Source organism: Bufo bufo, chromosome 2 (genome assembly GCF_905171765.1).
Source record: "Bufo bufo chromosome 2, aBufBuf1.1, whole genome shotgun sequence".
In the NCBI taxonomy this organism is placed as follows: domain Eukaryota; kingdom Metazoa; phylum Chordata; class Amphibia; order Anura; family Bufonidae; genus Bufo; species Bufo bufo.
This window is the reverse complement of record NC_053390.1, coordinates 214,682,324-214,754,412: the sequence shown is the minus strand read 5'-3', so window position 1 is coordinate 214,754,412 and position 72,089 is coordinate 214,682,324. Positions and strand designations below refer to the sequence as shown.

Below are 72,089 nucleotides of genomic sequence, written 5' to 3'. Positions count from 1 at the left end.
GATATAATTTCTACGGTAGGTCTTTTGCCTCATATAATGTGTCCTGCTTTCCTATGGTAAAGGCCACTGTTATGTCACATGTACTGTAGACAAGTACATTTTTATAGGATGCCCCAAAAAAGGGGGAAACCTAGAATGCTAAAAGCTCCTGGCGCACAGTAATTTACATTTGGGGACCTTTTATATGCCACAGCTATAACACTTAGAAATATTTTATCTATACTAATAAAAGCCCTGTGTGCGTGCTGGTGTCCGTGCATATGTGCCGATTGTTGAAATGTGCATGCGCGGCGCGCCGGCCAATCAACACACGGCGCACCACACACCGCCCACACCAGCGTGCCTCCCAACCACCGCCGCCCCACACACAACCGCCTGGGCACATGACAGGCGGCACGAGCACCCGGAGCCGCAACCAGAAGCGAAAGTGACTCCGGTTGCGAAAAGTTTTGTTATCAGTTTTGCGAGGAGTAGAGGGAGCGGGCGGTGAGATGGAGGACAGGGAGGAGCAGGAAGTGGCGGCTGTCATCACAGGGGACAGGCGCACAGCGGCGGCCCTTTCTAGCGCCCGTTATTGTAACGGGCTAAATATCTAGTATTGTATAAATGTGGTAGACTCTTAATACATAAACTCTAGCGCAACAATTTTACAATAATGCAACTGCAGTCTTGTGAGCTTGATAGTCAGTGACTGAGGCTGTAGTCAGTGCAGCTGACAAGCCCATGACACAATAGCTTTTTCATCCTCGAATCAATAGGAGACCATAATCCTCAGCAGTAGATGGCACCATATACAGCAATGATAGCAGTAGGACTATTCAAATGCTGCACAGAGAGGAAGCACACTTCAAGTTATAGTCTTTATATTTTAGTTCATACTATGAGTGCAAAGGTTTGTATCCTGAGAAATGTGAATGAATGTGCTGCCTTATAATATGATAGGCTAGCTAGAAGATAAGATCACTTTATCTTTTGGTTTTATTGAAAGGTGGCATAACTTACAGAAAGGGAGAGTTTAAGAAAATGTCCTTTATTGACTTCAGACATGGAACATGCACAATATCTGTGTGTATTATGTCATATTCAACATTTTTATCCTTAAAAGATATGTAAGGACAATTCAATATTTTTGTACTTTAGATTACATTGCTTCGGGGAGAGAATGAATCTGCAAAAACCTTACAGTCAGCAGTAAAGTCACTGGAGTCTGAAAAACTCAAGTTGGAGAAAAAAGTGCAAAGCCTCGAGAAGCAACTGGATGAGAACAAAACACAACTCAGCAATCTGTCAAACTCATCAGGTAAGAGTTTATCACTACCACCATACCCAAATCTTCTGTCCTAGTAACATGACAGAGTGCAGCATTTAGGAGTGCAAGACCAGTGAAAGCAAAGTTTTGCATCTTGGCTATGCCAATTTTAATCATAAATTTAGTTTGCTTACACAATTTACTAAAATGTTGTTTCAGAATCTTTTACTAAGCTGGCAACATAGAAAAGTTCATTTCAGCATACCTATTGTTAAAGAAAACCTGTCACGAAATGCAATCTGCAGGCAGAATGTTACAGGGCAAGAGGAGCTGAGAAGATAGCTATATACCGTATTTGTCACCCCATAAGACGCACCTTTTCCCCCCCTAAAGTGGGGGGGAAACGCTTGTGCGTCTTATGGGATGAATACAGGGCAAAAAAATATAAAATGTCCGGCGCGTTGCCGTGGGTCAGGTGGTGTGGCTGGTGCAGGGTGATGGAGAACGGCCGGCCCCGTCTGGTGGCGGTTGATAGGGGCCGGCCGGCAGATTTGCAGGGAGACGGCAGATGATGGGAGCAGGCAGATGAGCGGCGGAGCAGGCTTTCCTGCCACACATGCCTGCTCCGCCTCTAAGGCTGGTTTCACACGGGCGTTGCGGGAAAAGGTGTGGGTGCATTGCGGGAACATGTGCAATTTTTCAGCGCGAGTGCAAAACATTGTAATGCGTTTTGCACGCGTGTGAAAAAAATCTGCATGTTTGGTACCCAAACCCGAAGTTCGGGTTTGGGTTAGGTGTTCTGTAGATTGTATTATTTTCCCTTATAACATGGTTATAAGGGAAAATAATACCATTCTGAATACAGAATGCATAGTACAATAGAGCTGGAGGGGTTAAAAATAAAATAATAAATAATTTAACTCTCCTTAATCCACTTGATCGCGCAGCCGACATCTCTTCTGTCTTGTTCTTTGCTGTGCACAGGAATAGAACCTTTGATGATGTCACTGTGCTCATCACATGGTCCAATCACATGGTTCATCACCATGGTGAGGGACCATGTGATTGGATCATGTGATGTGACATCACCATAGGTCCTTAGCCGGCAGCTCAACATTACAGAAGAAGACAGAGATCCGCAACTACGCGATCAAGTGGACTCGGTGAGTTAATTAATTTTTTATTTTTAACCCCTCCATCTCTATTTTACTTTGCATTCTGTATTCAGAATGCTATTATTTTCCCTTATAACCATGTTATAAGGGAAAATAATACAGATCAGGTCCCCAGCCCGATCGTCACCTAGCAACCATGCGTGAAAATCGCACCGCATCCGCACTTGCTTGCGGATGCTTGCGTTTTTCACGCGGCCCCATTCACTTCTATGGGGCCTGCGTTGCATGAAAAACGCAGAATATAGAGCATGCTGCGATTTTCACGCAACGCACAAGTGATGCGTGAAAATCACAGCTCATGTGCACAGCCCCATAGAAATGAATGGGTCAGGATTCAGTGCGGGTGCAATGCGTTCAACTCACGCATTGCGCCCGCGTGGAATACTCGCCTGTGTGAAAGGGGCCTTAGTCTTCACACATGCCTGCTCCTGTGTACGTGCCCTAGAAGCTGATAGGAGGCATGGGGGCTGATGATAAGGAAGCATGGGGGCTGATGATAAGGAAGCATGGGGGCTTATCTGAGGTCTGAATGGGGGTCTTATTTAGATTGGGGCTCTTATCTGAGGTCTGATTGGGGGTCATTCACATTGGGGTCTAAGCTGAGATCTTATTGGGGTTTTATTACATTGGGGGTCTGATTGGTGGTCTGACCTGAGGTCTAATGAAAAAAAAAATTTTTTCTTATTGTCCACCTCTAAAACCTAGGTGCGTCTTATGGGCCGGTGCGTCTTGTAGGGCAAAAAATATGGTAGTTTTGTGGGAAAAGATTCAGTAAAACTTTTTAATTTATACATATATATCCCTGCTTTTTCTGAGCTTGTCTGCCCTTGTGTACAGCGATCAATGGCCGACAGCTATCTCTGTGTATACACACACACACACACACACAGAATGCGATCAATCACTGATAACACCTCCATGGTATACAGCTGAGCGAAAAAATAGCTGAGTTTTAAATGTATAAAATACAAATTGTTCCTGAATCTTTTCCCACAAAACTATATATCAATCTGCTCTGCTCCTCCTCTTCTATAAGATACTGCATGCAGCTCAGACATCCTGTTCGATGTGACCAGTTCCCTTTAATATATTGATTTGTACACTTGTGAACTGTGACTATTGTAGGGTGCAGTGGTTGGTAATATTACTGTACCGATCTGTACATGTTCAGAAATCTCCCCAATCTCGAAAATGAAGACCGGGAGGAGGAGGTGCAACTTCTTGGGGTACTTTCACACTTGCGGCAGAGGATTCCTGAACTGCCTGCCGGATCCGGCAATCCGGACGCAAACGGATGCATTTGTGAGATGGATCCGAATGCGGATCCGTCACGCAAATGCATTGCAATACCGGATCCATCTTTCCGGTTGTCCTCCGGAAAAATGGATCCGGTATTTATTTAATTTCCCTTATTTTTAAAGGTCTGCGCAGATTAATGCCGGATCCGGCATTCCGGCAATTGTTCAGAATTTTTGGCCGGAGAGAACTGCAGCATGCTGCGGTATTTTCTCCGGCCAAAAAAACTTAATTGGGACTGAACTGATGCATCCTGAACGGAATGCTCTCCATTCAGAATGCATTAGGATAAAACTGATCAGTTTTTTTCCAGTATTGAGTTCCGTCCTAAAGCTCAATACCGGAAAAAAACTGAAAAACGCTAGTGTGAAAGTACCCTTAGGCTGAGTTCATATCACCGTTTACCTTTCCATTGTTTGGATCCAACAGAAAAACAAAAAAAAGGATCCTTTATTTTGAGCATCAGTTGTGCTCAAATAGCATCAGTTTGCATTGTAAAACTGATCCGTCAGTTTGTGTCAGTTCTATCAGAGATAAGGTATTTTTAAATGGAGAAAAAGTCCTGCATGCAGTACTGCCACCACCCGGAAAAGCCTGCCGGATCGGTTTATTGCAAATGTAAAACAGGCCTTAGCTAGCACCAAGTGCAACACTTCACATCACACTAAGAAGAGCTTGGTCACTCTTCTGCATTTACAGAAACCATATGTACACTTTAAAAGGGTTGTCTAAGGGTACTTTCACACTAGTGTTAGAGCAATCCGGCAGGCAGTTCTGTTGCTGGAACTGCCTGCTGGATCCGGAAATCCGTGTGCAAACGGATATCATTTGTTTCTGGGTGCGGATCCGTTTGACAAATGTATTGAAAAACCGGATCCGTCTCTCCGGTGTCATCCGAAAAAACGGATCCGGTATTTTTTTTTTTTCACATTTTTAAGGGTCTGCGCAGACCAGAAAACCGGATCCGTTTTTCCAGAACACTTGTTACCTGATCTGGCATTAATACATTTCAATGGAAAATAATGCCGGCATTCCGGCAAGTGTTGCGGAATTTCGGCCAGAGAAAATACCGCAGCATGCTGCGGTATTTCCTCCGGCCAAATACTGTAAAAGTGACTGAACTGAAGACATCCTGATGCATACTGAACGTAATGCTTTCCATTCAGAATGGACAAAACGGAAGCGTTTTTTTCCGGTATTGAGCCCCTAGGGCGGAACTCAATACCGGAAAACTTTAACGCTAGTGTGAAAGTAACCTTATGAAGACATAAAGACATCTCCAGTTAATCTGCTCTATTATATCATAAGGACATCATAGATGGGGTCCCCATTCAGTACCATCCTCTATGAGCCAGCATGGAAAGCTACTCTGGAAGACTTCAGCATCCAGCTATTCATTTGAATGTCTGCATTTTCTGAACAGCACCCACTGCACATAAAAGGCCTAAATATAAAGATTTTATCTGAAATTCAATTTTATTCATTTTATTATTTATTTTATTATTTAATTTTCACTTTCTATTTAAATTAGGTGATGCCTCATTCAACAGTCAGTACCTGGAGGAAAAGTCATCCATGGAAGGCCAGGTATAGAATATTAGTTAATCAATGTCTATATAACCCCTGTGAATGTAGGATTGATAAATGTACCAGGAATCAACTGCAGGACAGAAACATAAAGTACCTTAAAATTGTGCTGGCAATGCGGAGGGTATGATGTTTGTGAGCCTTACACTGAAAGGGTTACAAAGCAGCACTTTTGTACCCATAGTGACTGGTACAAGCAGCCGTTACATGTGGTCAGGAAGGCAATCTAGAATGACATGAGAAATGTTGTCTGTGTAATACTAAAAATAACCTAAAAAAAAATTATGGTTGTCAATAAACCAATCAACTAACTAACTATTATGGGTGCATCCAACTTTTGTAGATATTCCTTTAATTGCATTTGCAAACACTGTCAGCAATGCTAGCTCATCTTTACATGCAGGGTATGTCTTTGCCTGTATTATTCCTATGTATGTAAGTAACACAGTGACAGTTGTGACAGCATGATTGACTCTCTTAATTCAGGCCTAGATTGTTACCCTGTAAGCATGTATTTTATGTTAGTACAATGGTATATATTGATGAGGCTTTGTGCACATCTGCATTGGATGCACCATTCAGAGCCTCTATCTCCGATCACAAGGGAATAGTAACTATTTTATTGCTAGTGCCAGCTTTGGAAAGCACAGCATCACAGTAAAGATGTCTATACAAGTATTGTGTGAATTTCTGAGGGCTCAACCATTTGATTAAAATATTAGCTTAAATTGTGATCCTGATGTATTTGAATTGTTCTCAATGAGTGAAGCAATCTTTTGTGTTTTAATACTAGATTGAATTTCTCAATTCTGTCATCATTGACCTTCAAAGAAAAAATGATGATTTAAAACAAAAGATTGACAAGATGGTCGAAGCATCGCTGAATGGAAACAATGTGGAAGATATGGATAACTATGACAGGTATTTGTAGTTTTGTATTAACGTTAGAGTATTGCATCGGATGTATACTTTGGGAAGGTTTCCTGACGTATACCTCTAGCTGAAAGCTTCAATATGTGCCACTGTTTATGCAATACAGTGGCAAGCATTGCCACTGTTCTACACAAAAAGTATAGTAAACCACAAAAATGTGTAGTTCACTATACTTTTCTATATTCTCCCAAGCTTTTCCTAGTGTCTGTGCCAAATGTAGGGGTTTAACGTGATGTGTACAGAGTATAACACTTTGGTTTGCATTTTCAATATTACATAGAAAGCAAATATTAATTGCATAATTAAAGCAGTACACCAAAAGGACATAAGATTTTTAATAGAAAATGACTCACCCTGCAGAAGGGCCAATAGGTTTAAGGCTACTTTCACACTAGCGTCGGGGTTCCGCTTGTGAGCTCCGTTTGAAGGCTCTCACAAGCGGCCCCGAACGCATCCGTACTGCCCCAATGCATTCTGAGTGGTTGCGGATCTGCTCAGAATGCATCAGTCTGGCAGCGTTCAGCCTCCACTCCGCTCAGCAAGCGGACACCCGAACGCTGCTTGCCGTGTTCGGGTGTCCGCCTGGCCGTGCGGAGGCAAACTGATCCGTCCAGACTTACAATGTAAGTCAATGGGGACGGATCCGTTTGAAGTTGACACAATATGGCTCAATTTTCAAACGGATCCGTCCCCCATTGACTTTCAATGTAAAGTCTGGACGGATCCGTCTGAACTACTTTCACACTTAGAATTTATTTTAAACTATAATGCAGACGGATCCGTTCTGAACGGATCCAAACGTCTGCATTATAGGAAAGGATCCGTCTGTGCAGACAGCAGACGGGCCCGCTCTGAACGCTAGTGTAAAAGTAGCCTTAGGTGGTTAGACCAATTAGAGGGGTTATATATTTATTTTTTTTCACAAAAAAAAAAAATTCCAAGCAGCTGCTTGATAACCAGCAGTTTTACTAGCCGTTTTGCCCTTGGTGGATTTGCACTGCAGATTTTAAAAATCTCATTCCCATGCTAGGCAAATTTTTGACCTGAAAAATGAGTTTGCTGCAAATTTCTGATTCTGTTGCATAAATTATGTGGATTTTAACTGCAAATGTCACCATTTTCAGCATAGCCTAAATGAAATCCTCTAAGAATCCTCCACAAAATATGCATGCAAATTTGAGACGAAATCCTCAGTGGATACTTCATTGAAATTGCAACACCAAAAAGAAAGTTATGGAATTATTTAGATCACAGGATCAATAGATATCTTAATGATATGCAAGTTGTAAAAAAATGATTTATTCAGTATTAAGTAGGAGCACCAACCACAGAAATACAAGCACTTACACACCTTGGCATGCTATCAGTGAGGTTATTAATGGTTGAGGAATGTTTGGTCATGCTGAATGACACACAAATCATCAAGATCCGCCGCTGGCTGCTCCCTTTGCAATTGCTGACCAATGACATCCCATATGTGCTTGATGGGAGACAAGTCCAGAGATACTGCAGGTCACGGTAGCATGTTTAGGCCATGCAGACTGCTCACAGTAGTACGATCTACATGCAGTCTGACGACGTCCTGTTGAAAAATGGCTCCTTGGACACTTTGAAGAAATGATCACACCACTGGTTCCACGACCAAATCAATGTAACGCTTTTTTGTGATGATGTCCGTGTAGTCTCCAGACCAATCTTTGGCTATTGTTGCATCTGAGACAAAAGTGGAAGAGGATAGACCTCCATTCCAGCCTCCATTGTTATCTTTTTGTGCACTATGATAGCCTTTGAGAGCAGTGGCGTGAGGTTAATGGAACACATGTAGCTGAATGTCTGGCCTGTAGCCCAATGTCATGCTAATGCCTTCTGATGGTTTGTGTAGACACTGTTTTCTGCCCTAGGCTTAGGATGTGATGTCCATTTTTACTTACAGTAAAGAATAGATCACTACCCGCCATTCTTCTAATCCAAGGGTGGGGAACTTTTTTGCTGGCGAGGGCCTTTTGGATATTTGTAACATTGTTCGCGGGCCATACAAAATTCTCAACTTAAAAATTACTGCTATATTTGGTCAAACATATAACTGACTTAGGGGTATGTTACAGAAATTGTGCTTCAATAAAAAAAAAAATCTAGAGTGCTGTATTTTTGCAGCATAAAATGGAGCCTGCTCTATATATATTACATATAGTACAGTCGCCATTTTGACTAAACATAGAAGTCTAATTTTTAAGTTCAGCATGTTATGGGGGTCCAGAGAGGGGTTCACCCAGCTTTTACTCTCCCTACTACTGCCCCTGTCTCTTCCTTCGCAACTGTCCCTGCCTTTGTCCCTTTCTCAGCCTCAGATCTGCCCCCCGCCTCCATCAGACCGCCATCAGATCCACCAGCCTCAGATCAGACCCCCATCAGATCCCACATTCTCAGATCAGGCCCTAGCAGACCTTCCTTACCCTCAAATCAGCCGCTATCAGACCCCCCAGCATCCAATCAGACCTCAGATCAGACAATTAAAATAAACTTGCCTCTCCAACTCTCAACGGCTCTGCCACTTGGCAGATTCACTTACTCTCCCTGGTCTTCTTCCCACCGCGCTGTACTGTGACCTGACAGTGCACAGCGTCAGGTCATAGTGCGCGTCTACGTGCACTACGTCCTGACACTGTACGGGCCGGAAGAAGACCAGGGAAGGTGAGTACAGCTAGCGCAGTGCTGTTCTCACCTCCCTTGCCTCCTGCATGCTAATGACCGCTTCCACAATGGAAGCTGTCATTAGCATTTTTACTATATGCTCTGGCAGGGGGCCGGGGGCCACATGAATTAATCACGGCCCGTGGGTCGGCGGTTCCCCTCCCCTGTTCTAATCGGACAATTCGTCCATGTAGAGGTTCTCTTCTGTCCACTTCTTGCTGTCAGTCCAGTTCCTCGTTGTTCTCCCCACCACCTGGATATGCAATGTTGAACAGTGCCAATATCTTGGCCTAGGCACGTAGCAATCTGCCAGAGCGATAAACCAAGGTCTCTCAGTTCAAGTATTCTATTCCTCTGTTTGCGACAAGTAGTGCTAACTGACACATCAATGAATAGGAGGCATCCCACAATCATCCCATAACACTTTGATAACATCTGATTTTTGAAGTTTCACGTGGCTAAAAAAAAACTTTGGTTTCAATCAACTTTTATGCCCCTCCCACATGTCACAGATTGTATGTAGGTGCTTGAAAATTGAAAGGGGTTCTACACCTTTTTATCACTGATGACCTATCTTTTGGATAGATCATCAGCATCTAATCAGCGGGCATAGCTCATCCCCATTGAAGTGAACGGGGCTGAGCCACTCCCAGGCCAGGAATAATAGTCGTGACGTCATTGGCCTGTGGGAAACCGTGAGAAGACCGCATCGCTACGAGTGTCGATGCATTCTCAAATAGCTGATCGCGAGGGTCCCGGGTGTCCACAGGATAGATTATCAGTAATAAAAAGGTGTAGAACTCCTAGTTTTGGCTAAAAACTGTATCAAAATCTAAAGTTTGAACTGATTCTCAAGTTTTTACTGAATGTTGTAATCATTTTGCTTTTCTGCATTTTAGTTTGAATGGTACTCAAGCCAAAAAGAAAGTGCCCCCTCGCTTGTTCTGCGACATCTGTGACTGTTTTGATCTCCACGACACAGAAGACTGTCCAACGCAGACCCAGTTGCCTGACTCTCCACCTCATTCCAATTTCCATGGTAACAGAAAAGAAGAGCGTCCATATTGTGATATCTGTGAGGTATTTGGTCATTGGACAAGTAGCTGCAATGATGATGAAACTTTCTAACCTAGCGTCATTGTACCCTTGGAAATACATCACTTTATCCTTGGAAGTGTATCTACCGCACCAGCATTCATATGCACAGGCTTCTGGAAACATTTACTACTTTTTCAGTTACACATATGCCTATCGCTTCCCTGCACTGGCTGAAAAGGGGCTGCTATTCTCAACCAATGAAATCATTGCTTCTTTATACCATTTAAGGGCTTCTAAGATCTCATGCAATCTATGCGTGTGCTAACATTCACCCAATGTTATTACATTAATAGGAAGCTTTTGTTTGATATTTGCACTTTTGAACATATAAATGCCTTCATTGTGACACTGGATGTAAACTACATATCAGACTTTTCTTTCACCAGTCTAAAGAATGGTGAACAGATGAAAGAAAAACTGGTTTTCTATGATTACCGGTCCTGAAAATGCCTACAGTTGCACATTTAACCTGAACAAATGTATACTGTATGAAAAGGTGAACTTGACGATAGCACTTGTCTTTGGTAGCACAATTTTTAGTGTGGGAGCATCTTTTGCAGTGAACAGACTCAATGGCATGGTCATTAATATATTCTTCACAGGGAATTATAAAGGCATCACGCTGGTAATGACAGGTGCTAGATACAAGTCACTTTGCCCTGTGTGAGATTTCCAGTATATCTGTATGAATTATGACTGCTGCCCGTTCAGGGTCTGAAAAGAGCGGTCTCTCGTTTTACTGCATTCTTCACTATGTCAGGCTTCATACAATACACTTTTAGGTTACGTTTTTGCGTTCTATATCATGTGCTGCTGACTCTTCTCAGCCAGGTAATTGTGGAGCTAAGCATTGGTGAATTTATCTGCCAAAATACTTTCTTCATAGATTATGGACCTAGAGGTGAAGGTGGATTGGTCATTTTTTTAATGTTGCATTTCCTTCATAAATTAGAATATTTAAAAATTTCCCAGGACTCCAAACCGTGAAATGTTGTACTGTTTGGTGGAGGTTTACATGCAGGTTCACACATCAGAGAAATCTATGCATGCAGCCCTCCATATGCAAGTCCGTAGATTCCTATTATTCACATATATGTAAAGAAACCAACACAGGTCCATTCACTGCAGTCCTCAATAACATTTTTATATACAGTGTTCAAAGTGACAGTATTCTTAGCTGAAACAAATACAGTCTGCTTTGGAGTCTTGAACATCTTTAAAGGGGTTGTTCACTCCTTTTATAAATCACTATCTGATTGGCAGGGGTCAGAAATTAACGTCCACGCCAATTAGCTGTTGGGAAATAGCTTCAGCACAGGAACTATAAAGATCCATCCATGGTGAAGTGGAAGCAGCCGGCTACTGCAGCACTGCCCCCAGTGACGTGAACGTGATATGTAAGGCAGTAACCGGCTCTGTCCAATGCACAGTTTTGGCAACAGAGCTACTCTTGAACAGCTGATTGATGGTGGTGCCAGGAGTCAGATCTCTGCTGATCTGATTGTGTATCCTAGGGATAGGTCATCAGCAGGTTAGTCCTGGAAACGCCCTTTAAAGGGCATCCCGCATCAGATTTGTACCTATGACACTGGCTGACCTGTTACATGTGCACTTAGCAGATGAAGGCATCTGTGTTGGTCCCATGTTCATATGTGCCTGCATTCATGAGAAAAATGAGGCTTTAATATATGCAAATTGTCCTCTAAGGGCAATGGAGTCAGAGCAGAGCCTCTAGGGGTAACAGCAATCTCTCCAACTGCCGCCCCCTCTGCAGTTTATTGACAGGGCCAGGCGAGAGGACATTTTCACCGTCTGGCCCTGTCAATCAAAGTGCAGAGGGTGCAGCAGTTGCAGAGAACGCTGAGCCTCTAGGTGTAATGGCAACGCCCCCATTACCTCAAGAGGCTCATTTGCATATACGAAAACATCATTTTTCTCAGCAATGCGGGTACATATGAACATGGGACCAACACAGATGCCTTCAGCTGCCAAGCGCACATGTAACAGGTCAGCCAGTTTCATAGGTACAAATCTGCTGACAGATGCCCTTTTAAAGAGGAATTGACACTGCGCCAACAGTAAAAAAGGGGAACGACCGTACCACTCTGGATTTTTCTGGGGAAAAAATGAGGTGGATGACCTCTTTACATATAATTTCCAAATATATTTAAGCCATAACGTTTAACGTTGCAACAAAGACCGGACGCCCTGTAAGGAATTACAGGGTAAATCGACTAACTCATTACCAGTCTAAAAGGTAATACATAAAGTTATCCTGGTTCAGTTTGTGCCTCAGACAGTCTTACAAAACTCCCAGAATACAATTTTTACATTGCATTTTATATCGGAATACTAGAGAAGAATTCAGTATTTCCTTTTCCTGTGCCTGCTCTCTTCTTCTTGAATTCCTTTACCCGCTTCCCCTTCTTGTAAGAAGATTGGAATCTCGATCTTCAGTCTACCTATGTTGTACTTGACACCTTGTTATATTACTGTATAAAGTCTGTTTATAGAGTATGTTGTTAAGACATTAGACAGGGAAATTTCTCAGAATATGTATATGAACGTGCTTGTTAAATGTATAGTAGATGTAAGAATGGATGAATGTAAATATACATATTCTCTCCAAATAAGAAGAGGTGATCAAAATCTTTCTATCCATATAATGTATTAATAATCCAGTACATATTTATTGTTCATGTAATATGTATGTTCTTAAGTGAGTTTTCTTACATTGAGAATTCTGTACCTGGCTTTCCATGGATACATTTGTAATTGGCGAGTAAAAGCTGTATTAACTTAATAAATACATTTTGAAGATATTTTGTGTTTACTACTGATTCATTTCATCAGAAAATGCCAAACCTTTTAGATATTATATTTATGAAATGGTTAAAATAACTTCATTGACATTACAAATATTTAAATGCAGTCTGTCACCGAATTTTCACCCATTTAAACGATCGGCAATGGCCAGCAGAACGTTGCCCAAGCACGCTAGACTCCTGCGTAGAGCAATTCTCTGAGGAAGTTACCCTCTAGAGCCAGGGATGCTCAACTTGTGGCCCTCCAGCTGTTGCAAAACATCATGCCCTGCTGTAGGCTGAAGGCTGTAGGCTGTCTGGGCATGCTGGGAGTGGTAGTTTTGCAGGGAGGTAATGTTCTATGCAGGACATCAGGGGAGAGGGGGGAGGATGCCAGGCACAGGGGCAAGCTGAATACATACGGTTGTGTGAATTCACCCTAATTAAGTTTATTTATAAGAATCAGCACATTGTCATGCATATAGAATTTCATTATTATGTACAGTTGTGTTCAAAATAATAGCAGTGTGTTTAAAAAAAGTGAATAAAGCTCAAAATCCTTCTAATAGCTTTTATTTCCATACACACAAATGCATTGGGAACACTACACATTCTATTCCAAATCAAAACATAAAGAAAAATATATCAAATTTGTGGTGTTCCGCTAAAAGAAATTTAAAGGGGTTATCCCACTTAGCAGTTTCATACTTACCTGCTGCCACCGCGCGTTCACTTCCTGGATTCTGGCTGGGGGCGGGCTTCATCTTGATTGAAGTCTTCTCCCGGCCGGGCCGCGCGCTGGACTGAACGCGCACGCTGCCGCGCATGCGCAATGTGACTTATTTCTGGCCAGTATAGTACAGAGCCGGCGTGCGCGTTCGCAGCTCTGTACTATTCTGGCCGGGAAGAAGTCACCGTCGCGCATGCGCGGCAGCGTGCGCGTTCAGGACAGCGAGTGGCCCGGCCGGGAGAAAAGAAGAAGTCTTCTGGGCAAGCGCGACCATCGGGATCTTGCGGAAGAGCGGTGGTCGTAACCAGGGGAGACCGAGTCACAACAATAAGGTAAGTGGGGATGAATTTTCTCCTAATCGGTGGGAATTTGTTAATAAAGTATATTTACAAAAATGATCACTGTCAAATCATTAACAGATTTAACAGTGATCATTATGATGGGATAACCCCTTTAAGTGAATATTAGACTGTTCAAAAAAAAATAGCAGTGTTTGTATTCTTCTTTACAAACTCAAACATTTACTATATAAACTGAAAAATGTTTGAAGATTTTGCTTTCCTTTGAATCACTTCACTAATATTTAGTTGTATAACCGCTGTTTCTGAGAACTGCTGTACGTCTGTGTTGCATGGAGTCAACCAACTTCTGGCCTCTGTGAACAGGTATTCCAGCCCAGGATGATTGGACTACATTCCACAGTTCTTCTCTATTTCTTGGTTCTGCCTCAGAAACTGCATTTTTGATGTCACCCCACAAGTTTTCTATTGGATTAAGATCCGGGGATTGGGCTGGCCACTCCATAACGTCAATCTTGTTGGTCTGGAACCAAGATGTTGCACGTTTACTGGTGTGTTTGGGGTCGTTGTCTTGTTGGAACACCCATTTCAAGGGCATTTCCTCTTCATCATAAGGCAACATGACCTCTTCAAGTATTCTGATGTATTCAAACTGATCCACGATCCCTGGTATGCGATAAATAGGCTCAACACCGTAGTATGGGAAACATCCCCATATCCTGATGCTTGCACCACCATGCTTCACTGTCTTCACAGTCTACAGTTCACAGTCCACTTTACCCAAAAAGAACAATCTTACTTTCATCAGTCCACAAAATGTCTCTTTAGGCCAGTCAATGTGCTCTTTGGCAAATTGTAACCTCTTCAGCACGTCTTTTTTTCAACATTGGACTTTGCAGGGGCTTCTTGCAGTTAGTTTGGCTTCACATAGGCGTCTTCTAATTGTAAGGCTGGGTTCACACGAGCGTGTCCGGATTAGTTCCGGATGCGTCCCGGTGTGTTGCGGCAAACCCGCGCGAGTAGGAATGCAATTGCAGTCAGTTTTGACTGCGATTGCGTTCCGATGTTCAGTTTTTATCGCGCGTGTGCAATGTGTTTTGCACGCGCGTGATAAAAAACCGACTGAGGTACCCAGACCCGAACTTCTTCACTGAAGTTCAGGTTTGGGTTAGGTGTTGTGTAGATGTTATTATTTTCCCTTATAACATGGTTATAAGGGAAAATAATAGCATTCTGAATACAGAATGCATAGTAGGTGATCAATTGAGGGTTAAAAAATAAAAAAAATTAACTCGCCTTCTCCTCTTGTTCGCGTAGTTCTCCCGGTCTTCAGTTCTTTAAAAAGATGAACTATGGGCTAAAGGACCTTTGGTGACGTCAGATCACATGCTCCAATCACATGGTCCATCACCGCGGTGATGGAGCATGTGATCTGACGTCACCAAAGGTCCTTTAGCCCATAGTTCATCTTTTTAAAGAACTGAAGACCGGGAGAACTACGCGAACAAGAGGAGAAGGTGAGTTAATTTTTTTTATTTTTTAACCCTCAATTGATCACCTACTATGCATTCTGTATTCAGAATGCTATTATTTTCCCTTATAACCATGTTATAAGGGAAAATAATAGTGTATAGACTGTCACCTAGCAACCGTGCGTGAAAATCGCACCGCATCCGCACTTGCTTGCGGATGCATGCGATTTTCACGCAACCCCATTCACTTCTATGGGGCCTGCGTTGCGTGAAAAACGCAGAATATAGAGCATGCTGCGATTTTCACGCAACGCATAAGTGATGCGTGAAAATCATCGCTCATCTGAACAGCCCCATTGAAATGAATGGGTCCAGATTCGTTCACCTACCGCATTGCACCCGCGCGGAAATCTCGCCCGTGTGAACGCAGCCTAACAGTACTCACAGGTAACTTTAGACCTTCTTTGATCTTCCTGGAGCTGATAGTTGGCTGAGTCCTTGCCATTTTGGCTATTCTTCTTTCCATTTGAATGGTAGTTTTTCGCTTTCTTCCACGTCTTTCAGGTTTTGGTTGCCATTTTAAAGCATTTGCGATCATTTTAGCTGAGCAGCCGATCATTTTCTGCACTTCTTTATATGTTTTCCCCTCTCCAATCAACTTTTTATTCAAGGTACGCTGTTCTTCTGAACAATGTCTGGAACCACCCATTTTCCTCAGAATTTCAGAGAGAAATGCCCTGTAACCAGCATGTACAACATTTGCTGCCTTCCTTCCTTAAATAAGGGCAATAAGTGCCACCTGTTTTTCAAAGAATAAATGACCTCACTCATTGAACTCCTGCTATTATTTTAATCATCCCCCTTTCAATAAGTGATTGAATTACATAGAATCAGCAGCATGCATGTCATGACTGTTGGGTTTCTATTACTCTACTACACCTGCTAGTAAATTATTTGCCATGTAGAAATATTTCTACCAAAAACAGTGATTGATCAGGTTAGCGATGTCTGACTGCTATTTTTTTGAACACAACTGTACATATTTCATTAGTAGGGCTCAGTTCTCACTAGTGCCATATCTACAATTTTGCGGAACGGATGCGGACCCATTCATTTCAATGGAGCTTCAAAAGGATGGATTGCCCCGCAAAAAGGATAGAACATGTCCTATTCTTGTCCGCAATTGCAGACAAGAATAGGCATTTCTACCACAGGACTGGCTGTGTGCTTTCTTCAAAATTCACAACGCACACGGGCAGGTATCCGTGTTTTCTAGACCGCAAAACACAAATGGTCTGAATGGGCCCTAATGTATAAAAAAAATTTTTTTATATAGGTTAAAGGGGTTCTCCAGGCTTTTAATATTGATGACCTATCCTCCGTATAGGTCATCACTATCAGATCGATGGGGGTCCGACACCTCCACCGATCAGCTGTATGAGGAGACGGTGCGCGCAGTGCGAGCGTTCCGTCTCCCGTCTATCTTCCTGCTGCTGCTATGTCTATGGCAATGCAGTAGCGAGCAGGATAAGAGAAGGGAGACGGCACATGCACACTCCTCATACGGCTGATTGGCAGGGGTGCCGGACCCCTCCCTTCGATCTGATATTGATGACCTATCCTGAGGAACTCCTTTAAACATAACACATAAGGCCTCATGCACACGACAGTATGGCTTTTTCAGTGTTTTGCGGTCCGTTTTTTACGGGTCCGTTCCGTTTTTTGTTTCCGTTGTGTTTCCGTTTCCTTTCCGTTTTTCCGTTCCGCTTTTCCGTATGCCATATACAGTATACAGTAATTACATAGAAAAAATTGGGCTGGGCATAACATTTTCAATAGATGGTTCAGCAAAAACGGAACGGATACGGAAGACATACGGATGCATTTCCGTATGTGTTCCGTTTTTTTTGCGGACCCATTGACTTGAATGGAGCTAAGCACCGTGATTTGCGGACAAGAATAGGACATGTTCTATCTTTTCACCGTACGGAAATACTGAAACGGAATGCACACGGAGACACTTCAGTATTTTTTGCTGAACCATTGAAATGAATGGTTCAGTATATGTACCGCATACTGAACTACAAAAACGGCCAGTATACTGAACGCAAAATACTGTCGTGTGCATGAGCCCTAAAGGTGATGTGAACCCAGCCTAAGTCAGATCCATTCTCAAAATGATTTTTATAAATCCACTTTTCATGGCAAGAACAGTGCTGCAGACTGGGCTATTCTTGCTGTCCCACATACCAGAGTCCCGGTGGAAAGCGAAAGCTGTATCATAAACAGGGCCCGACTATACATTAACATCAGTATGACATTTGTTACCTGTTGATCTTCCCTGTAGCCTGTGTGTACTATAGTACATGATGTAATTTGTATCTTTCCTCACATGGTAGCATTTGAGAAGAATCTGACCTGCCGGAGCTAGAGCAGTAAGAAAGTGACAGATGATAGCCATTTTCATTGTCAACATCATAGGGCCCCTGTAGCATAAGTGATCACACATTAGGCTAGGGTTACATCGTGACATCATGAAAGTGAATGTGGTTTGGATTTTCATGCCATAATGGTTACCACATTTATTTACAGACACTGCGCTGTCCAGTACAGAGGGAGATCAATGGCAAAAGAAGAGGCTCTGCTCACATCATATGCCAGCAATGCTGCTGGACAGTGGATATGGTGAGGGCAAGTTGTCAGTATGGGGACATAGGGAGTATGTGAGGGCAAGGCTTACCCCAGTTTTACCCAATATAAGGCCTCGTGCACATGTTGAGACGCTCTTCCCATTCATTTCCATGAGGTCTGCACTTGATCAGCGTATTTGGAGGCTCATAAAGTGTGTTTTTATCATCTGTCGTGCTATATTGAAATATGTTGTATCCCTTCAATTTTTTTTAAGATGAAAGTATGTATTCTCTTGTATCGAGGAAAAAATAATTGGTGAGAAAAAAAACACTACGCAAAAATGACATTAAAAGCTAATATTTGTTTCTCATGTTTTTTGAAGCAGGAAAAAAAAGGTCTGGGTGAAAAATGCAGTCCCGGGGCATACTGCAATTTAGAAAAAAAATAAAACTTCAAGGGTTAAAAAAACACTAGAAAAAAAACTTTGTTTTTTTTATATTTCTCACTTCCTTGCAATATCTGCAAGTGGTGTTTTGCCCAAAAAAGCAGCAAAAAAAATATAAAAATGCACAGTTCATCAATATCAGAACAGCGGGCGTCTGACACCCAGCACCCCTACTGATCAGCTGTTGTGGTTAGCCACGGGTGCTAAAAGCAGAAGGCTCCGTCCATTGTGTAGTTGCCTGACCTGTGTACTGCAGCTCCGCTCCCATTTACTTGAATGGACATTCTGGTGGTTTAGTGCCTGCAAGACAGCTGTCAGATTCCCTTCAAGCCTCTGACATACAAATTCACACACATAAAGGTAAACCTTTCTGGGGTCTTCAGTAATGGAGATATTTAAGATAATGCGGGACAGATCAGACCTGGAATAACATTGGAATATCCCTTTAGGGTGGACTCACACACAGGTTTTGGGCTCATGCACACAAATGTATTGTTCAGGGGTGGCCAACCTTACAGACACAAAGAGCCAGAAAAAAAAAAGTATGACTGCCAGGAGCCACAAGCTGTACATTTACACAAATATGCGTGCACACCACAGTATTGCTGCACGGCCGTTGTTTGGGTCTGCATCTGAGCCTCCGAGCCATTCACTTCAATGGGGCCGCAAAAGATGCAGACAGCACTCCGTGTGCTGTCCGCATCCGTTGCTCCGTTCCGCTTGTGTATGCGTCAACCTTTAGAGTACCTGCATATGTTGCTGATTATGCACGTTTTTCATGCGGAAAAATTCTGTACCAGCAAAGTGAATGAGAGCTGACAAATATTTACGGGCCGGAAATTGGCCTGCGTGTGGATCGTGAAATCTGCAGCATGCCAATTGTTTCTGTGCATTTCACCCTTTGCAATGCAGAGGGTGAGATTGGGGCACATCCGCACCAAGTAACATGTGCGGAAACAGAATAATCAGCGTGGAATTTCTGTTTGTAAACCTGTGCCCGTGTGCAGGTACCCTATGTGGTGACGTTCTGCTATTTTTACACTCCTTCTCTAAAGAAAAAAAACACCATAAAAAAAAAAACTGTTCATGCAGTTGTTTAAAAGAAAAAAAAACATCAATAAATCAATGCCATTAAACCATATGACGAATGAAAAATAAAAAAAACAAGCAGCTCTCGTTTTTTATTGACCAAAAATGCCAGGCCAAATTTTGTATGCAATTATATGTATATATATATATAGAGAGAGAGAGAGAGAGAGAGAGATATATATATATATATATATATATATATATATATATATATATATAAAATAACTACATTTGCATAAACCCAGGACTAAACGTCTCCTAAAGAACACGACCGCACCGCTAGCGGGGTAAAGATATCATTCCTAATCTCACTGTTTAGACTATTGCCAGTAGCTAAAATGGCTGCCTCTGCGTCACTGGGCGGACGTCCCGGGTCATACGTGTCACTTAATTGGCGGAGCGAGCGTAGGGCATGGAACTTCGGATAACTTTATTAGTCTGTGTCTATAGTGACAGCGCTGTTATTAGACACTCGTTATAAATAAAGATTCTGAATCTCACGCTGGCAGGGTTGTGTCTAAACTCCCTGCGGTGACAGCTGATTGCTTGGGGGTCACCAGACAGATGTCTCAGGAAAGCAGAAAAATGCAGTTTTCAGAATGGAAGACCGGCAAGAGACGGCTTAGGTACCTGTATATCTGTCCTCCCTGCTCGTTCCAGCTCCATCATGGACAGAAGGCAGAGGTCTGTATACAGGAACACTCTGTGCTGCTGTGGAGTGGAGCTCAGGGTTGGGGCCAGACTGTAATATTGCAGTATTATGAGGGCCCCGAGTAGCCCCCCATTACCAGCCTTGTATTCTGTGTCCTGAATCGAATTCCTTTCTCTCATATTTAGCACTGCACTGCCATTTATATTATTGGCCGCTATCTCTGCTGATGGCTGTGAGTATCAGGCTAAATGCACACGATCCGTGCGGAAATTCCGCACCGTAGTTCATGCACGTTGTATTCTTTGAGAGTTTTAAAATTCGCATGCACACGATGCAGATTTTTTTCCATGTGAATTTTGACCTGTGGTGCAGATTTTAAAATCCGCAGCATATCAATTTATTTTTATTTATTTATGCCACCAGTGTCTGAGATGGGAATAACCCTATAATGTCCCTTATGTATATGACTGACATTAATGAACACAACGTCAGAATCGTTTATTTGGTGCAATGCAAACTTGTAACTTCTACAGTCAGAATTCGAGAGCAGTGATAATTTCACATTTTAAAGGGATTGTTTCATGAACTCTTAGGGCTCTTTCACACGAGCGGATCCTGTGCGGGTAATCTGCTGTGTGAAAAAGTGCCAAGCCGCGCTCTGGACAGCAGAGACACGGAGCATTAACATGATTGATAATACTCCGTGCCTCTCTGTGATCTTCTTACTGCAAAATCACAGTGAAATAAAGTTTTTTATTCCCGATCAACACAGCAAACAGGCAATGTTTCGGCTTAACACAAGCCTTTCTCAAGCCATAATAAACATCACACTGTGTGAAAAAGGCTTGTGTTAAGCCGAAACATTGCCTGTTTGCTGTGTTGATCAGGAATAAAAACTTGCACAAGGAAGACGCTGGTCATAATCTTGTTTTATTCCTATTACTTTCAGCGGGAAGGAGTCTAACGCTGGTGACCGTAACGCTTCCAGAAGGTGGGACGTTGGTGCTGTCCTTGATACAAAACTTTCCCAGTGAGATAAAGTTGTCACTGTGATTTTAGTAACATAGTACATAAGGCTGGAAAAAGACATTTGTCCATCCAGTTCGCCTGTTATCCTGCAAGTTGATCCAGAGGAAGGCAAAAAAAAACACCTGTGAGGTAGAAGCCAATTTTCCCCACTTTAGGGGAATAAAAAATTCCTTCTCGACTCCAATCAGGCAATCAGAATATCTCCCTGGATCAACGACCCCTCTCTAGTAGCCATAGCCTGTAATATTATTACACTCCAGAAATACATCCAGGCCCCTCTTGAATTCCTTTATTGTACTCACCATCACCACCTCCTCAGGCAGAGAGTTCCATAGTCTCACTGCTCTTACCGTAAAGAATCCTCTTCTATGGTACAAACCTTCTTTCCTCCAGACGCAGAGGATGTCCCCTCGGTCACAGTCACAGTCCTGGGGATAAATAGATGATGGGAGAGATCTCTGTACTGACCCCTGATATATTTATACATAGTTATTAGATCTCCCCTCAGTTGTCTTTTTTCTAAAGTGAATAACCCTAATTTTGATAATCTTTCAGGGTACTGTAGTTGCCCCATTCCAGTTATTACTTTAGTTGCCCTCCTCTGGACCCTCTCCAGCTCTGCTATGTCTGCCTTGTTTACAGGAGCCCAGAACTGTACACAGTACTCCATGTGTGGTCTGACTAGCGATTTGTAAAGTGGCAGGACTATGTTCTCATCACGGGCATCTATGCCCCTTTTGATGCAACCCATTATCTTATTGTCCTTGGCAGCAGCTGCCTGACACTGGTTTTTGCAGCTTAGTTTGCTGTTTATTAAAATTCCTAGATCCTTTTCCATGTCAGTGTTACCGAGTGTTTTACCATTTAGCATGTACGGGTGACTTGCATTATTCCTCCCCATTTGCATAACTTTACATTTATCAGTGTTAAACCTCATCTGCCACTTATCTGCCCAAGCCTGCAATCTATCCAGATCCCTCTGTAGCTGTATACTGTCCTCTTCAGTGATAATTACTTTACACAGTTTAGTGTCATCTGCAAAAATTGATATTTTACTATTCAAGCCTTCTACAAGATCATTAATTAAGATCATTTTGTAGTAAAAAGATCACAGAGAGGCACGGAGCATTATCAATCATGTTAATGCTCCGGTGTCTCTGCTGTTCGGAGCAGGGTTTGGCATTCTTTCATGCAGCGGATTTCACGCCCTTAGGTCTCTTTCACACGAGCGTGACGGATTAGGTCCAGATGCGTTCAGGCTGCGTTCAGTGAAACTCGCACCATTTTGCAAGCAAGTTCAGTCAGTTTTGACTGCGATTGCGTTCAGTTGTTCAGTTTTTTCCGCGCGGTTGCAATGCGATTTGATGCTTTTTTTCATACGCGTGATAAAAAACTGAAGGTTTACAAACAACATCTCCTAGCAACCATCAGTGAAAAACGCATTGCATCCGCACTTGCTTCCGGTTTTTCACTGAAGCCCCTTTCACTTTTATGGGGCCAGGGCTGCGTGAAAAACGCAGAATATAGAACATGCTGCTTTTTTCATGCAACACAGAACTGATGTGTGAAAAACAACACTCATGTGCACAGACCCATTGAAATGAATGGGTCAGGATTCAGTGCGGGTGCTATGCGTTCACGTCCGCATTGGACCCGCGCGGAAAACTCGCTTGTGTGAAAGAGGCCTTACAGCTGAAGTTGGATCTTAATCCCATACTTTATTCTCTTTATGCCTTGTGCCATTTCTTAATGAGCAATGCTGGAAGGGCTTGTTCCGTCTCATCACTGAGTAATGAAAAGTTATGCACTTACAGGAAAGCTTAGGCTAGTTTCACACTAGCAACTGAAATCCGGCAAGCACTCAGCGGATTTTCTTCTGGCCGATTCTCAGGATATTTTCCAGAATGCGCACGGATCTCTGCCGGTCCCCATTGTAGTTATTGGGGCCGGTTGGAGCCTTACAAACCTCCGGCGATGACGGAATGCCCACACTAGCCTGCCGGATCTCCGCAGCTAGTTTGAAACTAGCGTTAGACTGGATACAACTGAAACAAACCCTCAGCTGTGAGAAGTTAAACGAGGACATGTAACCTCTCCTAAAAGGCTTTTTTAGGGTTCAGCTACGCGGTAATTTTGGTTGCTGCACGGCTCGCACGTTTTCTGTGACACTCGAAAAACAAAAACAGTTTTCTTTTTCAATTTGAACACAGCAGCAAACACATGAGACGCGCTAGGACCTCATTCATTCTTATGGCACCGCTGCTACACTGCAAGACAGGGTGCGCAACGTGTCACGCCCAAAATCACTGTGTAGCGTAACCTTGGTAAATACTTCCATTCCCCATGTAAGGGCTCTTTCACACTTGCGTTCTTGTCTTCCGGCATAGAGTTCTATCGTCGGGGCTCTATGCCGGAAGAATCCTGATCAGTTTTATCCTAATGCATTCTGAATGGAGAGAAATCCGTTCAGGATGCATCAGGATGTCTTCAGTTCCGGAACGGAACGTTTTTTGGCCGGAGAAAATACCGCAGCATGCTGCGCTTTTTGCTCCGGTAGATATCTGATTGAGACTATTTGTGACAATAATCCCATTGATATTTCAAGATTTCAAAGCTGTGAGTGGCCCACAATGAAAGAGTGTGGGGAAATATCCTTCTAAAATCTAACCTTTATATGATATACATTAAAATATACACCTGAAGATGCATCACAATACAAAACATATAGTCAAGGGGTTCTGGGTGGATACCCCACTGCTGGTAAAGAAAAAAAAAAAAAAAAAAAAAAAAAAAGAAAAAACTTAGCACTGATACGCATAGGTGAATGCTAACAGTATAACCCAACCAACACAAGTATAACATGTATTGGGGTTCCAGGACGGATACCCCACTTCTGGTAGGACAAGAATATAAGATGTAACTGCTGCGCCGGTGTGGACACAGACAGTCTTACCTGACCGACCAGATGACTAGGATCAGCGTGGTAAGGGAGTCAGGCCTGACGGAAGGGAGTGTAGACAGGGAAAAACAGTCATGAGAGTATGGATGCTGTGCCCTATATCACCCTATATACTTGGTAGGATTGGGGCCTGCTCCCATGCTGCCTGTCTACACAGAGCACTCGCCCTGAAAAGAGCGACCCCGTCCGGATACCTGTCCCTAGTTATGGACCTGAACCCTAGTCTAGTGAACAAACATAAAAAACACAAAGCGACTACAGGCCTCCCGACGTGGCACGTTTCTGTCGTGTCGACTCCTCAGGGGGATAAAATGCATGTAGAGACAAAACGAAAAATATACCGTCTATGACCGCAAGTAGCAGTCAAACATATGCTGCAGTAGGACGGTTACATGAAAGACTAGACCCAAGGTTCAGAGTCAAAGTCTAGGGGCAGGCATCCATGGTGCAGGATTGCCATGCTACAGAGGAATAAATGCTTCTCTGCTCCTTGGTGTGTAAGGATCTGGTGGTCCTCACTAAAGGTAGTATCCCTAATGTTAAGGGGGTTCATCAACCTATACCAGCCACACTGACACATACCTTCATGATGTTTAAATAGATCCCCAGCGCGCCTCTTCCAGGGAGACCGCCCTGTCAGCATCGGCGTCGGCGTGTGACGTCACGCGCATGCGCCGTGACGCACCAGACGCCGCCGCCGATACCACATGATTACGGCGACCAATCGGATCAGGAGGCGGAGGGAGAGAGCGGTTACCACGGAGAACATGTCAACACAAGGTAACCTCACAGTACGTCCCACAATGGAGGCGTCCGTGACAACGCTACAGAGCAAGATCGTAGCAAATTAAAACTGACATTTCTTGCAGGTTCGCAGCAACAAGAACTAGATAGAAAGAGCTGGACACAATACCAGGTTGTTTTGGAAAATTGTGAAATAGTAGTATGTCTCCTATATGTGCATCCCTTCCAGAGGAATAGGATGCCACCACAGGATTGAACATTACTATTATTGAGGAGTAAGCTTAACCAATATCTATATAAAGCACCCATAGTCCAGCCTTTCGTTCAGGCCCAAGGGTGCAGATGTTTTAAGGTGGAATATCCATCGGGATTCTTGCTGAAGCAGACATTTGTCCCAGTTGCCCCCTCTCACAGGTGGTTTGACCACATCAAAACCGAGGAACTTCAGAGAGGCTCTACCATTGTGCACAGTATGGACGTGTTTAGAGATTGGGGTATCTCTTTTGTGTGAGATGTCCCCCAAGTGCTCCCCTATCCGCCTCCTGAATTCCCGTATCGTTTTACCTACATATTCAATCCCACATTCACACTGGATCCGATATATGACCCCTCTGGATTTACAGTTAATGAAATGCGGGATTGAATATGTCTTGCCTGTGACATTGCTCACAAATGACTTGCTAACCTGTATGCGTTTGCACGCTATACAATTTCCACATCTATAACAACCCACAGTTCTACATCGCAACCAGGTGGTCTTGGTGCGATCGGGTGCATAGTGACTATGCACTAGCTTATCACGTATGTTCGGCCCCCTACGATAGGTTATTTGTGGTTGGTCACCTAAAACGTCTTTTAAGTCAGGGTCCATTTTGAGGACTTGCCAATGGCGCCCCAAAATCTGCCTGACTTGTTTAGACCCCCTATCGAAATTGGTGATGATTCTCATGACCTTAGTGGGTGGAGTGGATAGTTGATTGGAAGTGAGCAGTGAGCATCTTGGTCGGGACAGGGCTTTCTGGAATGCCGATCTCAACACAAAGTCGGGGTATCCCCTGGACAAAAATCTCGTCCTCAGATCAGCTGCTTGGCGAATAAAATCATGCTTGTCTGAGCAGTTGCGTCTCAAACGCAAGTACTGACCTCTAGGAATTCCAGTCCTGAGTGGGAGAGGATGGTTACTCTCCCACCTCAGGAGGGAATTCGTAGAGGTGGCCTTCCTATAGATCGACGTGTCCAGTTCACCCTTCGCGTTCCTGGAGATTTTAATATCCAGGAATGGCAAAGTCGTGGGGTGCGACTCACAGGTGAAGTGCATGCCAATATTGTTCTGATTGAGATGCTGGACGAAGGCTTCAAAGGTCCCCTGATCTCCATTCCAGAGTATGAAGATGTCGTCGATGTATCGCGCCCACAAGCCAATTTCATAAGTGTCAAGAGCCTCGTCTTCCTTGAAAACGATGGTCTCCTCCCACCAGCCCAGGAATAGATTAGCATACGATGGGGCGCAGGGACTCCCCATCGCAGTACCCCTGAGCTGGTGGTAGGTCCTCCCATCAAAGGTGAAAAAATTACGTGTTAACGTAAACTCAAGAAGACGCAGGACAAATTGGCTGTGGGCGCGATACTGACATCCCCGTGACCGAAGGAAATGTTCTACAGCCCTGAGGCCCAAATTATGTGGTATCGAGGAATAAAGGGCCTCAACGTCAATACTGGAAAGGAGACAGGTCTCCTCCAATGTCAGACCCTCCAAACGCTTAAGGAGGTCGGTGGTATCTCTGACATGGGAGGGGAGAGCCGTGACAAACGGTGCCAATATCCGGTCGATGTAAATACCCAGATTCTGGTTAAGATTGTCCACCCCCGAAACAATGGGTCTCCCCTTCAGAGGACTAACCCCCTTATGCACTTTGGGGAGACTGTAAAATGTAGATTTACGGGGATGCAGGGGAAAGAGAAAAGCAAATTCCTCAGCATTAATGATATTGGTAGCTTTCGCTTCATCCAAAATAATTTTAAGTTCACGCCTATATCCCTCGGTGGGGTCATTATACAGAACTTCATACGTCCCTGTGTCTGATAGTATATTCCTACACATATTCTCATATTGCACCGCGTCCATGACCACGACATTCCCCCCCTTGTCAGCGGGTTTGATGACAATGTGGTGGTCATCAGCTAATGAAGAAATAGCAGTGGTCACGGACTCGGCGCAGTTGGAATGATGCGTGGACACTCTGAGGTCCTCTAGATCCCTGGTGACCATGTTTAGGAATACATCTATACATGACACTTCGTTCGCAGTGGGTGGCATCTTGGTACTTTTCACTTTTAGATTAGTAAATGGACCGTTACCCTTGGTAGTGTCCTCATTGGAGTTCAAGGACTGTAATAGTTGTACATCCTTAAGTAAGTCAGTAGGAATCCCCAATTCAAGACATTGGCGACGGTCCATTAATCTAAAGTGTTTATGCCACCTTAACTTGCGAATAAACAAATTAATATCTTTGACAGATGCAAATCTGTCAAATTTTGGGGTGGGTACAAACGTCAGGCCTAGTTCTAGGGCTTTAGTCTCATCGATACTGAGGACACGTGATGAAAGGTTTAAGACTTGTGGTCCCAAAACTAATTCGGAGGTTTCTGTGTGCGACTGCGTAGCGGATATTCCATAGTCTGATTGAACTGGCCTAAAAAACGGTTATCCTGGCCTCTGTATGAACCACGACCTTTACCCTTCCTGTACCTGCCCCTATTGGGATGTTGACTCACTTTAGGGACAGTTTCTCTCTCCGAATCGGAGTGGTCAGTTTCAGTAGAAGATCTCTCAGAATTGCTTGGTACAGTATCTCTTCTTGTGTTACCAAGAGAGGAATATATACGGTTTTCTTTAAAATCTGAGAGATCTCTAATAAACTGCCGGTGTTTTCTTTCTTTTAGGTGATATTGATATTTTTCTAGGGTAAGTTGGAGCTGCTTTTCTTTGTTCTGGAATTCCGCTTCCTGTGAAAAAGTCTGTACAACCTCCGTGTATTCTATCAATTTCTGACTAAGGGTGGCTAGATTAGCTCTCTCCTCATCCAGCAGAAGCCTCATAAGCCTAAGGGAACTATTTGTGGCTTCCTGCTCCCACTTAGTTAAGAAGCCGGGGTGTTGTCGTAGACGAGCCGCTGGGAGGAGAGAGATACGCAGCCCCCTTGGGACAATATTATTTTTAATGTAATTGTCCAGACTTTGCACCTCCCACCAGGACGTAATCTGTTCTTTGTAGACCTGGGTAAGATCTACAAAGGCGGTTTGAAAGGATGGTAAGTACTTTTTCTGATTGAACTGTTTATCAGAGAATATATCCTTGGCCTCATGTAACCAGTTCTCTGCATCAAATCCTGTCGCTAGGAATCCTGCCATATCAGTGGGAATGATAGATATCTGATTGAGACTATTTGTGACAATAATCCCATTGATATTTCAAGATTTCAAAGATGTGAGTGGCCCACAATGAAAGAGTGTGGGGAAATATCCTTCTAAAATCTAACCTTTATATGATATACATTAAAATATACACCTGAAGATGCATCACAATACAAAACATATAGTCAAGGGGTTCTGGGTGGATACCCCACTGCTGGTAAAGAAAAAAGACAAAACTTAGCACTGATACGCATAGGTGAATGCTAACAGTATAACCCAACCAACACAAGTATAACATGTATTGGGGTTCCAGGACGGATACCCCACTTCTGGTAGGACAAGAATATAAGATGTAACTGCTGCGCCGGTGTGGACACAGACAGTCTTACCTGACCGACCAGATGACTAGGATCAGCGTGGTAAGGGAGTCAGGCCTGACGGAAGGGAGTGTAGACAGGGAAAAACAGTCATGAGAGTATGGATGCTGTGCCCTATATCACCCTATATACTTGGTAGGATTGGGGCCTGCTCCCATGCTGCCTGTCTACACAGAGCACTCGCCCTGAAAAGAGCGACCCCGTCCGGATACCTGTCCCTAGTTATGGACCTGAACCCTAGTCTAGTGAACAAACATAAAAAACACAAAGCGACTACAGGCCTCCCGACGTGGCACGTTTCTGTCGTGTCGACTCCTCAGGGGGATAAAATGCATGTAGAGACAAAACGAAAAATATACCGTCTATGACCGCAAGTAGCAGTCAAACATATGCTGCAGTAGGACGGTTACATGAAAGACTAGACCCAAGGTTCAGAGTCAAAGTCTAGGGGCAGGCATCCATGGTGCAGGATTGCCATGCTACAGAGGAATAAATGCTTCTCTGCTCCTTGGTGTGTAAGGATCTGGTGGTCCTCACTAAAGGTAGTGTCCCTAATGTTAAGGGGGTTCATCAACCTATACCAGCCACACTGACACATACCTTCATGATGTTTAAATAGATCCCCAGCGCGCCTCTTCCAGGGAGACCGCCCTGTCAGCATCGGCGTCGGCGTGTGACGTCACGCGCATGCGCCGTGACGCACCAGACGCCGCCGCCGATACCACATGATTACGGCGACCAATCGGATCAGGAGGCGGAGGGAGAGAGCGGTTACCACGGAGAACATGTCAACACAAGGTAACCTCACAGTACGTCCCACAATGGAGGCGTCCGTGACAACGCTACAGAGCAAGATCGTAGCAAATTAAAACTGACATTTCTTGCAGGTTCGCAGCAACAAGAACTAGATAGAAAGAGCTGGACACAATACCAGGTTGTTTTGGAAAATTGTGAAATAGTAGTATGTCTCCTATATGTGCATCCCTTCCAGAGGAATAGGATGCCACCACAGGATTGAACATTACTATTATTGAGGAGTAAGCTTAACCAATATCTATATAAAGCACCCATAGTCCAGCCTTTCATTCAGGCCCAAGGGTGCAGATGTTTTAAGGTGGAATATCCATCGGGATTCTTGCTGAAGCAGACATTTGTCCCAGTTGCCCCCTCTCACAGGTGGTTTGACCACATCAAAACCGAGGAACTTCAGAGAGGCTCTACCATTGTGCACAGTATGGACGTGTTTAGAGATTGGGGTATCTCTTTTGTGTGAGATGTCCCCCAAGTGCTCCCCTATCCGCCTCCTGAATTCCCGTATCGTTTTACCTACATATTCAATCCCACATTCACACTGGATCCGATATATGACCCCTCTGGATTTACAGTTAATGAAATGCGGGATTGAATATGTCTTGCCTGTGACATTGCTCACAAATGACTTGCTAACCTGTATGCGTTTGCACGCTATACAATTTCCACATCTATAACAACCCACAGTTCTACATCGCAACCAGGTGGTCTTGGTGCGATCGGGTGCATAGTGACTATGCACTAGCTTATCACGTATGTTCGGCCCCCTACGATAGGTTATTTGTGGTTGGTCACCTAAAACGTCTTTTAAGTCAGGGTCCATTTTGAGGACTTGCCAATGGCGCCCCAAAATCTGCCTGACTTGTTTAGACCCCCTATCGAAATTGGTGATGATTCTCATGACCTTAGTGGGTGGAGTGGATAGTTGATTGGAAGTGAGCAGTGAGCATCTTGGTCGGGACAGGGCTTTCTGGAATGCCGATCTCAACACAAAGTCGGGGTATCCCCTGGACAAAAATCTCGTCCTCAGATCAGCTGCTTGGCGAATAAAATCATGCTTGTCTGACCCGCTGACAAGGGGGGGAATGTCGTGGTCATGGACGCGGTGCAATATGAGAATATGTGTAGGAACATACTATCAGACACAGGGACGTATGAAGTTCTGTATAATGACCCCACCGAGGGATATAGGCGTGAACTTAAAATTATTTTGGATGAAGCGAAAGCTACCAATATCATTAATGCTGAGGAATTTGCTTTTCTCTTTCCCCTGCATCCCCGTAAATCTACATTTTACAGTCTCCCCAAAGTGCATAAGGGGGTTAGTCCTCTGAAGGGGAGACCCATTGTTTCGGGGGTGGACAATCTTAACCAGAATCTGGGTATTTACATCGACCGGATATTGGCACCGTTTGTCACGGCTCTCCCCTCCCATGTCAGAGATACCACCGACCTCCTTAAGCGTTTGGAGGGTCTGACATTGGAGGAGACCTGTCTCCTTTCCAGTATTGACGTTGAGGCCCTTTATTCCTCGATACCACATAATTTGGGCCTCAGGGCTGTAGAACATTTCCTTCGGTCACGGGGATGTCAGTATCGCGCCCACAGCCAATTTGTCCTGCGTCTTCTTGAGTTTACGTTAACACGTAATTTTTTCACCTTTGATGGGAGGACCTACCACCAGCTCAGGGGTACTGCGATGGGGAGTCCCTGCGCCCCATCGTATGCTAATCTATTCCTGGGCTGGTGGGAGGAGACCATCGTTTTCAAGGAAGACGAGGCTCTTGACACTTATGAAATTGGCTTGTGGGCGCGATACATCGACGACATCTTCATACTCTGGAATGGAGATCAGGGGACCTTTGAAGCCTTCGTCCAGCATCTCAATCAGAACAATATTGGCATGCACTTCACCTGTGAGTCGCACCCCACGACTTTGCCATTCCTGGATATTAAAATCTCCAGGAACGCGAAGGGTGAACTGGACACGTCGATCTATAGGAAGGCCACCTCTACGAATTCCCTCCTGAGGTGGGAGAGTAACCATCCTCTCCCACTCAGGACTGGAATTCCTAGAGGTCAGTACTTGCGTTTGAGACGCAACTGCTCAGACAAGCATGATTTTATTCGCCAAGCAGCTGATCTGAGGACGAGATTTTTGTCCAGGGGATACCCCGACTTTGTGTTGAGATCGGCATTCCAGAAAGCCCTGTCCCGACCAAGATGCTCACTGCTCACTTCCAATCAACTATCCACTCCACCCACTAAGGTCATGAGAATCATCACCAATTTCGATAGGGGGTCTAAACAAGTCAGGCAGATTTTGGGGCGCCATTGGCAAGTCCTCAAAATGGACCCTGACTTAAAAGACGTTTTAGGTGACCAACCACAAATAACCTATCGTAGGGGGCCGAACATACGTGATAAGCTAGTGCATAGTCACTATGCACCCGATCGCACCAAGACCACCTGGTTGCGATGTAGAACTGTGGGTTGTTATAGATGTGGAAATTGTATAGCGTGCAAACGCATACAGGTTAGCAAGTCATTTGTGAGCAATGTCACAGGCAAGACATATTCAATCCCGCATTTCATTAACGGTAAATCCAGAGGGGTCATATATCGGATCCAGTGTGAATGTGGGATTGAATATGTAGGTAAAACGATACGGGAATTCAGGAGGCGGATAGGGGAGCACTTGGGGGACATCTCACACAAAAGAGATACCCCAATCTCTAAACACGTCCATACTGTGCACAATGGTAGAGCCTCTCTGAAGTTCCTCGGTTTTGATGTGGTCAAACCACCTGTGAGAGGGGGCAACTGGGACAAATGTCTGCTTCAGCAAGAATCCCGATGGATATTCCACCTTAAAACATCTGCACCCTTGGGCCTGAATGAAAGGCTGGACTATGGGTGCTTTATATAGATATTGGTTAAGCTTACTCCTCAATAATAGTAATGTTCAATCCTGTGGTGGCATCCTATTCCTCTGGAAGGGATGCACATATAGGAGACATACTACTATTTCACAATTTTCCAAAACAACCTGGTATTGTGTCCAGCTCTTTCTATCTAGTTCTTGTTGCTGCGAACCTGCAAGAAATGTCAGTTTTAATTTGCTACGATCTTGCTCTGTAGCGTTGTCACGGACGCCTCCATTGTGGGACGTACTGTGAGGTTACCTTGTGTTGACATGTTCTCCGTGGTAACCGCTCTCTCCCTCCGCCTCCTGATCCGATTGGTCGCCGTAATCATGTGGTATCGGCGGCGGCGTCTGGTGCGTCACGGCGCATGCGCGTGACGTCACACGCCGACGCCGATGCTGACAGGGCGGTCTCCCTGGAAGAGGCGCGCTGGGGATCTATTTAAACATCATGAAGGTATGTGTCAGTGTGGCTGGTATAGGTTGATGAACCCCCTTAACATTAGGGATACTACCTTTAGTGAGGACCACCAGATCCTTACACACCAAGGAGCAGAGAAGCATTTATTCCTCTGTAGCATGGCAATCCTGCACCATGGATGCCTGCCCCTAGACTTTGACTCTGAACCTTGGGTCTAGTCTTTCATGTAACCGTCCTACTGCAGCATATGTTTGACTGCTACTTGCGGTCATAGACGGTATATTTTTCGTTTTGTCTCTACATGCATTTTATCCCCCTGAGGAGTCGACACGACAGAAACGTGCCACGTCGGGAGGCCTGTAGTCGCTTTGTGTTTTTTATGTTTGTTCACTAGACTAGGGTTCAGGTCCATAACTAGGGACAGGTATCCGGACGGGGTCGCTCTTTTCAGGGCGAGTGCTCTGTGTAGACAGGCAGCATGGGAGCAGGCCCCAATCCTACCAAGTATATAGGGTGATATAGGGCACAGCATCCATACTCTCATGACTGTTTTTCCCTGTCTACACTCCCTTCCGTCAGGCCTGACTCCCTTACCACGCTGATCCTAGTCATCTGGTCGGTCAGGTAAGACTGTCTGTGTCCACACCGGCGCAGCAGTTACATCTTATATTCTTGTCCTACCAGAAGTGGGGTATCCGTCCTGGAACCCCAATACATGTTATACTTGTGTTGGTTGGGTTATACTGTTAGCATTCACCTATGCGTATCAGTGCTAAGTTTTGTCTTTTTTCTTTACCAGCAGTGGGGTATCCACCCAGAACCCCTTGACTATATGTTTTGTATTGTGATGCATCTTCAGGTGTATATTTTAATGTATATCATATAAAGGTTAGATTTTAGAAGGATATTTCCCCACACTCTTTCATTGTGGGCCACTCACAGCTTTGAAATCTTGAAATATCAATGGGATTATTGTCACAAATAGTCTCAATCAGATATCTATCATTCCCACTGATATGGCAGGATTCCTAGCGACAGGATTTGATGCAGAGAACTGGTTACATGAGGCCAAGGATATATTCTCTGATAAACAGTTCAATCAGAAAAAGTACTTACCATCCTTTCAAACCGCCTTTGTAGATCTTACCCAGGTCTACAAAGAACAGATTACGTCCTGGTGGGAGGTGCAAAGTCTGGACAATTACATTAAAAATAATATTGTCCCAAGGGGGCTGCGTATCTCTCTCCTCCCAGCGGCTCGTCTACGACAACACCCCGGCTTCTTAACTAAGTGGGAGCAGGAAGCCACAAATAGTTCCCTTAGGCTTATGAGGCTTCTGCTGGATGAGGAGAGAGCTAATCTAGCCACCCTTAGTCAGAAATTGATAGAATACACGGAGGTTGTACAGACTTTTTCACAGGAAGCGGAATTCCAGAACAAAGAAAAGCAGCTCCAACTTACCCTAGAAAAATATCAATATCACCTAAAAGAAAGAAAACACCGGCAGTTTATTAGAGATCTCTCAGATTTTAAAGAAAACCGTATATATTCCTCTCTTGGTAACACAAGAAGAGATACTGTACCAAGCAATTCTGAGAGATCTTCTACTGAAACTGACCACTCCGATTCGGAGAGAGAAACTGTCCCTAAAGTGAGTCAACATCCCAATAGGGGCAGGTACAGGAAGGGTAAAGGTCGTGGTTCATACAGAGGCCAGGATAACCGTTTTTTAGGCCAGTTCAATCAGACTATGGAATATCCGCTACGCAGTCGCACACAGAAACCTCCGAATTAGTTTTGGGACCACAAGTCTTAAACCTTTCATCACGTGTCCTCAGTATCGATGAGACTAAAGCCCTAGAACTAGGCCTGACGTTTGTACCCACCCCAAAATTTGACAGATTTGCATCTGTCAAAGATATTAATTTGTTTATTCGCAAGTTAAGGTGGCATAAACACTTTAGATTAATGGACCGTCGCCAATGTCTTGAATTGGGGATTCCTACTGACTTACTTAAGGATGTACAACTATTACAGTCCTTGAACTCCAATGAGGACACTACCAAGGGTAACGGTCCATTTACTAATCTAAAAGTGAAAAGTACCAAGATGCCACCCACTGCGAACGAAGTGTCATGTATAGATGTATTCCTAAACATGGTCACCAGGGATCTAGAGGACCTCAGAGTGTCCACGCATCATTCCAACTGCGCCGAGTCCGTGACCACTGCTATTTCTTCATTAGCTGATGACCACCACATTGTCATCAAACCCGCTGACAAGGGGGGGAATGTCGTGGTCATGGACGCGGTGCAATATGAGAATATGTGTAGGAATATACTATCAGACACAGGGACGTATGAAGTTCTGTATAATGACCCCACCGAGGGATATAGGCGTGAACTTAAAATTATTTTGGATGAAGCGAAAGCTACCAATATCATTAATGCTGAGGAATTTGCTTTTCTCTTTCCCCTGCATCCCCGTAAATCTACATTTTACAGTCTCCCCAAAGTGCATAAGGGGGTTAGTCCTCTGAAGGGGAGACCCATTGTTTCGGGGGTGGACAATCTTAACCAGAATCTGGGTATTTACATCGACCGGATATTGGCACCGTTTGTCACGGCTCTCCCCTCCCATGTCAGAGATACCACCGACCTCCTTAAGCGTTTGGAGGGTCTGACATTGGAGGAGACCTGTCTCCTTTCCAGTATTGACGTTGAGGCCCTTTATTCCTCGATACCACATAATTTGGGCCTCAGGGCTGTAGAACATTTCCTTCGGTCACGGGGATGTCAGTATCGCGCCCACAGCCAATTTGTCCTGCGTCTTCTTGAGTTTACGTTAACACGTAATTTTTTCACCTTTGATGGGAGGACCTACCACCAGCTCAGGGGTACTGCGATGGGGAGTCCCTGCGCCCCATCGTATGCTAATCTATTCCTGGGCTGGTGGGAGGAGACCATCGTTTTCAAGGAAGACGAGGCTCTTGACACTTATGAAATTGGCTTGTGGGCGCGATACATCGACGACATCTTCATACTCTGGAATGGAGATCAGGGGACCTTTGAAGCCTTCGTCCAGCATCTCAATCAGAACAATATTGGCATGCACTTCACCTGTGAGTCGCACCCCACGACTTTGCCATTCCTGGATATTAAAATCTCCAGGAACGCGAAGGGTGAACTGGACACGTCGATCTATAGGAAGGCCACCTCTACGAATTCCCTCCTGAGGTGGGAGAGTAACCATCCTCTCCCACTCAGGACTGGAATTCCTAGAGGTCAGTACTTGCGTTTGAGACGCAACTGCTCAGACAAGCATGATTTTATTCGCCAAGCAGCTGATCTGAGGACGAGATTTTTGTCCAGGGGATACCCCGACTTTGTGTTGAGATCGGCATTCCAGAAAGCCCTGTCCCGACCAAGATGCTCACTGCTCACTTCCAATCAACTATCCACTCCACCCACTAAGGTCATGAGAATCATCACCAATTTCGATAGGGGGTCTAAACAAGTCAGGCAGATTTTGGGGCGCCATTGGCAAGTCCTCAAAATGGACCCTGACTTAAAAGACGTTTTAGGTGACCAACCACAAATAACCTATCGTAGGGGGCCGAACATACGTGATAAGCTAGTGCATAGTCACTATGCACCCGATCGCACCAAGACCACCTGGTTGCGATGTAGAACTGTGGGTTGTTATAGATGTGGAAATTGTATAGCGTGCAAACGCATACAGGTTAGCAAGTCATTTGTGAGCAATGTCACAGGCAAGACATATTCAATCCCGCATTTCATTAACTGTAAATCCAGAGGGGTCATATATCGGATCCAGTGTGAATGTGGGATTGAATATGTAGGTAAAACGATACGGGAATTCAGGAGGCGGATAGGGGAGCACTTGGGGGACATCTCACACAAAAGAGATACCCCAATCTCTAAACACGTCCATACTGTGCACAATGGTAGAGCCTCTCTGAAGTTCCTCGGTTTTGATGTGGTCAAACCACCTGTGAGAGGGGGCAACTGGGACAAATGTCTGCTTCAGCAAGAATCCCGATGGATATTCCACCTTAAAACATCTGCACCCTTGGGCCTGAATGAAAGGCTGGACTATGGGTGCTTTATATAGATATTGGTTAAGCTTACTCCTCAATAATAGTAATGTTCAATCCTGTGGTGGCATCCTATTCCTCTGGAAGGGATGCACATATAGGAGACATACTACTATTTCACAATTTTCCAAAACAACCTGGTATTGTGTCCAGCTCTTTCTATCTAGTTCTTGTTGCTGCGAACCTGCAAGAAATGTCAGTTTTAATTTGCTACGATCTTGCTCTGTAGCGTTGTCACGGACGCCTCCATTGTGGGACGTACTGTGAGGTTACCTTGTGTTGACATGTTCTCCGTGGTAACCGCTCTCTCCCTCCGCCTCCTGATCCGATTGGTCGCCGTAATCATGTGGTATCGGCGGCGGCGTCTGGTGCGTCACGGCGCATGCGCGTGACGTCACACGCCGACGCCGATGCTGACAGGGCGGTCTCCCTGGAAGAGGCGCGCTGGGGATCTATTTAAACATCATGAAGGTATGTGTCAGTGTGGCTGGTATAGGTTGATGAACCCCCTTAACATTAGGGATACTACCTTTAGTGAGGACCACCAGATCCTTACACACCAAGGAGCAGAGAAGCATTTATTCCTCTGTAGCATGGCAATCCTGCACCATGGATGCCTGCCCCTAGACTTTGACTCTGAACCTTGGGTCTAGTCTTTCATGTAACCGTCCTACTGCAGCATATGTTTGACTGCTACTTGCGGTCATAGACGGTATATTTTTCGTTTTGTCTCTACATGCATTTTATCCCCCTGAGGAGTCGACACGACAGAAACGTGCCACGTCGGGAGGCCTGTAGTCGCTTTGTGTTTTTTATGTTTGTTCACTAGACTAGGGTTCAGGTCCATAACTAGGGACAGGTATCCGGACGGGGTCGCTCTTTTCAGGGCGAGTGCTCTGTGTAGACAGGCAGCATGGGAGCAGGCCCCAATCCTACCAAGTATATAGGGTGATATAGGGCACAGCATCCATACTCTCATGACTGTTTTTCCCTGTCTACACTCCCTTCCGTCAGGCCTGACTCCCTTACCACGCTGATCCTAGTCATCTGGTCGGTCAGGTAAGACTGTCTGTGTCCACACCGGCGCAGCAGTTACATCTTATATTCTTGTCCTACCAGAAGTGGGGTATCCGTCCTGGAACCCCAATACATGTTATACTTGTGTTGGTTGGGTTATACTGTTAGCATTCACCTATGCGTATCAGTGCTAAGTTTTGTCTTTTTTCTTTACCAGCAGTGGGGTATCCACCCAGAACCCCTTGACTATATGTTTTGTATTGTGATGCATCTTCAGGTGTATATTTTAATGTATATCATATAAAGGTTAGATTTTAGAAGGATATTTCCCCACACTCTTTCATTGTGGGCCACTCACAGCTTTTTGCTCCGGCCAAAAATCCTGAAGACTTGCCGCAAGGCCGGATCCGGAATTAATGCCCATTGAAAGGCATTGATCCGGACCCGGCCTTAAGCTAAACGTCATTTCGGCGCATTACCGGACCCGACATTTAGCTTTTTCTGAATGGTTACCATGGCTGCCGGGACGCTAAAGTCCTGGCAGCCATGGTAAAGTGTAGCGGGGAGCGGGGGAGCAGCATACTTACCGTCCGTGCGGCTCCCGGGGCGCTCCAGAGTGACGTCAGGGCGCCCCAAGCGCATGGATCACGTGATCGCATGGCACGTCATCCATGCGCATGGGGCGCTCTGACGTCATTCTGGAGCGCCCCGGGAGCCGCACGGACTGTAAGTATACCGCTCCCCTGCTCCTACTCCTACTATGGCAACTAGGACTTTAATAGCGTCCTGGCTGCCATAGTAACACTGAAAGCATTTTGAAGACGGATACGTCTTCAAATGCTTTCAGTACACTTGCGTTTTTCCGGATCCGGTGTGTAATTCCGGCAAGTGGAGTACATGCCGGATCCGGACAACGCAAGTGTGAAAGAGGCCTAATATCAATTCTGGAGCATATTTTCCTAAAACTCTATGTTGTGCCATTCCCCTATTGTTCCTACTAGAAGGTTATGAATGAATTGCAATAAATGTCCAGCTGGGTTGTGTTGTGCACAGTCTGACACTGACAGCATTGATTAGACAGCGTAAGACTGTGCAGGGACGCTCAAACCCCCCCCCCCCCCCCCCCCCCCCAAAAAAAAATATTTTTTTTTTAACATGGGACACATTGTACTTCTACTCATGTCACTCTTAGGGCTCATGCACACGACCGTATGCCCTCCGAGACATACGGTCCGTGAGCGGACCATATGTCCCGGAGCGGCATACATCGTGCGCACGGGAGAGCACAGCATCACAGGTTACTATGATACTGTGCGCATCGGGCCACCTGCGGACTATTGTCGTGCACTCAAATGATCGTATGAGTGCAGGAATGTAGTCCTGCAGGCGGCCCGATGCGCACAGTATCATAGTAACCTATGATGCTGTGCGCTCCCGTGGGTGCGATGTATGCCGTCCCGGGACATATGGCCCGCTCACGGACCGTATGTCTTGGAGGGCATACGGTCATGTGCATGAGCCCTCATTCTGTTCTAAGGTCCTGTTCACACTTTTGTCTTTACTTTTGTGTATAATGGAGCAGTGACAGCTATAAAGGACCTGTTTTCAATAATTCCATCACATTGACTTATAATGGGATCTATCATGGTTGGTCCACACAGGACGTAAATTGCAACAGAAAAATCTGCATTGGTTACATGTGGATTTGTAGCAGTTTTTTCACGGATTTCACCCTGTGCATGGTGGATTTTTCCACTGCATGTGGATGAGGTTTTGTAAAATCATGTCCATTTTGCGGCTACTGTATATGCTGTGATTTTTTTTTTTCTGTCCACAATTCTGCATCTGAAAATCTGCAGCGTATAAGCCCTGTGTGAACATACCCTCAGGTAGCCATAGTGGATCTAGTATTAAGAACACTATGAATAGTGCTGCAGACAGCACTCAAGAAACGAACTTCATTGCCATCAAAAATACCAGAGCGCCTGAAGGAATGGAAAAAGGTAAGGTAAAAATGACTCTTTTTCCATGACAATTCTAGCTGTGTTTTTTCCGTTTTACAGGATAACATGATCCCTGTTTTCTTGGGTAGTGATGTTGTTTCACAGACCGGAATTCGAACTGAAAATCATCCAAAAATTCACGCCAAGTTTGCAAGGAAAGGTCTGGCAGCAAGGCTTAACTTCAGCAGTGGTAACTTTCAGTTTATACTTTTTACTATGAAGTTGTATAGTTTATGGAGGTACACAAGATGAATCTGATCTATACAGGTGCATCTCAATAAATTAGAATATCATCGAAAAGGAGAGGCCTGCGTGTCTTCAAAACTTTGGCGGATCCACCACCAGCACAGGTCCTTCATTAAGACTGGTGTCTCAAATGCCTGTCTTAATAAATGTGCCCCTTTGTTTTACCCATCAGATAATTCTAGCATTCTGCGCCTCTGGCTTTCCTGTTTTCACAGACAGCACCAGATCACATCATACCAGTAAATGTTTATTTCAAACTAGCAGAAGGACCCGGCTTCACACGGGTATATTTCATCTATTTCATTTAATGTTTCTGTGTGTCGTTAAAAGATATCGACAGTATCCCCCATAACAGTGACCTCTACAGTACCCAGGGCCGGCTCCAGGTTCATGTGGGCCCTTGGGCGATAAATCCCAGTGGGCCCCCATGAGGCATTTTTTTACATTGACATGTCCCCCTGTGGCTCCTACACGGTATAATGACCCCCAGTGGCCCCTATACAGTATAATGACTACTAGTGGCCCTTCACACAGTATAATGAACCCCCAATTCCCCCCCCCCCACTGTATAATGACCACCTGTGGCCCTGCATTCAGAATAATAACCCCCAGTCGCCCCCATTTAGAATAATGACCCCCAGTAGCCCCCACACTGGGGGAATACTGTATGGAGGGGGCTCTGGGGGTCTTTATACTGAATGGAGGGTCATTGGTGATCATTACTAAATGGGGGACACTGGGGGTCATTATACTATGTAAAGGGCCCTCACAGTATAATGACCCCACAGTGGCCCTCCATTCAGAATAATGACCCCCAGTCGCCCCCACACTGGGGGTTATACTGTATGGAGGGGGCACGAGGGGTTATTATATTTAATGGGGGCTCTGGTGGTCATTATGCTAAATGGAGGGTCAATGGGGATCATTATACTAAATGGGGGGCACTGGGAGTCATTATACTGTGTAAGGGACCCTCACAGTGTGATGAATGACCCCCCAGTGGCCCCCTCACATACCTATCATTGCAGGGGAGCTGGTGGTCCTGTCATTCACTAACCGCAGCTCCCAGCTCCCCACATGAACCTAGAGCCGGCCCTGAATGACCCCCAGTAGCCCCCACACGGGGGGAATACTGTATGGAGGGGGCTCTGGGGGTCATTATACTGAATGGAGGGTCATTGGTGATCATTATACTAAATGGGGGACACTGGGGGTCATTATACTATGTAAAGGGCCCTCACAGTATAATGACCCCACAGTGACCCTCCATTCAGAATAATGACCCCCAGTCGCCCCCACACTGGGGGTTATACTGTATGGAGGGGGCACGAGGGGTTATTATATTTAATGGGGGATCTGGTGGTCATTATGCTAAATGGAGGGTCAATGGGGATCATTATACTAAATGGGGGGCACTGGGAGTCATTATACTGTGTAAGGGACCCTCACAGTGTGATGAATGACCCCCCAGTGGCCCCCTCACATACCTATCATTGCAGGGGAGCTGGTGGTCCTGTCATTCACTAACCGCAGCTCCCAGCTCCCCACATGAACCTAGAGCCGGCCCCTGAATGACCCCCAGTAGCCCCCACACGGGGGGAATACTGTATGTCATTCACTGCGGCCCGCTGCAGCAGTGAGCCAGGCCTGGAGGAGAGAAGGAGATGTGCAGTGATGGAGCTAGAACTGACTGGGCCCCACAGCGAAATTTAGTACGCCCCCCTCCCCCCCAATGTGTGTTCACATTACGTTTTTCCTATCGGTTTGATGTATACACATGTGCAGCACTCCACGTTTTTGTATCCTGCAGAGTCAAGTAAAAAATGCATACGTTAACGTATATGTTTTTTTACCATGGAACTGTATGGTGAACGGACGCCACTGTACGGCATCAGTCTGAGGCATCTGTCAATGCATACATTTTCAGTATGCATTAAATGGATGGCAAAAATGTGATGTGAACCCAGCCCTAGTGTCAGAATAAGCACCAGTACACAGCGGAGCAGCGTGGCGGAGAGGGGAGGCCGCCATGTACTGACAGAGCGCTGCCTGGTCCAGGTGGTCAGGGATGAGGACTGTGCTTCCCAAGGATCATTTTCTACTGGAAAATACAGGGCGCAGTATAATACACTAGAATCTATATAATATAAAGATATTAGCCCCACCCCCCGAATAATCATACGATTAGGGGGTCATTTATTATATAGAAATACGTCTATATTAGGCGTATTTCTGACACAGATGTGGCGCAAAGGTCCTTAACACCGCAATCTGTATCTTTTCCCGCTCATGCCAGGTCTAAAAAAAGTGGTGTGGGCAGAAAGGGATACAGTTATGGCCATCCAGTTATTGGATACCACCGCCATATAGTGATAACACCGCCATATAGTGATAACACCGCCATATAGTGATAACACCGCCATACAAGGATAAAACCACCATACAGTGACCGGATAAAAGGGTATAAGAGGGCACAGTACAGGGAATGACTATGGGCACTGCACAGGGTGTGGTAGGAGGGCACAATGCAGGGTATAAAGGGGCACAGTACGGGGTGGGGGGCACAGTCACATGACCCTGTGATGTTAGAAGGTCCTTATGGTGAATGCGGTTCAGATGCCACCATAATGAGAGGCAGAGGAGTGAGACAGGGGCCCGGGGCCCTGGATGGACAGGAGGGGTGGACACAGCAAGTAGGTTGAAGGGGCTCTGAGGGGGATTCATACAAGTAGTGGCAGGAGGTCTGTGCAGGGCAGCAATAGGAGATAGGAGGGTGGGACAGGAGCCCTGGATACATGAGGGAGGAAAGGAGACAGCAGGGGCTACATGAGGGTGATATAGGACAGGATATGGGGGGGGGGGGGGGCAGGTGTCATGGAGACAATCAGCTTAATGAAACAGTAACACAACTAAATAGAATGAAGCAGCAGTGTCCCCCCCTTTCCTTCTGTCCCACAGAGAAGAGACAGTCACAGTGCAGACTTACAGACTGTGTTCACACTTCTCTGCTCCAGCTCCAGCCGTGCGGTCTCTCTCCAGTCTCCTCAGGCAGCGTGTGTCCTGTGTAGAGGGGGCGTGTCCTGTGTAGAGGGGGCGTGTCCTGTGTAGAGGGGGCGTGTCCTGTGTAGAGGGGGCGTGTTCTGAGTCTCTGCAGCTCAGAGGGCCCACCAGAGGGGTACTGCGTATGTGAAATGACAGCAGTGAGAGCTCCCATCTGTATTGATGGAAGTGCTCATAGCAGCTCAGTGGGCCCCCCCAGGAGCATTGGGCCCCGGCACTTGCCCGGGGATGCCGGGTTATGACGCCGGCCCTGACAGTACCCCACCCCTTAACCCCTTAAGGACTTAGGACGTATCGGTACGGCATGGATCCCGAGTCCTTAAGGACCCATGACGTACCGGTACGTCATAACTTGAAATCTGTATTCCGGCGCCCGAGGGGTTAATCGGAACGGGATTTCGGCTGAAATCATTCAGCCGGCATCCCGTAACAATGCAGGGGGGGTCATTTGACCCCCCCGCATCGGCGATCGCAGAAAACCGCAGATCAATTCAGACCTGCGGTTTGCTGCGCTTTGTGCAGTTTCTGATCCCCGCGGGCCCTGACCGCGGGGATCAGAAGCTTTAGTGTCCCTAAAATATATATTTTACACCCCCCCCCCTGCACCCCTGCATGATTTTTTGCCGGCGGGTGGTGCAGGGGGGGAGTTGTGGGCGGTGGGGGCGGTGCGGGCGCCTCCCCTTGTATAATCGTTGGTCTCTAGTGGGTATACCAGGGTGCCAGCACATTGCTGGCACCCTGGTATAAACGGCTGACATCGATGATGTGATGTCAGCCGTTTAACCCTTTCCATACAGCGGTCCGTACGGACCGCTGTATGGAAAAAGTTAACAGTAAGAGGGAGCTCCCTCCCTCTCCCATCGGGGGGCTGCTGTGCCTTTGCAGCCCCCCGATGGAGAGGGAGAGAGCCCCCAGACAGCCCCCCTCAGCCCTGTGCTTACCCTTCCCCGTCTGCGAAGTTCTGACAACTACTGAGCAGACGGGGAAGGTTCCCATGGCAACAGGACGCCTCTCAGGCATCCTGCTGTCCATGGTGCTGAACAGATCTGTGCTAAAGGCAGAGATCTGTTCAGACAAAGTGTAAGTAAAATACAGTACTGTACAATATATATTGTTCTGTACTGTATTATACAGACATCAGACCCACTGGATCTTCAAGAACCAAGTGGGTCTGGGTCAAAAAAAAAGTGAAAAAAAGTGAAAAAAAAGTAAAAAAAAAGTAAAAATCCAAAAACACATTTATCACTGATTAAAAATGAAAAAAATAAAATTCCCTACACATGTTTGGTATCGCCGCGTCCGTAACGACCTGATCTATAAAACGGTCATGTTACTTTCCCCGCACGGTGAACGCCATAAAAATAAAAAAATAAAAACTATTAGGAAATTGAAATTTTGCCCACCTTACTTCCCAAAAAAGGTAATAAAAGTGATCAAAAAAGTCGCATGTACGCCAAAATAGTACCAATCAAACCGTCATCTCATCCCGCAAAAATCATACCCTACCCAAGATAATCGCCCAAAAACTGAAAAAACTATGGCTCTTAGACTATGGAAACACTAAAACATGATTCTTTTGGTTTCAAAATAGAAATCATTGTGTAAAACTTAAATAAATAAATAAAAAGTATACATATTAGGTATTGCCGCGTCCGTATCGACCGGCTCTATAAAAATATCACATGACCTAACCCCTCAGGTGACCACCGTAAAAAAATAAAAATAAAAACGGTGTAAAAAAAGCTATTTTTTGTCATCTTACGTCACAAAAAGTGTAATAGCAAGTGATCAAAAAGTCATATGCACCCCAAAATAGTGCCACTCAAACCGTCATCTCATCCCGCAAAAAATGAGACCCTACTTAAGATAATCGCCCAAAAACTGAAAAAACTATGGCTCTTAGACTATGGAGACACTAAAACATTTTTTTTGTTTTAAAAATGAAATCATTGTGTAAAACTTACATAAATAAAAAAAATTGTATACATATTAGGTATCGCCGCGTCCGTGACAACCTGCTCTATAAAATTACCACATGATCTAACCTGTCAGATGAATGTTGTAAATAACAAAAAAAAAAAACGTGCCAAAAAATCTATTTCTTGTTACCTTGCCGCACAAAAAAGTGTAATATAGAGCAACCAAAAATCATATGTACCCTAAACTAGTACCAACAAAACTGCCACCCTATCCCGTAGTTTCTAAAATGGGGTCACTTTTTTGGAGTTTCTACTCTAGGGGTGCATCAGGGGGGCTTCAAATGGGACATGGTGTCAAAAAAACCAGTCCAGCAAAATCTGCCTTCCAAAAACCGTATGGCGTTCCTTTCCTTCTGCGCCCTGCCGTGTGCCCGTACAGCGGTTTACGACCACATATGGGGTGTTTCTGTAAACTACAGAATCAGGGCCATAAATAATGAGTTTTGTTTGGCTGTTAACCCTTGCTTTGTAACTGGAAAAAAAATATTAAAATGGAAAATCTGCCAAAAAAGTGAAATTTTGAAATTGTATCTCTATTTTCCATTAAATCTTGTGCAACACCTAAAGGGTTAACAAAGTTTGTAAAATCAGTTTTGAATACCTTGAGGGGTGTAGTTTCTTAGATGGGGTCACTTTTATGGAGTTTCTACTCTAGGGGTGCATCAGGGGGGCTTCAAATGGGACATGGTGTCAAAAAAACAGTCCAGCAAAATCTGGCTTCCAAAAACCATACGGCGCACCTTTCACTCTGCGCCCCGCTGTGTGCCCGTACAGTAGTTTACGGTCACATATGGGGTGTTTCTGTAAACGGCAGAGTCAGGGCAATAAAGATACAGTCTTGTTTGGCTGTTAACCCTTGCTTTGTTAGTGGAAAAAATGGGTTAAAATGGAAAATTAGGCAAAAAAAAGAAATTCGCAAATTTCATCCCCATTTACCAATAACTCTTGTGCAACACCTAAAGTGTTAACGAAGTTTGTGAAATCAGTTTTGAATACCTTGAGGGGTGTAGTTTATAGAATGGGGTCATTTTTGGGCGGTTTCTATTATGTAAGCCTCGCAAAGTGACTTCAGACCTGTAGTGGTCCCTAAAAATTGGGTTTTTGTAAATTTCTGAAAAATTTCAAGATTTGCTTCTAAACTTCTAAGCCTTATAACATCCCCAAAAAATAAAATATCAATCCCAAAATGCTACAAACATGAAGTAGACATATGGGGAATGTAAAGTAATCACAATTTTTGGGGGTATTACTATGTATTACTGAAGTAGAGAAACTGAAAGTTTGAAATTTGCTAATTTTTCTAAATTTTTGGTAAATATGGTATTTTTTTATGCAAAAAAATTAACTTTTTTGACCCAATTTTAGCAGTGTCATGAAGTACAATATGTGACGAAAAAACAATCTCAGAACGGCCTGGATAAGTCAATGCGTTTTAAAGTTATGAGCACTTAAAGTGACACTGGTCAGATTTGCAAAAAATGGCCAAGTCCTTAAGGTGAAATAGGGCTGAGTCCTTAAGGGGTTAACAGTGATCTCCACAGCCTCCACCCCTTAACACTGACCCCCCCCCCCCCACCCACAGTGCCCCGTCCCTTAAAATGGGACCTCCACAGCAGCCCACCCCATAACTTTGACCTTTTCAGCAGCCTTCCCCTTTAACAGTTAGTTTCACAGCACACCACCCTCTTGACAGTGACCTCCACAGGGGCCCGCCCCCTCAGCAGTGGCCTTTACAGCAATCTGCTCCTTAACACTGACCTCCATAGCAGACCATCCCCTTAACTGTGACCTCCACAGCAACCTGCCCCTAGGGTGGCCAGAGGTCCAGTTTTAGGCCGGACAGTCCGGTTCTCAGACTCCCTGTCCTCAGTCTGGTGTAGGGCCTGGACGGACACAGGGATGTCCTTTTAAACAGCTCACTCTCAGCAGCACTATACTGTCTGAGCGCGAGCTGCAGGGAGAGTCACTGTCCCTCCCACCTCTGCAGCTGACAGAAGTAGATTTTATCTTCATTTTTTTCAATCCCTGTTGGCTGTGGAGTGGGAGGGAGCGTGGCCTAACCAGATTGGGGGCATGGCCCTGCAAGATTCTATTGGCTGATAGGGACATGTGACCGTCTGTATGGCAGTTGGGATATGAAGAGAAAGACCTGCAGGCTTCTATTGGCTAATGTAGGTCATGTGATGTGCCATATTTGCATTTTTGGGGAATATCTCAGGAAAGGTGTGTCCTAGAGAGCTGTGACCCCCACAAGATTTCTTTCCAGGTAGCAAGGGATCTGTATACCAAGTTTCCTTGAAATCGATGGTTGCGTTTTTGAGTGATTGTGGAACATCTGTCCTTCTTTATATATATATATAGATAGAACAAATCTCCCCCTAGTCAAAGAAAGCGTGTTAGTAGATAACATCTTTTTAGAAAAACTGCCAATGTGGCAGACAGGGCATATGCCCGGTGGGCCGTGCTGATTCCCAACTCTAGGGGCCGCTCCGCACGGTCTCTGTAACTCTATAACAGCGGATCCTTCCTGCATTAGGACAAGCATTCTCGTCCTGCAGTTAAGCCCCCTTCTCCACACACACGCCGTTGCAATCACGATAACGTGTAATTTTTCCCGCACGGTGTACGCAGCAATAACAAAACCCAAAAAGCAGTGACAGAATTGCTGCCTTTCGTTTATCCTACTTCCCAAAAAACGAACTAAAAAGTAATGAAAAAGTTGTATGTACCCCAAAATAGAACCAATGATAATGGCAACTCATCCCCCAGAAAATAAGCCCTCACAGAAAAAAAAAAAAAAAAGGATGGTTCTCAGAAAATGTAATTGTGGGGGTCAAAACGCAACTCGATTCACATACATGCGTGATGGAGTCACAGGGCAACCTGCTGATCTTTATGTTTGTGGGCTGATGAGGTTTGTGTGCCAGGGTTGCTTTTCTGTCCCAGTCCGGCTCTGTTTTGGATCCTTCACTTCAATGGGTCCGAAAATCCGGAGATACGGAAGCACTACGGAGTGCTTTCTGGGGTTCCGTTCCGTGCCTCCGCACCGCAAAAAGATAGAACTTGCTCTATCTTTTTGCGGAACGGACGGATCGCGGACCCATTCAAGTGAATGGGTCTGCGATCCCCATGCGGCTGCCCCACGGACGGTGCGCGTACATTGCTGTAACATGTGCTTTTAATCATCTCCTTGAGCACGTGTTTGGGGCACCATTTGGGGAGTGTATTGGCTACATGCTGAGGGTTAAATTATGCGATGTAAGAAACAGTAACCAATAGATGCTCTTTCTCTAAAGATGACATTCCTTTTAACAGACACGTGTTGATAGACAATCCCCTGTTCTTGTTTCTACTTAAAGGGATATTCCTGTTTCCGCCTTCCATGGCCAAGATGGAAATAACCTGTATAAGTGGAGGCTGGGGTGCCAGAGCTACTGAAACCATCAAGCCTGCTGTGCTCCACCAATTTCATAACTCCAATGAGAGATATCTGACTTCCCCGCCTGATGCTTTCTCAGGTTATTCCCAACTCGTCCATGGAACGTGAGTACCTGAATGACCCCAGCCGTTTTATAAAATCTGTATTGAAGCTGTTCAGTACACAGATCGTGCTGGCGAGTCCTGCGCCTAACCCAGCCCCACCACTGACCGACAACTTTCTTCCTACAGCAATCATTTGGGGTGGGGGGCAGGACCTCATGACAATAAGGACTTATTGGAGCGCTCTGTGTATTGAACAGTAGTTTATGCTGCCCTCATAAAGCTGGTGCTGATTCTCTTTAACTTGACAGTCCTCAGCACAGAGATAGCTAATAGTTGTTTCTATGCCTCAGCTTTGCACGAGGATTAAGGGTGCATTCACATGACCGTATGTATTTTGCAAAACACACATCCACAAAAAATACGGATGACATCCGTGTTGCATCCGTTTTTTTTTTTGTTTTTTTTGCAGGTCAATTGTAATAATGCATATCCTTGTCCATAGAACAGACAAGAATAGGACATGTTCTATCTTTTTTACAGGGCTGAGGAAAAGACATACAGATGCAGACAGCACACGGTGTGCTGTCCATGGTTTTTGCGGCCCCATTGAAATGAATGAGTCTGCATTTGATCCGCAAAAGATGTGGATCAAATGCGGACCAAAAATACAGTTGTGTTAATGGGCCATAAAAGTAGTAATGCAAAGAAGGCAACACTATTCAGATACAGAAAATAGTGATGTTATATGTCACGCGTCTGTTTACCAATAGTGAGAAGGTGTGTGTGTATATATAATATATATATAAAATGTTCTTTTCTTTCTTTTTAGAGTTCAAATTTGAAAAGCTGAGGTTGCCTGGTGGAATGAACAGTCTCTGGTTCTATAGTATTCAGGGGCTTTTTAAAGTGGCTTTTGATTTGTACAGCAGGGAAGAGCAGATGGCGGTCATTGAAAGTCTTCAGGTACCTGTTTTTTTTTTTACTTTTAAGGGCCCATTCAAACAACCATGTGGTTGCTGTGCCAGTGTTGCTGACCGCAAATAGCGGTTCTCTAAACACGGGCACCAGCTGTGTGAACCCTGTATTGTGGTGTGGACCCATTGACTTGAATTGACATGTCCTATCTTTTACCGTATCTTGTGGATCGCAGACCCTTTCAAGTCAATGGGTCCGCATTCACAATGCAGAGTTCACATGCCAGTGCCCATGTATTGCAGACCACTATTTGCAGTCCACAACACAGGAACGCGTTCGACACAAAGGAGTGGCGGGGGCATGCAGCAGCTGGCACTTCAGCCCCAGCAAACTTACTAATGTTATTCCAGGAAAGCGGCAAGAGGCACTAAAAAGACTTAATAAATGACCCCCTGAATCTTCTGTTTTTGAACCCACTACTGGCTTGGGATTGAAGAACTGCATCAAAAAACCTGGCCTAACAAAATGCAGCTTATTGAGACATTAATAAGGCATTTTCAAACAAATACTCCTCAAGGCTGGGGCTACACAATGATCTTATCCACGACACTCATCGCCCAACTGGAGATCACTGTGTAGCAGTGCAGCCATTGAACTGAATGGGGTTGCAGTGCAACTCGCAGGATGTCATGTCCAGGACCCCAGAATTGCAAAAGTAACATCTGGGGTTGCAGTCACAACAACTTGCAAGTTGCGCTGCGATTTCATTCATTTCAATGGCTGCACTGCTGCACGGTGATCTTTGGTCGTGACCAACATTGCCATGTAGGCCCAGTCTAAGAGATTCAAGTAAGAGTACTTGGAGCTCCCGCTATACAGTTTCCAGGACCAGAATTTTGGGGGGACTGCATACTGCACCCTACATTCAGTTGAGAAGGACATTTGAGAAGACCTTTGTGAGGTATATATCAGTAATAATAAGTCAAAGCAACTGAACATGTTGAATTTTCTCTTAAAAGCGTTTTGCTAGTCCTCTGGCTTTCTCAATTCAAATGACTTGTACAAGAAATCTTTGGCATTAAATACTAATGAATCATGCTTCAGTCAGCATAATCTGTTTATCATAATGAACACGAGGTCAAGTATGTAGATTGCATTTGCGTAACTGAAGCTATTAGGTGTGGTTAAACTGCCCAGGAGAGGTGTTAGAGCTGCAATGTGAGTGGCAGACAATAGATGTCGCACCCCTCCACCTCAACTCAAGCTTGGTTTCCCCAATTTAACATAAATAGCGTATTTTATTGCTAGGATATATATAAATAAAAGAGCACAGACGGGGTGGCACTGCTCAGCCTCCTCCACGATCAGACACCCAGGATCAGCCGTGACCGGACTTCAACAACACCTCACTACTGCCGGTGCTCTGCCCACATAGTCCTCTGGATACAAACAAATATGAAGAAAGATCGGGCGGCACTCACCGAAATATGAACTAATTATTCTTTATTCCAATGGTAAAAGCATAAGAGGCGTAGGGCGGACCACACACTGCAGGCAAACACTTGTGGCGACGACCTAGTGTTAGTGGCCTGAGGAAGCGCTGCAGAGCGAAACAGCCGTCTCCACAAGTGTTTGCCTGCAGTGTGTGGTCCGCCCTACGCCTGTTATGCTTTTTACCATTGAAATAAAGAATAATTACTTCACATTTCGGTGAGTGCTGCCCGATCTTTCTTCATATTTGTGTATATCGCAAGGATATGCCCCCATTGTCTTATAGGTACCTGCACCTATATCGAGACCGGAGCCCCACAAGTGAAGAAGGCCACACTGCGCATGTGCAGCCGCTTTCCATTCATTTTCCAAGGGGCCGGTAAAAATAGCCGAGCGCTGGCTCGGCTATTTCCGTCAGCCCCCCTAGAAATAAATGGGAGCGGGAGCCGCACATGCGCGGTACGCTCCCATTCACTTCTATGGGGAGTCGGCCTGATGGTGACCGGACCAGAGTCCTCCAGCCACCACCTTGCAGGGCTCTGTTCTCGATACAGGTGCGGGTCCCAGCGGTGGGACCCGCACCTATAGGACAATAGGGGCATATCCTAGCGATATGCCCCCATTGTCCATGATGAGACAACCCCTTTAAGATGTAGGTACACAGCTGAGTCCTGACTGCAGGTGTTGGCTGTTTTGTGCTGGGCCATATGTTGAAAAACCTAAAATTATAATAACGTTTTAACATTTTAATTTAATCTAGTGTCTGCAAAATCCATGCTAAAATTAAAAAGAAAATTAAATTTCTCCATTTCAATTTTCTTTTCCAACTCCAGCGTGGGTCAGAATGCCAAAAATAAATGTAAAAATAAATAGCCTTTTTCATTTTAAATTTCCGCTGGGACCCGCACCTATAAGACAATAGGGGCATATCCTAGAGATATGCCCCCATTCTCTATGATGAGACAACCCCTTTAAGATGTAGGTACACAGCTGAGTCCTGACTGCAGGTGTTGGCTTTTTTGTGCTGGGCCATATGTTATGGGAGGTAAAACCTGCCAAAATTAAAATGAAATTGAAAAACCTAAAATTATAATTAAAATAGCGTTTTAACATTTTAATTTAATCTAGTGTCTGCAAAATGCATGCCAAAATTAAAAAGAAAATTTAATTTCTCCATTTGAATTTTCTTTTCCAACTCTGGCGTGGGTCATAAGTGCCAAAAATAAATGTAAAAATAAATAGCCTTTTTCATTTAAAATTTCCACTTTGTCAATTAATTCTCCTCTTCCTATAGTCGGTTTTTCTTGTCAAAATCATAAATCAAATGAAAACACCATGTAGAAGCTGAAAATAGTAGATTGAGATTTCAATTTCATCTCTTACAGGCATTTTCCCTTCCAAAAGTCAAATGAAAAAGAAAGCCCATTTGAATTTTTATTTTAACGTTGTACTGACATTCATATTCATTTAAATGAGCAGTAGTGGGCGTGGTGCAGCATGCAAAATGCTGTTATTTAATTCCTGACTGAAAAGACAGTGACTCTGTATGTCTACTAGAGGGCGCTGTGCTTCTCCACATTTCCAACAGCTAACACAGGATCAAGGTTATCATTCCAATAGATGGCTCTGTGACAGTGAAATCTTAGTATTGTGTCGAATGCATAGGATAAGATTATGAGTCTAATAGATGGTGCCCTCTTTTTGAGGAGTGAATTATTCTAGGATTATGATTATATCATCAACTCTGCTGCCCTGTTAACCCCCTAGATGCCGTGGTACGTAATCACCCACAGCATGTGTGGGGTTAATCCGCTCTGCCATACTTGAGTGAGGATGTGGTGGACGTTGTTTCAGAAAAGTGCCAAGAAGCTTAAAAAGTCGCAAATTATGGTACATAATTGTTACGTTTTTTACATCAGTATAGTGGCGTAAAACGATTAATAAATGTCCTCCATTGTGCATTTGTGACCAAAAATCAGGGCGCATGACTTGCAGAAACGCGGAGCATCCTTGACATCACTGTGCTGATTGGTGGGAGAGTTCAGACCCCCATGATCAGTATTCATGGCCTACAATAGTGCTTAGCAACCTTTGGCCAGGGTTATAGCTATAGGCCCTGGGGGTGCAGAGGTAGCAGTTGCTACGGAGCCTGAGGGAGTCCAAAGACTCCTGTGCCGCTTAAGAAGACACCGTTATTATACAAAGTACATGCTGGTCAAGTCACTCCTCTGGCTGAAGAGAAGGGGTTAGGTAAAAAATTTGGCATGGGGGGTAGGTGTTGCCATTTCAATTTTTGCCTCAGGCACCACAAAGGCTATGTGCTTCCCTGCCCCTGGCCACAAAGCACTGAGGTAAGGGGGCCCAAGCGGAACTCTTGCTCCAGGGCCCATGAGCCTTTAGCTACTCCACTGCCTTCGGCACTCCAGCTGCTGTGAAACTACAACTCCCAGCATGCACATTTTCTCATCTGTTCTTGTAACTCCCATAGATGTAAAAGGAGGATTCTGGGAGTCGTAGTTTCAGAACAGTTGGAGCTCCGGAGGTTGCTGATCCCCAACCTACGATATTGATATATGGCAGTGCACAATACAGTTCTGTGGGGTGCAGTCTTCATGTGTGTGAAGTCCTGACAAAAGAACAGGTTAGGGTCCGTCATTTTGTAAATCTACAGCAGTAAAATCCACAGCAAACCATGCCACTGAATTAAAACCGCACCGCAGTCCAATCTGTGCAGTGAATTTTGTTTGTAACATGTGGCTGAGACCCCTTAAAATCATATCCACTTTGCTGGCACTTAAACGCTGTGGACCTACCACCATATACTTGTGTGCAGCAAATCTACAGCATTTATGTCCAGTGTGACATGATGTACCCTAATATTTCCATGTAGCTATAGAGTGGGCCCCAGAATCAGTTCTTCTGGTGGGCCCTAGTCACCCCAGTCCAACAATGACCCCAGGCACCAGGTGAATTCACCTGGTTTCTGGAGCTCCTGCACTCAATTGTATCTGCGTCCACTGGGCGCAAATACAATTGAGCATCTGGCAGCTCCAGCGGAAGAAGGTTCCCTGTCCCTCCATTCTGGGCGCTTGTCTGTGACGTAGATGATGTCATCACATCGCCTGTGACGTTACACCAGAGCAGACCTGCCAGAAGAGGCCTGTCTGCATCGCTGTATGATCATCGTGGGACCCCTCTGGGACAGGTTAGTTGAGACCATCCTTCCCTTTTCTGTCCATGTGCCCGAAAACTGACCCCTGGCCCTAATACTGATCCAAACTGTAATATTGACCCCTTACCCTAATACTGACCCTAACTGTAATAATAACCCTAATCCTAATACAGAACCTAACCATAATACTGACCCTAACCTTATTACTAATCCTAATCCGGACTCCTAACTGTAATACCAACCCTAATAATAACGGTAACCGTAATACTGACCCTATTATTAATCGTAACACTAAGGGCTCATGCACACGACCGTATTTATTTTGCAGTCCGCAAAAAACGGATCTGCTAAAAATACAGATGTCCGTGTGCATTCTGTATTTTGTGGAATGGAACAGCTGGCCCCTAATAGAACAGTCTCGTATCCTTGTCCATAATGCGGACAATAATAGGACATGTTCTATTCTTTTGCTGAACGGACATACGGAAACAGAATGCACATGGATCAACTTCCGTATTTTTTGCGGACCCATTGAATTGAATGGTTCCACATGCGGTCCGCAAAAAAAAAAAACAGAACGGAAACGGGAAGAAAATACGTTCATGTGCATGAGCCTTAAAACTGACCCGAACCTTAATACCGACCAAACCCTGACACTTAGGGGTCATGCACACAAACATATTTTGTTTCCATGTTAGTTCAGTTTTTTTTTTTTTGCTAAACCATTCATTACAACGGGTCCGCAAAAAAACGGAAGTCACTCCCTGTGCATTCCGTTTCCGTATGTCTGTTCTGCAAAAAAATAGAACATGTCCTATTATTTTCCGTATTACGAAAAAGGATAGGACTGTTCTATTAGAGGCCAGCTGTTCCGTTCCACCGTTCCGCAAAATACGGAATTCACACGGACGCAGCGACTTAGAGTTTACAAATGGCAACAAGACTTTTTAGTCTTGTCGCCATTTGCGACTAGACCCGCCGCCGCAGCTCTGCAGTTGAATACAGCAGCGGGACACAGGAGATGATAGTTCTCTGCCCCGCCGCCGATGTTCTTCTCAGCAGCGCAGTGGAGAAGGAGTCTCTCCCTCCCCCTGTGCTGCTGCTGCTGCTGCCGCCGCCATCAATAGGAAAAAAGACAGGGGGAGGAGGGAAGGGGCTGTGGCCACTGCGCCACCAATGAAGATAACTGACCTGTTAATACAAATACAGGAGGCGGGTGCCGGAATCAAATAGCCGGCACCTGACCTCTATGACAGGGAGCTGCGATCCGCTGCAGTTAACCCCTCAGGTGCCGCACTTGAGGGGTTAACTGCAGCGGCTCGCAGCTCCCTGTCATAGAGGTCGGGTGTCGGCTATTGCCTCGTGTATTTGTATTAACAGGTCAGTTATCTTCATTGGTGGCGCAGTGCGCCCCCCCCCCCCCCCCCCCAACACCCAGTATTAAAGTCATTGGTGGTTCAGTGGCAGTTCCGATCGGAGCCCCAGCAGTGTAATCGCGGGGCTCCGATCGGTTACCATGGCAGCCAGGACGCTCCTGAAGCCCTGGCTGCTATAGTAAGCTCCCTGCTGCTGTGTGTGCTATGCACAGGGCAGCAGGGAGAGTGTGAGGTCCTATTCACCCTAATAGAGCTCTATAAGAGTGAATAGGACAAGGGTTCCTGCCCCTAAGGGGGCTAATAGTAAGTAAAATAGTAAGTAAAAAAAAAATATATATATATATATATATATATATATATATAACAATAAATAAATAAACATATTACATAGAGCTACGTCCAAAAAGTCCAAACTATTAAAATATTAAAAAATATCTCCTATGCGGTGAACACCGTAACACAAATAAATAAATAAATAAAAATCATGCGATTCACCATTTTTTTGTCACCTTGTCACCCCAAAAAATAGGATAGGACTGTTCTATTATGGGCCGAACGTTTCATAAAATGCGGAATGCACGCGGCTTTTTTTGGTGTGTTTTTATTTTTTTTCTGCGTGATATTGAGTATCGCAATACTGTTTTTCCGGTGTCGAAAGCGAATCAAAATTTTGGTATCGAAACAACCCTACGCTGATCTGATCGGTGTAGCGTTGTCACGATACCAAAATTTTGATTCGGTTTCGATTTGGCTCCAAAAATTTTCAGTTCAGGAGCCAATGGCTACTAGGTATTTTTTTTTTAGTCTGGAGCACTGGGTTGTCATCCGTATTTTTTGCGGACCACAAAATACATACAGTCATGTGCATGAGCCCTTACCCTAAGGGCCCATGCACACAAATGTATTTTATGGTACGCAAAACACGGATCCACAAAAAATACGGATAACATCTGTGTGACAACCGTATTGCATCAATTTTTTTTTTTTGCGGATCTATTGTAACAATGCCTGTCCTTGTCTGCAACATGGACAAGAATAGGACATAGCTACGCTAAAGCTGCGTTCCTGGCCAAAGGTTGCTGAGCACTATTGTAGGCCATCAATACTTATCATGGGGGTCTGAACTCTCCCACCAATCAGCACAGTGATGCCAAGGATGCTCCGCGTTTCTGCAAGTCATGCGCCCTGATTTTTGGTCACACAGACACAATGGAGGACATTTATTAATCGTTTTATGCCACTATACTGATGTAAAAAAGTATTTTTAAGCTTCTTGCCACTTTTCTGGAGCAACTTCCACCACATCCTCACTCAAGTATGGCAGAGCAGATTAACCTCATAGATGATTAGGCACCACGGCATCTAGGGGGATAACAGGGCAGCAGAGTTGATGATATAATCATAATCCTACTTTAAAATAAAAATTCAAATGGGCTTTCTTTTTCATTTGACTTTTGGCAGGGAAAATGCCTGCAAGAGATGAAATTGAAATCTCAATCTACTATTTTCAGCTTCTACATGGTGTTTTCATTTGATTTATGATTTTGACATGGAAAAACCCACGATACGAAGAGGAGAATTAATTGACAAAGTGGAAACACTTGCTGCCTTAGTGTTTTGTGAGGTAGTTTGTCAGTCAGCTAAGTTTGTCTATCAGCTTCTCTCTGCCAATCCAAATCTCAGAGATTAACTTCGGCAACGTTATTGGCAAAGAGATCGCAACTTACAAAGTTCCTTCTATATGTCCTTTTCAGTTGGCAAGTTTAGTTACCAGCCTCCAACGCTTTATACACAAGTATATATCACACATTGCTTCTTTACGACTGCATTAGGCTACTTTCACACTAGTGTTAATATTTTCCGGTATTGAGATCCATCATAGAGTCTCAATACCGGAAAAAAATGCTTCCGTTTTGTCCCCATTCATTGTCAATGGGGACAAAATGTAACTGAACAGAACGGAATGCTCCAAAATGCATTCCGTTCCGTTCTCATACCGGAGAGCAAACTGCAGCATGCTGCGGTTTGCTTTCCGTCCTGGGATGCAGAGCAAGACGGATCCGTCATGACCCACAATGCAAGTCAATGGGGACGGATCAGTTTTCTCTGACACTATCTGACTGATCTGTCTTGGCTATGTTAAAGATAATACAACCGGATCCGTTCATAACAAATGCAGACTGTTGTATTATCAGTAACGGAAGAGTTTTTGCTAATCCATGACGGATCCAGCAAAAACGCTAGTGTGAAAGTAGCCTTAAGAGGTTGACAACAAGTCTGTAAATTGCAGCCATTTCTTCATTAAGTGTGTGTGTTCAATGGGGCAGAGTTTGCAATTGCAGGTACAGTCCATCCACTAGATCATTTTCAAATGTCTTATGCTGCATATTGTGGGGTTTCGCTCTGGTAGATAGGGTACGTGGATGCAGTACAGAGGCAAAAGACAAGTTCTTAACGCAAAACTTCAGTGTTTATTCACACGAGGCAAATGCACAAAACAGTGTGTTACTGTGCAGTCTTGGTGTTTACTTAGCACACAATGGAAAGTACATCTATGTGTTACTTCACACAAATTGGAAAGTTTATGTAAGACAAGTCAGTTTTACCTCCAGCAGTCCACGGCAGGCTTTAGGGGGCCTGTTTCCTTGGCCCATGGGTCTCAGCCCTCCAACCTGGCACCAAGCCTCAGATCCCAACACAGAGATCCTGCTGCTGAGCCCAGCTGCCTATTTAAGGACAGCCAGGTGCTGCCAAAAACCCGAACCGGCAATTAAAATCCAGTCCGGTATTTGACCCCACCTGGCTGCAAATCAGCCCAGCAGCACACGCTGGGAGGAAAATACCTGTTTTCCCAGACAATTCCCCTCACTGTGTCACAATATACATGCAGAGATCGAACACACAATTGTCTGAAAGGAAGCGTTCCTGCCTGATAACTGCCTGCTCATTAGTGTAGGTGAAGTGATGCATTTACATCACCTCCACAGTATAAGGACGAGGGGTGTCTACTGCTGTCGCTTGTCCTCATACAGCTACAATGTTTTTAGGCAGCAAAGTGCTGTTTATACAGCACGATCTGCTGCCCAGAAACGATAATTTAGGTGTCCACATGAACTATTGTTTCACCTGATGAAAAGGCATTTCACTTGTTCTTCAGGTGATCTGCTGCACCTTTGGATGGGCAGACTATTGGGAACAAGCAGTTGTAAGAACATTTATCCCCGATAATCTGGCAGTGCAAACCTGCCTTTACAATCCTTTTAAGGCCTCATGCACACGACCGTTTTTTTTTGCGGTCCGCAAAAACGGGTTCCGTAGTTCCGTGATCCGTTTTTTCTTCCGTGGGTCTGCCTTGATTTTTGGAGGATCCACGGACATGAAGGAAAAAGTCGTTTTGGTGTCCGCCTGGCCGTGCGGAGCCAAACGGATCCGTCCTGACTTGCAATGCAAGTCAATGGGGATGGATCCGTTTGACGTTGACACAATATGATGCAATTGCAAACGGATCCGTCCCCCATTGACTTTCAATGTAAAGTCAGGAGTCCCTATTATACCATCGGATCAGAGTTTTCTCCAATCCGATGGTATATTTTAACTTGAAGCGTCCCCATCACCATGGGAACGCCTCTATGTTAAAATATACCATCGGATTTGAGTTATATCGTGAAAACTCAGATCCGACAGTATATTCTAACACAGAGGCGTTCCCATGGTGATAGGGACGCTTTAAGTTAGAATATACTGTGTACATGACTGCCCCCTGCTGCCTGGCAGCACCCGATCTCTTACAGGGGGCTTTGATCCGCACAATTAACCCCTCAGGTGCCGCACCTGAGGGGTTAATTGTGCGTATCATAGCCCCCTGTAAGAGATCAGGTCCTGCCAGGCAGGAGGGGGCAGACCCCCCCTCCCTCCCCAGTTTTAAATTCATTGGTGGCCAGTGCGGCCCCCCCTCCCTCCCTCCCCTGTATTTAACTCATTGGTGGCCAGTGCGGCCCCCCTCCCTCCCCTGTATTTAACTCATTGGTGGCCAGTGCGGCCCCCCTCCCTCCCCTGTATTTAACTCATTGGTGGCCTAAGGTAGGAGACATATGTTATCTATCATATCACATTTAGAATCTGCTAGTGACACAAAGAGGCTTTATGTGTTTCTACATGCAAGTAGGTGGTCACATTTATTCCCGTCATCCCTGATCATAAGTCAGTTACTTATTTATTATTACAGTTTGCATACTTTTATTATACATCAGAAACCAATATTTGCCTGTATGTTCTTGTTACTAGGAGCTGTGGAAATCCCGCCTTAAAGATGAGCCTCTAGACAAATTTTACAATCTAAGTATCTGCTTGGAAAGCAACAAATGTGTGATCCCCCAGGCTGAGGAACCACAGATGTATGAAAAATTATCAGTCTCTTCTTCCCAACAAATCAGCGGGATTCCTAGAGTTCCCCTCAGTCTTTCAGAGCACAACTACTGCATGACCACTCAAGATGGATCTAGTGGGTGTCTCTCACACGATACAGCTGGCCATGACTTAATTATCCAGAAGCTCAAATATCTGGTGGGTTTATGTTCCAGTTCACTGATTGACCTGGAGAATCAGCTGCTGAAGACCACTGTGGCTTTGTTGGATGTTGTAGGACAAGTATACAGTGGACATAACTACTTGGATAAGATAATTAATAGCATTATGGATCTTCTAGAAGCCGTAAGTCACGTACAAGACAAGGACAATCCAAGGAAGGAGGCCTCCAATATGTATGACAACCCGTTGTTGTTTGAGGTTAGCAGTTGGTTAGGCAACCGATTCTATAGTGAGAACGATCACATCAGTCAGCAGGTAGAGACCTTTAAGAGGAAACATATTGACCGCATTTCAGATTTGCCTCCTGCTGAAGAGTTGGTTGCTGCTTTATTTCCCAATGCCATGAAAGTTCTGTTACTCAAATGGATGGGACTGTTTGATGATGCATCAGTATCCAAACTGCAGAGTGAATATCCAATTTTACTTCTTATCTTGGAATTTGCAAATCACAACCTTATCACAGGAGTGTCTCATGTTCTCTACTCATCCTTAATCTGTAAATAGTGTGTTCCGTATTCCTGTCCCACACTACATTGTCATGCAGTTTGGTATGGTGAACACCCAATTAAAGTAGATATCATTTATTTTAATTAAAGGGATCGTATCATCAGAAAATTACTTTATTCTTAATATCAGATTCTTAAGCATATTACTTTCGGTGATAGCACAGCACGCGCTCTCTCTAGCAGTCCAATTGAATTGAATGGAGCATCAGCGAAAATGCACAAATGCTGCTCCATTCAAATAGCGGAACATGGGACCCCCACCAGTCAGACACATTCCACAAAGTATTGTTTGTGGGAAAACACCTTTAATGAGGTTGTTCTTCTTCAAGGACCTTTCTGCTAACCCCCCCCCCCCACAAGTGACCAGACCTGCAGAGAGAACCATACTTACCTGTTCCCCGCTGCTGGGTTCTGGCTCCTTCAGTCCTCCTGCTGCAGCTGCCTTGCTTCGGTACTGGGTCACATGGCTGCTGCAGACAATAACTGACCGCAGCATGGTCATGTAATGCATGGGGAACATGTCACCGCTGTGACCAGTCATTAGCTGCAGCAGCCTTTTGACCCATGTCAAACATGTTGACAGGCGGGGACTGCAGCGAGGCAGCCGCAGCGGGGATCAAGTAAGTATGCTTCCTTCCACATATTCGGCCCCGTGAGGGGTCTGGCAGAAAGGACCCCACGAAGATGAACCACCCCTTTAAAGGTATTTTCACATGTGGCATAAACACTTTCTGTGTGGCAGAGTTTCACAGTACCAGCAAAGCTGATGTGAGTTTTAGAAATCTCACCCACATGCTGCAAAAAATATGATCTGTGGTGCTGGTATTAAATCCATATCCTTAATTTATGCTGCAGATACCCACTGCGGATTTCACCCTTTGCAATGCATAAGGTGAAATCCACGGCAAAAAAACCTGGAACAAATCTGCAGCAGGAATTCCACCCCTTGTGGGGTATTTTGGTTACAGCAGCTATAAGACTTCATGAAGAATGAGAGTTATAAAAAGAAAAAGACCACTCCACCCATTACACTGCAAATGGAAGATGTTTTTTTCATGGTAAGTTTCACTATGCTATCGATAGCCAGAACGGCTTGTCTCAGCAAATCTGGTAACATCTCTACACTTGTATCCTATACCTTTTTCTGTGCACAGACGGATAAACCTACTGTGCCTCACTTTCCCTGAACAGATTTTCTTTACACAGGCATGGTAATAACTTATGTGAAGATGGGCTTGAAAAATAATATAATGCAGGATTGAGCACACTGTAGAGGTAAGTAAGGCAAATGGTAAGATAGAATCCAAGGTTTGCATCTCGGAAGTGTGCACAGTCCTCATACTTCATGGTCTTTAGTACCCAGATGGCAACTCTGATAGAAGCACTGGGCAGGTAACACACAACGAATATGGCTGCGATTAATATCAGGAACCTCATGGCTCTGCCTACCTTTCCATTTGTATCAATGGCATTGTCCTTTAAGTGAAAAGCAATGCGGATTGTGCAGTATGAAATAGTTAGCAGGGACAGAGAAGACAATGATATATAGAATGCATCCTGCCAGGACGTTGGGGACTGTGGGCATATATTAAAGCTTTCACACTGTGTTGTGTTGTGCAAGTAGAAAAAGTGTGGACTGGTTAGTATGTAGGAATGCAGTGTGAACATAGATACCCACAGGGCAATGCAGATACAGGTCGCCTGCTTTACCGTAATATTATTCACTTTGTGGAATGGGAAAAGGATCCGACAATAGCGAGTGAGTGCAATGAGTGATAAGAAAATCATGCCGGCAGCTCTGGCAGCAGCAAGGATGTATAGCAATAATCTGCATGGGATATCTCCATAGATCCAGTTTTCTTGACGGATGTAATAGTCTGCACGGAACAGCACACATAAAAGAACCACAAAGTCTGCCAAAGTTAGGCTCAACAGATACACTGAGTTTGGTTTCCAAGACTTCACCTCTAAGCAAATCATCCAGAGCCCAAGAGAATTGCAAATTATGCCAAAAATGACCACCAAGAGAAGGATGGGAGGAAGAGCAGAGTCCAGGATGTGTTCCACGAAAGCACAGCAGCTGCTATTCATCATGTAGGTGGGTGTTCAGCTCCCTTCAAATGATATATCTGGAAACCAAGAACGTCTTCTATACAGCATCTGAGTGAAGGTTGACCTTTCACAGAGAACGTAGGGAAGCTGCATCACTTATATATCCATTGAGGTTTTGTGATGTGTAGGACATAAGATGGAAATGTTAATCTTTTCCTATTCTTCTTGCGTGCTGTGGCTAAATGTAGATTCATGTCCATGTAAAACACTAGTGGTATCTTTTTGCATTTTTTACACACACCATCTCCGTACAGTCAATTACATGAGCACCGGTAGAATAACAGATATTCTTTGTAAGGTTGGCACACTATCAAATACATCAATCTGAATCACAAAGAAAACATTTAGGTGTTAAAACTACACAAGAAAACAATTTCCAATTTTTAAAAAATGGACTAGAAGTGAAAAATGTACAGTGCATAAAACTGACCATTTCAGGCACAAACTTCTGTCCAGATCACTATCCCCAATAGCACACCCATGGTGTAATGACCGACGTCACGCACAGGGAGGAAAACAGGGAGAGCCCTGCCCAAGGGAGAGGGAAAGGTGGTGACCCCTAACTCACCTTGCGGCTGGCACCTGACTGCCCTGACGTCCCTAGACGGGTTCCTCACCCGTGCGACGATCACGTGCCTAAACCCTGGCTTTCCCTAATATGAGCCCTGGATAGTGAACAGGCCCGTGGGATCGCTAGTCCACACCACTATCACTAAGAGGGAAACACCAGGGAGAGGACAGACAAAACATACAAACACATACACCCAGGTGGGCGACCACAATAAACCAAAAAGGTCCAACAGGGATCTGGAGGGTAGCGTACTGGACCAACTACCAGCGAACGCAGCAACACAGCTCCAGAAGGTCAGAATAGATGTCCAGGCAGGAAGCTCTATCTCTGGCAACCAGAGAAGTGTGAGAGAGAAATATAAGGAGGTCTGGGAGTGCTGGACAAGGAACAGCTGAGGAGAAGGAGCTACGGATCCCTGAGTGAGCCAAAAGGGTTTGCTAAGCAAACCCAGAAAGCTACCATAAGGAAAACAGCCCTATCTTAAATAGAGCGTGCAGCCAACCGCTGCGACTTCCTGACCCCGGGTATAACGGAGTCCGGCGTGGTCCTCGACACCCTCGTGACAGTACCCCCCTCTCTACGAGGGGCCTCCGGACACTCAGGACCAGGTCTCTCAGGATGAGAGGCATGAAAAACCCGAACTAACCTGTCGGCGTTTACCTCAGACGCAGGAACCCACATTCGTAACCTCTCCAATGCACCAGATATTGAAGAGAGCGGCGGACCCGACGAGAATTAACAATTTTGGATATCTGAAATTCTAGGTTACCATCCACGACAACAGGAGGGGGTGGCAGCGGTGATGGTTCTAGAGGTGGAACATATTTTTTGAGTAACGACTTATGAAAAACATTATGAATTTTAAAAGTCTGAGGTAACTCCAGGCGAAAAGCCACGGGGTTGATGATGGCTACAATTTTGTAAGGGCCAATAAACCTAGGACCCAGTTTCCAAGAGGGAACCTTCAATTTAATATTACTAGTAGACAACCACACATAGTCATTCACTCCTAGGTCCGGACCTGGCGACCGTCTCTTATCAGCCATGCATTTGTATTTACCTCCCATATTTTTCAAGTTAGCTTGCACCTTCTGCCATACCGATGAAAGAGATGACGAAAACCGTTCCTCTTCGGGAACCCCAGAAGACCCCCCCTCTTTGAAAGTACAGAATTGGGGATGAAAACCATATGCACCAAGAAATGGTGTCTTGCCAGTGGATTCCTGACGACGATTATTTATGGCAAACTCAGCTAACGGTAAATATGATGACCACAACTCTTGGTTTTCAGACACAAAACATCTTAGATATGTCTCAAGGTTTTGGTTGGTACGCTCAGTCTGTCCATTCGACTGAGGATGGAAAGCAGAGGAAAAGGACAAGTGTACCCCCAAACGGGAACAAAAAGCTTTCCAAAATTTAGAAATAAACTGGGTACCCCGATCCGAAACAACATCGGAGGGGACCCCGTGAAGCTTCACGATTTCACTGACGAATACCTGAGCCAGAGTCTTAGCATTAGGTAGTGCGGGTAACGCAATGAAGTGTACCATTTTGCTAAACCTGTCCACTACTACCAAAATAACTGTTTTACCCGCAGACAAAGGTAAGTCAGTGATAAAATCCATTGACAGATGTGTCCACGGTCTATTGGGAATGACGAGTGGTAATAGAGACCCTGCAGGACGTGTATGTGAAACTTTTGCGCGCGCACAGGTAGAACAAGAAGACACAAAATCCAATACATCCTGACGCAACCTTGGCCACCAAAAACGACGAGACAATAGTTCCAAGGTTGCTTTACTACCCGGGTGCCCAGCAAGTGCCGAATTATGATGTTCCTTTAATAATTCGAAACGTAAGTTCAACGGTACAAACAATTTCTCTGAGGGGCAAGAGACCGGGGCGTCCCCCTGGGCCTCTAACACCTTCCCCTCCAAAACAGAGTGTACCGCAGAAACAACCACTCCTCTTTGAAGAATGGGTACCGGATCACTCACATTACCCCCTCCAGGGAAACAACGAGATAGTGCATCAGCCTTGGTGTTCTTTGCCCCAGGACGATAGGTAATCACAAAGTTAAACCTGGTAAAAAATAGCGACCACCTAGCCTGTCTAGGGGTGAGACGCTTAGCTGATTCGAGGTACAGAAGATTTTTGTGGTCCGTAATCACAGTGACGGGGTGGACTGCCCCCTCTAAGAAATGACGCCACTCCTCAAACGCAAGTTTAATAGCTAATAGTTCCCTATTGCCAATATCGTAGTTCTTTTCTGCTGCAGATAGTTTTTTAGAAAAGAAAGCACAAGGACGCCATTTGCCAGGAGACGGACCCTGAGACAGCACCGCCCCCACTCCCACCTCTGACGCATCGACTTCAACAATAAAAGGCTGAGAGACATCAGGTTGGACCAGTACAGGTGCTGAGGTAAACCTCTCTTTTAGAGAGGAAAAAGCAACTTTAGCGGCGTCAGACCATTTAGAAAAATCAGTCCCCTTCCTAGTCATGTCAGTAAGCGGTTTTACAATAAGTGAATAATTTTTAATGAATTTCCTATAGAAATTCGCGAAGCCCAAGAACCGTTGTAGTGCTTTGAGGTTCTCAGGAAGATCCCAATCTAAAATTGCCTGGACCTTCCTAGGATCCATACGGAAACCTGACGCAGATAAAAAATAACCCAGGAATTGTATCTCCTGAACGGCGAAGACACATTTTTCAATTTTAGCATATAATTCATTCGTCCGTAGGACCTGCAGTACTTGTCTGACATGCACCTCATGTGTTTTCAGATCAGACGAATAAATTAAAATATCATCTAGGTATATTACCACAAACCTGCCGATTAGATGACTAAAAATGTCATTAACGAAATGTTGAAAGACGGCAGGAGCATTGGTCAGACCGAAAGGCATAACTAGATTTTCATAATGCCCCTCAGGGGTGTTAAACGCTGTCTTCCACTCATCCCCCTCCTTAATACGAATCAGATTGTAGGCACCCCTAAGATCAAGTTTGGAGAACCACCTAGCACCCGCAATCTGATTAAACAGGTCAGGAATGAGAGGAAGAGGGTATGGGTCTCGGATGGTTATCTGATTTAATTCGCGAAAATCTAAGCAAGGACGCAGGCCCCCATCTTTCTTTTTAACGAAGAAAAACCCTGCAGCCACGGGTGAAGAAGAGGGTCTGATGTGTCCCTTAGCCAAGCTCTCGGAGATATAATCTTTCATGGCTTGTCTCTCTGGACCCGAAAGATTATATAACCTGGTCTTGGGTAATTTTGCGCCGGGAATAAGGTTAACCGGGCAATCATAAGGACGATGAGGTGGTAACTTCTGACAAGCCTTTTCAGAAAAAACATCCTCAAAGTCCGAAATAAATGTAGGTAGGGTAGTTATGGAGGCGACTAAGCAATTGCTATTTAAGCAATTTTCTCTGCACTGCTCACTCCACTCCAATATCTCCCTGGCCTGCCAATCCACCACTGGATTGTGCGCTACCAACCAGGGAAGACCCAGCACTACCGGAGTGGGAAGCCCCTCCAGAACATAACCTGAAAGCATCTTGTTATGGTGGTCCCCTACCCGAAGGTGTAAATTATGAACAATGTGCGTGAGGTTTCTCTGAGACAGGGGAGCAGAATCAATAGCGAATATGGGAATGGGTCTCTGTAAAGTACAGAGAGACAAACCCAAAGTGCGGGCAAAATGGGCATCTATCAAATTTACCCCTGCTCCACTGTCTAGAAAGAAAGAAATAGTCTCCGTCTTATCACCAAAAATAATAACCGCTGGCAACACAAATTGCGATGTACGTATGGAGGAAACGTATACCCCCCGGCTGACATCCTCCACACAGCCTGGGGTTAGTAGTTTTTCCGACGGTCTTTTGTTTCTGAGGAAAGAAGGACAGACATTAATGAAATGACCCCTCTCCCCACAAAAAAAACAAACCTCACGCCTACGGCGAGCCTCAGGAGGACGGGCCTGACGAGTAGTTCCTCCTAGCTGCATAGGCTCGTCTAAGTCTGTACAGACTAACTGCTGCTTGGGAGGGGTTACCAATTGCTCCGGTTTTTTCAACCTGGCCCTAAGGCGTCTATCTATCTTTTCAACCTGACCCTAAGGCGTCTATCAAGGGAAAAGGGGGTCTCATATAATGCAAGCGCATCCTTAACCCTTTCGGATAACCCAGAGCAGAACTGACTCCTGAAAGCCGGGTCGTTCCATTGGGTATCCGTAGCCCACCTACGGAATTCAGAGCAATACTCCTCTACCGGCCGCTCTCCTTGTAAGAGTCTCCGTAATCTTGATTCAGCCAGGGCGACTCGGTCAGGGTCATCATATATGAGACCCAAGGCCCCGAAAAACTCATCCACTGACCGAAGAGCCTGGGAATCAGTAGGTAAAGAGAACGCCCAGGACTGCGGATCCCCCTGCAGCAGGGAAATAACAACCCCCACCCGCTGATCTTCATTACCAGAGGAGTAAGGGCGCAGTTTAAAATATAACTTACAGGCCTCACGGAATGTCAAAAACTTGTCCCTTCCCCCAGAAAATCTGTCAGGGAGAGGGACCTTGGGTTCCGCAACAACCTGGTTACCAGTAGCAACCGCTGGGCTTGCAGTCAGTTGTAATTGCTGCTGTTGCTGGAGGACCGACGCCTTCAATCCTGCCACCTCCAAAGACAGGCCATGAAATTGTTTGGACAGAGCAGCAATTTGATCCATACTGGATTCTAAGTAGGTAAAAAAAAAAAATTATTTTTTTTTACCTACACAAAATAATGGCCAGAGATAATGTAATGACCGACGTCACGCACAGGGAGGAAAACAGGGAGAGCCCTGCCCAAGGGAGAGGGAAAGGTGGTGACCCCTAACTCACCTTGCGGCTGGCACCTGACTGCCCTGACGTCCCTAGACGGGTTCCTCACCCGTGCGACGATCACGTGCCTAAACCCTGGATTTCCCTAATATGAGCCCTGGATAGTGAACAGGCCCGTGGGATCGCTAGTCCACACCACTATCACTAGGAGGGAAACACCAGGGAGAGGACAGACAAAACATACAAACACATACACCCAGGTGGGCGACCACAATAAACCAAAAAGGTCCAACAGGGATCTGGAGGGTAGCGTACTGGACCAACTACCAGCGAACGCAGCAACACAGCTCCAGAAGGTCAGAATAGATGTCCAGGCAGGAAGCTCTATCTCTGGCAACCAGAGAAGTGTGAGAGAGAAATATAAGGAGGTCTGGGAGTGCTGGACAAGGAACAGCTGAGGAGAAGGAGCTACGGATCCCTGAGTGAGCCAAAAGGGTTTGCTAAGCAAACCCAGAAAGCTACCATAAGGAAAACAGCCCTATCTTAAATAGAGCGTGCAGCCAACCGCTGCGACTTCCTGACCCCGGGTATAACGGAGTCCGGCGTGGTCCTCGACACCCTCGTGACACATGGAGCCTTAATTCAGCCATACACTTGAGATAATTGGTGGCCAACAGTTCTTCTCAGTCTGCTGTACACATGCATGCTCGACTTGGCTGGATATGTTTGTATTCTCAGGAGGAAGTCGCTGCCATATCCCTCTGGCAGCTTATCTCCCTCAAGACAAAACAATCGGGCAGTTAAAATCCAATGAGCCTGATTCTTATTTCCCCCGACATCTGCTAGGGGAGAGTTGGAAAGCCCTGCCGAAATTGTCAGGTTAGACCTATAAACGGCTAATGTGTAATGCCAGCTTTAGGGTTCTTCTACTGCACCTCATGATGCTGGTAGTGGCTCATTAGAACCTGGGCTCATTGGCGTTTCAACTGGTACTGTAGTAGACAAGTCTAGGCCTGGGGTAAAGCAGGCATAATAGGATTGAAATTCAGTAAAGACAGAAACATGTTCTTACTTTACTATTTCACTTACTATTTTTTTCTCCTCTGGGTCCCGAGGTAATCATCCGACCCTGAGGAGAAGACAGAAGCGGTTTTTTACCACTTCTTTCTTCTCCGCTTACTCTCGAAGACCCTACGATCACGTGAGGTGTCTCGGGGCAGAGCTGATGGGTCTTAGCAGACGCTGATCAGCTCTGCAGGTGTAAAAAGGGTTAAGAGGCACAAAAATTGGCTTGCCTTGATCAATGGCAAACCAAGCTACATGACTGCTGACTCCCCCCATCTGCTGCAGTCAGTGCCAGGCTGATACATGCCTTCTTTTAGGGCTCATGCACACGAACATGTGCCGCCCATGTCGTGCATTGGGGACTGCAAATTGTCCTTTCGCTCCGTATCTTCCGGATTGCGGACCAATTCAAGTGAATGGGTCCACATCCGTGAAACAGTGTGCACACGGCTGGTTCTCATATACTGTGGATCTGCTGTTTGCAGGCCGCAATACGGGCACGGCCGTATGCATGGTGTGCATGAGGCCTAATATTGCTGCTACTGATAAAAACAGCTTTATGAGAAAAAGATTTTGCTATGAAAATAACAAGCTTGTGTTTCTCAGAAAACAATGCAAAATACTAGTAGACCTGCAGCTATTTTTCCATCCTTAGATTTGTACTGAAAAGCTTGCATGCAAATTTATTTGCAAGAAACCACATTTTACAGATACATTCTTGTATCAGGGACCAATCTCTACAAGTAACTGGTAATAGCTTGGCATTGTAGCAAATACAGTACAATATCTTAAAGGTGGGTTCACACGTTTTTGCCATTTTAGTGGCATTTGTGGTTTGAGGGAATATAATATTAGAGATATAAATAACACAAATAATGACCTTGAGTGTAAATTAATAACTCAAAATATGACAAATGCATAAATATAACAAGATCAGTAAAGGATATAATAATAAAAAGTATCAGGCAATGAGCATACTAAACAATAATAAATCCAACGTAAAACAAGTGATTTATTGCTGCTTCTGCCTCTCCTTTGCTCAGTACATAGCACTCAATCCTCCTTATTAACTCCATAACGACCAAGTACTGAACCTGTACTGTGCTTAGTGCTGGGCTTTATTATGGAGAACTCTGCATGTATAGTGCCAAATTAAAGCTCCTGCAATCTCGCTGTGATTGCATTAGCCGAGCTTTAATCTGGCACCATATATGCAGAGTTCTCCATATTAAAGCCCAGCACTAAGCACAGTACAGGTTCAGTACTTGGTCGTTATGGAGTGGATAAGGAGGATTATTATTATGGGTGCCTAAATGGAGTGTGCACAGCAGGCCCATAGGAATTTTACTAGTACTACTCTGCTGTGTAGATGACTTAAAATCACACAGTAAGGCCTCTTTCACACGAGCGTGTCCGGATAAGGTCCGGATGCGTTGCGGCAAACCCGCACGAGTAGGTACGCAATTGCAGTAAGTTTTGACTGCGATTGCGTTCCGTTGTTCAGTTTTTATCGCGCGGGTGCAATGCGTTTTGCACGCGCGTGATAAAAAACTGAATGTGGTACCCAGACCCGAACTTCTTCACAGAAGTTCAGGTTTGGGTTCAAGGTTGTGTAGATTGTATTATTTTCCCTTATAACATGGTTATAATGGAAAATAATAGCATTCTGAATACAGAATGCATAGTACAATAGGGCTGGAGGGGTTAAAAAAAAAAATCAAAATAATTTAACTCACCTTAATCCACTTGTTCGCGCAGCCGGCATCTCTTCTGTCTTCTTCTGTGAGGAATAGGACCTTTGATGATGTAACTGCGGTCATCACATGGTCCGTCACATGATCCATCACCATGATAATAAAGATCGGGTCCCCATCCCGATCGTCTCCTAGCAACCGTGCGTGAAAATCGCACCGCATCCGCACTTGCTTGCGGATGCTTGCGATTTTCACGCAGCCCCATTCACTTCTATGGGGCCTGCGTTGCAAGAAAAAACGCACAAAATAGAGCTTGTTTATGGCTGGATTGCGCACCACTCTCCTCTAGACTGCTGGATGTAACAGTGAGGCAAGTGGCACAGGCAGCCTGGTAGATAAAATGTCAGGATTGTGGCAAAAGCTCCTGGGGCGCGCGTCTCACTCCATGTGCCGTCAGGCTCCGCCCCTCCCATGCTTTGTTTTTTCTAACCAATAGGAGTTTACTTCAGTACAAAACAGCATTTTCATCCCTTGTTTTTTTTGTGCCAAAAACTGCACAGGCACTCGTGCGGGATACTGTATTTTTTTTTTTTTATCAAGCGTTTTTTCATCCGCTTCAAATCGGTACTTCCTGTAACATATATGCAGTTGAAACTCGAAAAATTTGAATATCGTGCAAAAGTCCATTTATTTCAATAATGCAAATTAAAGGAATTGCATTAAGGCAGCTTAAAATTTGAATTTTGTGAAAAGGTTCAATATTCTAGGCTCAAAGGGTCACACTCTAGTCAGCTAATTAATCCATACCCCCTGAGCAAAGGGTACCTCAAAATTGTGACTTTGGGGTTTCATAAGCTATAAGCCATAATCATCCAAATTATAACAAATAAAGGCTTGAAATATCTCGCTTTGCATGTAATGAGTCTATCTCATATGTTAGTTTCACCTTTTAAGTTGGATTACTGAAATAAATGAACTTTGCACAATATTCTAATTTTTTGAGTTTCACCTGTATGTATTTCTTGTAACATTGTATATAT

The 72,089-nt window shown here is 44.9% G+C and overlaps 3 protein-coding genes across 9 annotated transcripts in view; 2 read left to right on the top strand and 1 right to left on the bottom strand.

The window, feature by feature from the left end:
• The window catches only part of CLIP1 (CAP-Gly domain containing linker protein 1), a 113,959-nt gene extending 102,982 nt beyond the window's left edge, over nucleotides 1-10,977 (top strand). For 5 of the 6 annotated variants that reach the window (XM_040416162.1, XM_040416160.1, XM_040416159.1 and 2 more), the window contains 4 exons: nucleotides 1,141-1,300; nucleotides 5,252-5,307; nucleotides 6,101-6,228; nucleotides 9,831-10,977. In XM_040416162.1, coding sequence (XP_040272096.1) covers nucleotides 1,141-1,300; nucleotides 5,252-5,307; nucleotides 6,101-6,228; nucleotides 9,831-10,059 — 573 coding nt within the window. In that variant the 3' untranslated portion in view covers nucleotides 10,060-10,977. Of the gene's footprint in view, nucleotides 1-1,140; nucleotides 1,301-5,251; nucleotides 5,308-6,100; nucleotides 6,229-9,830 lie in introns of those variants that run through there. The other variant, XR_005776153.1, reaches the window with a different exon arrangement.
• A 9,022-nt stretch (nucleotides 10,978-19,999) lies between these two features.
• LOC120988595 lies at nucleotides 20,000-60,836 on the top strand. 2 transcript variants are annotated; one of them, XM_040416156.1, is made up of 4 exons: nucleotides 20,000-20,183; nucleotides 40,030-40,159; nucleotides 49,567-49,700; nucleotides 59,976-60,836. In XM_040416156.1, the coding sequence occupies exons 1-4, from the start codon at nucleotides 20,064-20,066 to the stop codon at nucleotides 60,780-60,782; spliced, it is 1,191 nt and encodes a 396-aa protein (XP_040272090.1). In that variant the 5' UTR covers nucleotides 20,000-20,063; the 3' UTR covers nucleotides 60,783-60,836. The 2 variants fall into 2 exon arrangements, with proteins under 2 accessions (XP_040272090.1, XP_040272091.1); XM_040416157.1 differs by having other exon boundaries at nucleotides 20,006-20,125.
• Nucleotides 60,837-61,948: 1,112 nt separating this feature from the next.
• On the bottom strand, nucleotides 61,949-62,959 carry LOC120990760 (hydroxycarboxylic acid receptor 2-like). Its single transcript, XM_040419662.1, has one exon. It carries the CDS (start codon nucleotides 62,876-62,878, stop codon nucleotides 61,949-61,951), a length of 930 nt encoding a protein of 309 aa, XP_040275596.1. The 5' UTR covers nucleotides 62,879-62,959.
• Nucleotides 62,960-72,089: the final 9,130 nt, after the last annotated feature.

Bases quoted from the DNA above. Each gene is read 5' to 3' on its own strand.
- LOC120988595 (XM_040416156.1), top strand. From the start codon at position 20,064: ATGTCTCAGGAAAGCAGAAAAATGCAGTTTTCAGAATGGAAGACCGGC. The intron at 20,184-40,029 runs GTCTGTATACAG...TCCGTTTTACAG, and splicing joins ATCATGGACAGAAGGCAGAG to GATAACATGATCCCTGTTTT. The intron at 40,160-49,566 runs GTAACTTTCAGT...CTTTCTTTTTAG, and splicing joins AAGGCTTAACTTCAGCAGTG to AGTTCAAATTTGAAAAGCTG.
- LOC120990760 (XM_040419662.1), bottom strand. From the start codon at position 62,878: ATGATGAATAGCAGCTGCTGTGCTTTCGTGGAACACATCCTGGACTCT.